Genomic DNA, 60,948 nt, shown 5'->3' with positions numbered 1-60,948 from the left:
AGCTGCAGTTTACGGGGGTGAAATCATAAATACAACAGGTTCACTTACTGCTGCACTAACGCTGACAGGAGCAATTACCAGCACAATTTTCCCTCCCAGCTCCCGTCCCCACCAGCACAAAGCTCCTGGAGCTGCCACTGGTGGCAGGGGGACCCACACCAGAAAAGGTGTTAGTGTGTAAATAACCCTATTGGTAAGAAAAACCAAACACCCATGGGTGCTGATTCCCCGGCCCCCGCTGGGCAGCACAGCAGCCCCAAGCCCTGAAGCTTGCCCGCTCCCTGCTCTCCTGACCCTGGCCAAACCCGAAGAGCAGCAACAAGCTGCATGAGGCAGGAAGTGTTTCGGGTTATTCAATCGAGAAGAGCTTAGTTTGGGGACAGCCTGAGAAGCTGTCATTGCGGCACTTTGGGAGGAGAAACTGGCTCCGTAGCACTACAAGGGTCGTAGGGCAAGGCAACAGCAGGAGAAGCATCAGGACTCGGGACTGCACTTTTACCTGTGGGGGTGCACCCTGCTCCCCAGGGGTCCTCCTCATCCCCTGTCCCATGGCCTGGATTTCTGTTCCTGGGGCTAAATGGCAAGGCTGACGGTGCCCCCGCGGCTGCCCCTGGTGGGACCCTGTCTCCCTGCAGATGCACCCAGAGCATCGCCCCACACCACGAGGGGCAGCAGAGACAGGCACCATGGGGCTCATGTGAAATTAGCCCCTGACAAAACCCAAGGCTCAATACAGAAACAAGGCTCGAAAAGAAAAGGAGACAAAGAGCACAACATTATCTGTGAGACTCCAATTCACTCTCAGGGGTGCAGAGGGCGCCTCTGCCACGTACAGTACTGAGAATCATACAGAGCTGCAATATAGAGATCTTTCTATGTATATATTTATAGGTATGTATATATTTATAGTGCACTGCTTTTAAAACAGCCGGGCCTGCTTCTTCAGCTCATTCCTCTTCCAGAGGGCCAGGCGGTCAAACTCAGTGATGGTCATGCCGAAGATCTGGTAGAACTCCTCCTGGGAGAGGTGGCGCTGGAGAGAGAGGGGCTGCTGGGGCAGGGCAGGGGGCCAGGACCCCTACCCCAGTCTGACGGCACCCACAGGGGCTGCAGGGGGGCAGGAGGGCATGTGGGGGGTCTTTCAGGGTGCAATGGGGTCCCGCAGCACCTGTGTGCTGCTGGAGTGCCGTGGAGATACTCCTTGCTCATCCACGAGGACAGGCTATGGGGACACCCCCCATGTAACCAGGTACCTCTCAATGAGATTGTGCCCTGTGGGAGAGGCTCGCCTCACCTCTAACCGAGTCCTGTCGACATCTTTGGGCAGCTGGTTCCTCCCCCTCGTCTTCACCAGGAGCAGCTCATAGGGGTATATCTGTAGGGGGACAGAGGGCATGGTAGAGCTTGGGAGCCAGAAGAGCACAGCAGTGCGGCCACACCACATTTAGCAGGGCTTGGGTGGCACAGCTGCCCCCAGGGATTGAGGGGAACAGGGCAGAGGGGGGGATTTGCTTTCAGGTTGACCCTAATCCACCCTGGGCCACCTCGGTAGCTGTGGAGGGCAACCTGGAGGTCTGCTGTTCACTCTGCAGCGGCAGGAGCGACCCAGAGACAAGCTGAGCCTGGGAGCGCCAGCAGGGCCACCCCTCTCTGCTCCTCACCCGGAGACGTTTCTGCTCAGTAAAGGGCTGGAGACCTTGCCAGGATGGGGAAAAAGTACAGGGATTGTACCATGGTACAAGGATGGAGCTGTTGGGTAAGGAACTGAGGGGAACGAAGGGAGGGTGTTGGAACGAGATGGCAAAACTTCCCCCAACAGGGTCTGGGGATGCAAGGGCACTTCTCTGGGTGTCACCTCTGGGTGGCAGTCACTCCCTGGAGCAGGGCCATCGTACCTTGTACTCTGTGGGGACAGAAAACGATGGAAGAGACATTAGCCAACGCCCCCTCTGCTGCGAGCATCCCCCCTTGGAGCTGCAGAGACACCCTCCCTCCTCCCCATCTCCCCCCTCTGGCCCAGACCCTATTTTTTGGAGCTGCCCGCAGTGGGCTGGGCAGCTCCCCGGTGCCCCATACCCATGGGGTCCCCCCCTTTTCCATCCCCAGCCCTGCAGCACCTTACCTCGCATCCCCCAGTTGACGGCGTTGGTGCTGTCGTAGTGGAAAAGCTCCGCGCTGGGAGGCTGTGGGAGGGAGGTGTGGAGAGAGGGAGGGATGAGAAGGGTCTCCTCCAGACTGACCCCCTCCAGCACAGCACCTCCCATGTCCCCAGAGGGGATGGCACCCGCCCTGCCCAAAGCAGGACCCGATCCCTGCGCCTGGCAGTGGGGAAACTGAAGCACAGGGAGGGGAATGGACAAGGGAGTGACAAGCCCAGGTCACGGGGAGGCAGCACCAGATCTCCCAGTCCCTACGGGAGAGGAGCAAAGCAACATGACCTGCAGGACGGGGATGAGATCTACAATTGGGGCTGGACCTCCCTCTCCAGCAGTGCCCCACTAAGGATTATTTGGGGTTGGCACAGAGCAGAGGTGGTAGTGGGGTATGGGGGGGAGCAACAGGAGACACTTACCCTGTGCAGCCCATTCCTCCTGTAGGCAGGGAGGGAGGCCGACTTAGAAATGAGGGGGTCTGCAAGGGAACCACCATAGGGCATGAGGGAAAACACAGGTGCTGGCCCCACAGCATAGGACAACCGTGCCATGCATCCCTTCCCCAATGCATCCCCTCAGTCACTGCACAGACATGCTCCTGCCTCCCCAGGCAAGCTGCTCAGAGTCAATTTGTCTTCCCAGTACTGCCCCATCCCTGCCCAGCGCCAGCCTCGCCTGGCTCTGTCCCCTTTCTATCCCCAGCTCATTCCCAGCCCGGCTTCCTCACTCTGGAACTCCCCTCCCCAGCAGCCCTCCCTCCTCCTCCATCCCAACAGCTCCCTTCCAAACCTCCTTCTCTCCCAGTTTCTCTGTCCCCAGCTCTCCCAGCCCTGCCCTGGCACAACCAGGGGGGCTCCTTCCTCTCCCCATGCCTCCCCAGGTGCCAACACCTCCTCCAGCCCCTGAGCTCCAAGCTCTGGCCCCTGGGGAGGAGGAGGCGCAGAGGGGCGAGGGATGCACTCACCACTGTCAGCCAGGTAGTGCATCTGGGGGGCTGCAAGGGGAGCAGAGCTGGGTCAGGGGGGCGAGAACCACACACTACAGAGCTCCCCCCACCTCGCCCCCCAGTCCTGCTCACAGCCCCAGCTCCATGAGGGCAGCCATGCCATGAGGAAGGAGAGCACAAAGCAGGCAGGGGCATCCACACCGGCAGCAGCTCTGGGTGCCGGAAGGTCCCAGCCGTGCCAACAGCACACAGTGAGCCCACGACAGCTCAGAACCCCCCATGGCTGTGCTTTTTCATTTCCAAGGGCCCTCCACTCCCATGTCCTTCCCCCCTGGGTGGGATGGACGGGCAGACAGACAGATTTCCTTACAGCCGTTGAGGGAGCCCTCGTAGCCAGCCGTGTGCAGGGCTTCTCTGCTGCTGGCAGAGCTGCGAGGGGGCGTCCAGGGGTCCACGTAGGAGTTAGAGCGAGCCTTCATCTCCTCCCTCAGGATCAGCCTGCCGATGCCGCTCTGGATCTGGGCACACAGGGAAAGCCGCTGGCACCGCTCCCATCCCTGCTGCAGCCCACCCTGCCTGCTGGCACGCCACCTCCCGGGGACAAGGTGCTGAGATGGGGTGCACCCCAATCCTGCAGCCCCATATTGCAGGCGGCCGAGGGGGGAGAGATGGGAGAGGGCACCCCGACCACAGAGAAAGGAGATGATGTGGAGCTCGCTGCCACCTCTCCAGTCCATCCCCTGCCAGGCAGCGGCCAGGGACATCGCTCACCTTGTGCATGCCCCGCTCGTACCCATCCTCCTCGCCTCCTGATGAGAACCTCCGGGCCCGGGGGGCTGCAAGGAGACATGTGGGGGTCAGATGGGTAAAGGTGGGGACGGGAGGCAGTCCCCAGCTGCATGAGGACAGCCAGGTCCCAAGGGCTGCTAGGATTTTGGGGTCACTCTGGTGGGTATCTCAGCTCAAACCCATCTTCAGGTTGAGGTCCAGCCCAGGGAGATATCCTCCCTGGGGGTGCCTGATTTGGGGGTTGGGTAGGGGGTTGGGTTTCCCTTTCCCACAGCACTTGGGGGGGGGGGGGGGGGATGCTGTTACCTTTGGGAGAGCTTTGGAAGGACCAGTACTCTGACTCGGAGTGGTAGTAGGTGTCTGGGGAGTAGGCAGGGCTGTACTTGGACGACTGTGCGATGTCTTCACTCGTTTTGCTTTTGGTGGCTGCAGGAATGTCGTCTGCAAAAGGAGCAGGGAGAGCTGTAATGAGGACACCGAGTCCCTCTGGCAGCACCTGCAAACATCCACCCTGGGACAAACACAGATCTTCTTCCCTCCCCTCTTCCTGGTGGCCACCAGCCATTTGTGCTTGGGACAGCCCAGGGCAGAGTTGGAAATAATCCATTTTCAGACTACTGACACCTCCTGGAGACATAGATGCAGTGGCAGACGGTGGGAATGGTCACAGTCCCACCAGGGAGAGGGCAGCCAGGGAGTTACTACTGGAGCAGGTGGCAGCAGCAGAGGGGTGGTCCCAGCAGCTCCGGCTGGGGAAAGGGCTCAACCCCCGGGGCCAGGACACTTGCAGGGGAAGGGGCACAAAGGACAGACTGTGTGGGACCCTCTCCTGCTCGCACAGCTCGGTGGCTGTCCCACAGGAGCCAGGCACCAGGCAGGAAGGTGCAGGCAGAGCCACCCCACCACCCAAGCAGGCACAGGGGAGCCCACAGTGGGCAGCTACTTACAGCAGTGGGTGCAGGCAGCCAGTAGGGATTTGGGCAGGTGGGGAAGGGGAGCCCACAGAGAGAGAGGAGACACGGTTACTGCTGCAGGCTGCTGCTGCCCCACTGAGTCAGCAAGCAAGCGGGGGGAATGCAAGCCAGCCCCCCCCCAAGCCTCTTCCCCACCCTCCAGCACCCCCGGGCACATTTCCTGCAGTGTCCATCCAGGATTTTATCCAAGGGCTCCATGTGAAGCTGTAAAGCCCTGTCTTCATCCCTTTTCTGAGGCTGCTCTGACTCCTGGGGTCACCCTCGTCCCCTCTGCCACCCCTCATTGCCTCAGCCCCCCTCCTGGGGCTCTTCCTGTCTCCTGCCCAGCCCTCACCTGTGCCCTGCTCCTGCCCTCTCCCGATAACCCACCAAGCCTGGGCTCCCCGCTATCATCCTCCCATGAAGGACACATCCCAAAGCTGCCTTTTCCTTGCACTAAAACTAATTAAAGGGATTCTGGAGGGGAGGCAGGCACACTGGCCCCACAGCCCAGCTCCCCAACACCTCTCCTGCCCATGTCTCCCCCCATGTCCCTAACAGAGACCCGGGCTGGTGAGCAGGCCCTGCAACCAGCGTGCACACTGACCGTGTCGCTTGTAGATGGGGGGTTTCCGGTAGATGTTGCTCTCGCCAGCTGCTGGGGAAGAAGGAAGGGAAGAAAAAAGGGAAGAAGGACAGACGGGGAGGTCAGTGTGAGCTTGCGGAGAGTGGGTGGAATAGAAGCCCTGCAGATGCTGCCCCACGTCAGCTTCCAGCACGCAGCTGCCTCCAGATCCAGGCGCCTGGCCGGACCCAGGCCGGCTCCATACTGGGGCCGGGAGCTCAGCCGGGGCTGGGGCAGGCAGCGGTGGGCAGGGGGACATGCAGCGAGCGCCCCTGGTCAGCATGCACTGCGGGAGGGGGCACAGCTCGAACCGCCGGCCCTGCCAGCCAGCAGCAAGGCACCGTGGCTCTGCCTGAACCAGGTTCATGGCACAGGGGGGGGACGCTAGCGCCTGAGAGAACCACCTGTGAGCTGCCTCAGGGGCACAGCAAAGTCAGCCAAAGCCTCTTTCCACAGCAGAGAGAGAAAAGAGCCAGCTGGGAGGGAAAGCGAGCTGCAGCCTCGCTCTGAGAGCCCAGGGGCCAGGCAGCTGAGCTGGCAGAGCGGGGAGGGGGCCATCCATAAAGAACTGACCTGCAGGAGGGCAGGGCCCTGCTGGGGATGGGGGGTACGGGAGAGGAGCAGGGGACCATGGTGGGGAGCCTGCAGGTGTCCTTGTGGCCTGGGGTGTCACCTGTGTGCCGGGCGTCCCATGCTGTGGTGGTGGGACAGGGCAGAGTGAGAGGCCTGAAGCTAGGCAGGTTGGGCTGGGGCTCTCCTCCGGCTCCCTTGCCCATGCAGGAGGACAGCTGGGTGGCTCTGCCTGCTTCCCTTCCTCCTCTCCCCCCACTGCCCCCTTCCCCCCCACCCCCCCCCCCGTGGGCTCTGTGTGGCTGGGAGCGGGTGGTGGCCCTTACCTGGTGGCCCCCTGCAATCCCTGCAGAAGGAGAGCAGGCAGCTGGCAAGCCCAGAAGAGTCTGGGGGGAGGGAGCGGTGGGCCCTAGGGGGAGTATAAAATAGTCATCTGTAAAGGGGGGGCACGGAAAGGCCTCCGGCAGACACGCGCCGCCTTGTGGTCCTGGGGGGAGGCGGGGGGGGCAGGCTCCGCAGGGCATCATCTGGTTGTGCAAGTGGCAGGAGGTCAGGCAGGGGGGGACAAGAGGGACATTGAGGAGGTCAGGCAGACTCCAGGGGGCTCCAGGACACCTGGGTGGTGATGGAGAGGGGGGAGAGTTTGAGCTGCAGGTCCTGTTTATGGATGGCCTCTGCTGGGAGGAGATCCTGCTGCCAGCTGGCTCTAGGCAGGCGGCGGAGCTACGCATGCGACACACAGGGGATGGCACATGCGGGCATGCGACAGACACGGTGCTTCCCTAGGGGGCCCGGGGGCTCTGGAGCCTACCTGGAATGTGGAAATGCTTGGGTGCTTGGTATGAGGTTGGAGTAGAAGACCTCACATCTAACTGGCTATAGTAGGGGGAGCTGCGCCCGCTTTCTGTGCCTATGCGGTGCCGAGCAGAAGCAGCCATAAGTGACCGAGAGAGAGAATGAGAGGCAGAAGAAAATGGGCATTAAAGGCAGTGGTGTCAGACGAGTGGGGCATGGCCCACATGGCGGTGGGGACGGGGACATGCGCCAGGCTGTAGCCCAGGGTGGGGTGTGCCAGAGCAGAGGGGGGATTTCCTGCACCCCTGAACGAAGGCAGGCTGCAGAGGGGGCCCCATGGTAGGTGATGTTAGCTCAGGACCTTTGTAGTGCGGTGCAGGGGCTGCATGGGGAGGCAGCACCTCCGGACACACCAACCTCGGCTTCTCCCGTCCGCTCCTCCCTGGCTCCCAAGGCCAGGAGACCAGGCACACCACTCTCTGCTTGCTTCCCTGCTGCTCTCGAGGGTGCATGTGTGCATGCACAGGGCCCTTCCTTGCAGCTCTTGCAGCACAAGCACCCCTGTGCATGTTCTCTGCTGCTAGCAAGACAGCTGAGGGAGCAGCTGAGGGAGCTTCTCTCCTCTAGGCCTTCCTGGAACTTGGACCCCCCCCCCCCCCAGCCAGTTCTGCATGAGCCCCAGCTCAGGTCTGAGCCCCCTTGGCCTCTCCTTGCCAAGGACCCCACCACTCCTGAGTCCTTGTCCCAGCCTGCTTGCCAGGGGATGGACCACTGACGTCCCCTGAGAGAAGCAGGGTGTGACCCCTGCTCTGTGTGGGGGTCTGAACATGGCCCAGCCTGGGCTCACAGCCGAAATCCTCACCTGAGCGGTAGAAGTGGTGGGGGGACCTCAGGATGGTGGGGGACATGCCCTGCCGGCTGTAGGTGGGAGAGTCGATGTAGCCGGGGCTGGAAGCTCGCCTCTGTCGCATGTCAAAGCTCTCATAGATGTCCTGGGGATGGAGAGGAGCAGGGGTTAGAGCTGACAGGGTGAGCAAGGGAGGCAGGCTGGTTCAGGGAGGCACCCCGTGGCCAAGGATGCTGGCATGCACACGTGTCCTGTGGGGGCTGCAGGATGTCCCCAGGCTGCTCACTGAAACATGGGCAGCAGAGCCCAGGGGCTGGGCAGAAGCAGCCCTAAGGGATGGGGTTCCCCCATTCCCCCACCTTTGGCCAGCACTTGGCAGGGGATGTTGAGTGGAGCCCCAGCAGTGTCAGTCCCCGTGGTGACATTACCTGCGAGTACGGGGAGAGGGTCCCCAGGGACTGGAGGCAGCGGGAGGTAGAGAGGAGAGACAGAGACAGTGCGTGAGTAATGGGAGCGGTGACAGCAGGGCCACACAGTGGCTCGTTTTCCCCATGTCACAGTGAGAACAGACTCATTGCCCTTTTGGCAGTCTGTCCCTGCACCCTGGCAGGATGCGAGCCCACACCATGCCCTCCTGCTCGTGACTGCCATAGAGAGTTCCCTACCACCTCACTGAGGGTGATCTCTGCTCCCCTGGGGACAGGTCCCCCCTTGTCCTGCCTCTCCGCAGGGCTCCTGGAGACTCGGGTGAAGCCCCACACCATGTCCCCAGACCAGGGTCTGGCTCTGGGCATGTCTGGGCTCTCAGTACCTCCCCATAGCTATATCTCTCCAGTGTCTCATCCGACGTGTATCTGTGATAGGGCTCGTATGAAATGAGGTCAGGACGCTGCACTTCATAGATGGCTTTTATCTTGGGAAGAGCTGCCAGGTCTTTGTAATTAAGGATCTCATTATCCACTTTAGCCTAGGGAGAGGGAGAGACAGAGAGACAGCGTCCTGGTTTCAGTTAGGACAGAGTTAATTTTCCTCCTAGTAGCTGGTAGGGTGCTATGTTTTGGATTAGGATGAGAAGAGTGCTGATAACACCTGATGTTTTAATTGTTGCAGAGCAGTGCTTATACCAAGACAAGGATTTTTCAGCTCCTCACTCTGTCCTGCCAGCAGGCAGGCTGGGGGTGCAGCAGGAGCTGGGTGGGGACAGACCCAGGACAGCTGACCCAAACTAGCCAAAGGGGTATTCCATCCCATCTGGGGTTATGCTGAACAAAAGATAGGGCTGAGTGGCCAGGGTGGGGGGGCTGGACTGCTCGGGGTTAGGCTGGGCATTGGTCAGTGGGTGGTGAGCAATTGCATTGTGCATCACTTGTTCGTACACATTATTAGTAGTAGTACTATTATCATCATTATTGTTATTATTATTATTGTTATTATTATTTTCCTGTCTTAATAAACTGTCTTTACCTCAACCCACAGGCCTCGCTTTCCCATTTCTCTCCCCCATCCCAGAGAGGGAAGGGGGGAGGGTGAGCGAACGGCTGTGTGGTGTTTAGCTGCCGGCCGGGTTAAACCACGACAGATGGAAAGGGAGAGAAGAAGAGGGAAGGGGAGGCTGGAGCACACAGTGCAGAGCTGGCACAAGCGTACAGAGCCCCAGCACCACCACAGCAGGGGCGAGAGGTGAGCAGAGGCAGCCAAGAGGCAGCAGCGGGATGGGGCAGAGGAGCTGGGATGAGGGGACAGCGGGACAGCGTCCTTCTGAGTGCTCCACTCTGTGCCAATGGGGCAAGGGGACACAACTCCTCCATGCTGCTGTGGAACTGTCTCCCCCTCCCTGAGTCACCCCAAATCTATGGTCACAGTGCTGCCCTGTGGGGCTGAGAGCAGAGCTGTACTTACGCAGATGACTCTGTTAGGGGAGCCGATGCTGGACCCAGGGGGCGAGATGGAGGTTTCTGATGTCCTTCTGTGCTGTGGGGACAGAAGAGTGAGGGCAGGTGAGAGCCCAGGCAGAGCCCAGCCCGGGCAGGGCAGTGGGGGCAGCGAACAGTGCTCGTGCTGGGGCTGAGTCTTCCTGCAGGGGCATCCCCCACCCACTACCCATGACCTTTTCAGGGGATGTGGGGCAGGAGAGGGGCTGCTGTACCCAACACTGTCCCCCTGACAGTGGGGACGGGGCTCGCACAGGCTCAGGAACCACACTGGGCTGGGACACTACTGCAGCAGGAACCAGGACTCGAGGGTGGCATCACCTGGGATGTGCCACCTCTGGGAGAGACCCCTCACCTTGCCACCTACCTTCAGCTTCTTCTCTGCTCGGGCTGCCTGCTTGCAGATGGGGTGCCACACTTCAGAGCCTGAAGTGCAAAGGGAAAGTGTTTGAGCTCCGTGCACAGCCTGCACCCCCAGTTAGAGATTGTCCTGTCTTGTCCCTGCGTTCCCTAAGCCCTGTCATCTGCAACACTGTCCCAGAGCCTGCTGTCCCCCAGGGGGATGTGTCTGTGCTCCCCCCAACTGCACTGAGCAAGAAATGCGTTGGTGCATGAGCTGCACTGGTGCTCGAGGTGTGCAAGTCCTGCACACTGCAGGGACAGCTTCTGGGGGTGGCTGTGCCCCAGGGGGACACCTGAGCATGCTGTCCCTGCTGCCCACAATGGGGGTTTTCCTGAGACCCACACCCTGGCTCTCGCTGTGCACAACAGTCCCTTCACCACCCATGTGGCAATCAGTGATTTGGGATGATGGGCAAGCACAGGTTATGGAGAGGAACCAAACCCTGCACAGGAGCCAGACCTTAAGGTGGCTGAGGGCAGGGACGAGCTGCTCTGACACCAAGCCAGTGGCCAGGCTGGGCGACAACCTCACCCCTGCGGTGCTGCTCTTGGCGTAACCTGGGCAAGAGGCAGACGGAGTGGATGGGATGGGGTCCCGGGCCACCTCCCCTGGACCAGGGAACATCCCTTGCCAGCACAGCGGGGTTCCTACCTGTGAGGTACATCTCCTCGCCTTCCGTGAACATCTGGTGGCAGCGCACACACCTGGCACAGGCAGGGTGGTAGTGCTTCCCTCCTGCCTGCAAGGAGAAAGGGCCCTGAGCAAGGCAGGATGCGGTGGAAGCCGTTCATCCAGAAACAGCCCCAATCTGGCAGGCTTAGGGCTGGACTGGAAGCCCAAAACCAGAGGCTAGCAGAGCCGGGGGGTCCCAAAGCTGAGCCGGAGCTGGGCTGTTTCCCCTGCTCTTTCACAGCAACCAGGGGTTTTATTGGTAGCTTGCCTCCACACCTAGCATTTCAGATATAGGCTCATTTTCTAGGCTCTGGAGCTGGGAGGAAGGAACCAGCTTGGGGCTAGGAGGAGTCAGAGCACAGCCCCAAAGGACGTTTTACTCCTGCAATAACCCAAGAGAGAGTGGAGGATAATTCAGGGTGCCAGAGGGAAGATGAGGCTCTGGCTGACAGAGGGAATGGTGATGATAGAGGTGGCTGGAAACAGTTGGAAACGGGAAGGATCAATATGAAAATCTGCTGTGAAGATTAGTGAGAGCAGCCACCAGGAAAGTGGTGATTGCCCACAAAATCAGCAGGGAACCAATCCCCACAGGGTGTGGATGGCAGCCAGGGGCTTTTCCCCTCTGGTCTATGCTAAAAAGGACCCACCATCACATGGGGCTGTGCTGACCAGAGACAGATATAAACACGTGGAAAAGAGACTGAAAACAACCCAGCTAAACCCCAGCTCCTAAAACACCATGGGCTAGCACGCCTGCAGTCCCAGCCCCACATTTCCCAGTGGCTGCAGACATGGGCCCCTGGTAAGGGATGTGTTGCAGCAAGGTGAGCTCGGTGCTCTCAGACCGTCTTGGTGTCCCCCTGTGGCTCAGTGTGCTGACACTAAGGGAAAAAATAACACAAACGCCTTTTTGTATATGGGAAAAGTGCTGCTGCTTTGGGTTGGACCAGGCTGGGAGGGAAGCGCTGCAGGAACGCAGTGGGGCCGGCTGCTCCCCATCGTGCTAACGGACACCCCATGTCCCCAGCACCCACCGCTCCTCTCCAAAACTGTGTGCAAGCCCTGCTTGCTTTATACTGCTTACTATTACAACTCATAAAGGCTGGCAGAGGCTACGGGTGGCAGGACCCGTTTGTTACCACTTGGAGTCCCTCATAGCCTCATTAATCATTCATGCCTGGCCGTGCAGCTCCAGCCCCTTTGAAAGCCCCCAGGCTGGCAGATAGCATGGGAAGGCTTGTTAGGGCCTACAATTATGTAAAGGCGCCCTTTCCATCCTGTGCCCCACCAAGGAAGACGATTAAAGCTCTGGTTTCACAGGGAGTGCTCAGGAAGACTCTGAGCAGGGCCAGGAGCAGTGCAAGCTCCCTGGGCTGCCCGGCACGGCCACCGGGACCCCAGCGCTGTGCTGCTCTCAGCTCGGTGACAATGCCTGCGAGGAGGTGGCACCTCTCCTGACACCTCGCCACTGCCTGCAGGGACCCCGGTGCCACAGCACATTACTTCCAGCCTGGCAGAGCGCCGCACACAAGGAGCGCTCCCTGGTGCTGCTGTGAGGTTGTGGCTGCTCGGGGCATCCCCTGGGATCCAGCCAGCATCTGTCTCCCCACGGCCCAGCACAGGCAGAGCTGGCCGTCTGCCCCATTGCATATGTAGGGGCAGGAACATCGCATGCTTATCCTAAGCGGATGTGGCTGCACCAGGCAAGGAAAACCCTAAGAGCAGTGCAGTGAGCATCCTAGAGATGGAGAGTGCCAAGAGCCTGGGTTCCCAGCTCCCTTTCACTCCTCTTATCTGTCCCTAAACCCCATGCTGGAGGGGCAGAACATCCCGCACACTGTTCTGCTCCTGCTTCCTGCCCCTCAGCACTGCTGGCAGGTGGCTGGGATGCAGCGGGTGGTTGAGGATGCTCCAGTCCTGGCCGGGTGCTGTCAGGGACCAGACTGCCCCAGGGGAGCTGAGGCTCAAGCTGAGGGAGCCTCTGGCTTCACCATGCTCCTCTTGGAGGTTTACTAAGCAAGCAGCCCTGTACTGGGCAGCTGCTCCGCAGCAGCTGCTGCAGTGCTGAGCTCATGCTCGCAGCAGCCAGCACGAAGCACAAAGTCAGCAGAAAGCCTTCCCAGGCAGGGGCAGCTCCCCGAGGGAGGATGAGGAGGAAGATGCTGGTGGGTCCTGGCTCCAGCTTCAGGAGAGGTCTCTGGGCAGGTGCAGTGCTCTCAGGCCTGCCAACCAGCAGGGGCCAGAGGGTGAGTGCTGCTTGTAGGTGTGCCAGGCTGGAGGAGCCCTGGGGCAGCTCCAGCAGGCTCCAGCCCCCTCCTCCAGCTGCTGGCTACACAACTGCTGCTGCTGCAGCCCATAGAATCTGTGCCTGGCTTGCTGCAGAGCCATGGTACCTCTTATTTTGGGATACTGCTCCTATTGCTGCTGGCTGGGGTGGCAGAGAAGCTGGCACCAGTGCTGCTTGGGGAGCAGTTCCCTCCCACCCCACTGCAGAGGGGAAGGGCTCAGGAGTGACTTTGCTGCCTCTCTGTGCCACCACAGCAGGACCAGCAGGTCTGAAAACCACAGTGTGTTTTGTTCTGACATCTTTCTCTCTGCCTCCCACCTCCTGACCCTTTAGATTACGCTCAGACCAGATCACACTCCAGCCTTCTTCCCCCTGCAGATGTTGGGGATAGAAACACAAAGCAAGCGTGTTTGAACCCCCATCCCCAGGAGCAGGACTGCAGGAAGGACCAGCCCCAAACGGTCTTTCTTTCCCCCCTAAAACTACAATCTCCACCCACCTGGCTGCTCCTGACCGTACAGCTCTACAATCGCCCCAAACCTGCACCATGACCACCTGCACCCGTTGGATCCCTGCATGCTGGAGCAGCTCCTGCTGGCCAGGATGCTGAGCAAAAGCAAAACCTCCTCCATATCTGTCCCAGGGCAGGGGCCCTGCTCTGGTGGCAGCCCTGGGGGGTGCATGGGGAGGCTGCATGCAGACAGGATGCTGCAGTCCCCCGCACAGCTGTGCTGGATGTGTTTCCAAGGCAACTGTCAGGCTGCTCGCAGGGATGCACTCGGCAGGCTTATTATGCTCTGGAGCTGGGCATGGCGGCAGCTGGTTAGGGCTGGTGTCCCCACAGCCGGGGCTCTGGGCACGTCTCAGCATGGCCAGTCACCACTGGGGGTGCTTCAGGGTCTCGGGGACCTGAGCCACCTCTCCAACGGTGTGCAGCATGGTGCTGCTCCTCCTCTAGCCCTGGCTCCTTCTCCTCCCACTGCCACCCTCCAGACAAGGCGCTCAAAACGTGCCCACACCCCTGCTGCAGGGACAGCCACGGCCTCGAGGGAGGGATGCTGTGACAAGGGTGATGGGTAGGATGCACACAGCCCCCATTACAGGGCAGGACAAGTGGCTATGGCCTCGAGACTCACCTCCAGGACCCTGCCGCTGATGTACCGGTCACAGGTCTCGCACTTGATGCCGAACTGGGCATGGTAGTCAGACTCACAGTATGGGACTCCATCCCTTCAGGAGAGGGAGGAGAGCGAGTTGAGGCAGGCGAGCTGGGCTGGGCACCACCTGCAGCATTGCCAAAATCCCCCCAGCCCAAACAGTACCCCTGGGAGCCACCTACCATGGGGCACTTGTTTTCTGCCTGCCTGTGGAGCCCGATCCTGGCAGGAGAGGGCACCTCGGGCACCAGCCCTCGGCTTCTCCATCCACCTCCTGCCTGGATTTGTATTACTACCTTTCCCCAGCTCCTGCTCCCTGTGTATTCAAGGACAAATTCAGCACTGCCTTATGCTGTTTTGCCTTTGATGCCTCTACTGAAAAGCAGCTCGGACACCAAACCACCCCCTCCCCATGGCCAGGTGCCCAATCTCCCAGCACTGCAGCTCCAGCAGCAGGGGATGGCCCCACCAAGCCCAGCCAGTGGCACTCACTTGCTGATGTACTCCCCGGTGAGGATGATTCCACATGTTTGGCACTTGAAGCAGCTGACGTGCCACTGCTTCTCCAGTGCCAGGAGGGACTGGCCTTGCTTGATCTCCTCCTTGCAGCCTGCGCAGTCTGGGGGTGGGCGAGAAGAAGGGGGACGCATGAAAACACCGCTGCCCCGTGGGGATCCTTTCTTTTCCACTGGTGGGAAGATGCCACCCTCCTGCCCATTCCCACAGGGAGCCAGGAGGAAAGCCGCCTGCTGGAGCTGGGATCAGCATGGCACAGAGCCAGGGCTCCCTGGTGACCTGTCCCTGGGGGCTCCCGAGGGGCAGGGGCAGTGGGAAGCCCCTGGCAGTGAGCGGAACAGAGGAAGGGCTGTGCTCTCCAGAAGCTGCGGTCCGGCCCTGCCACAGTATTTATGAGACTCCTTCCTTCCCCGCTTCCCTCGGCTCCTGCCAAGGCTGGGAGCAGGAAGCACATGGACCTCGGACCCCTGACCTTGGCTCCTCATCCTCTTCTTCCCTGTGCAGCAGGTTCAATGGCTGGACGGCGTTTCTCCTTAACCCCCTCCCTGCTGTCCTCCTTCCTGCAGCGCTGCGGAGGCGCAGCAGCACCACGCAAGCAGGCAGGGCTTCCCACTCAGCCCAGCCTCCAGCAGCTCTGCACCCAGCCCTTGCCCACTGAGCAAAGCTGGGGGGATTTTTGACCTTCCAAGGCCCTGGCCAAAAGAAAAAAAAGCAGTTGCATCAGCTTGACTGAGTCAGGATCCAGCCCTTCTCACACGCAAGTGCTGCTCGCCTAGTTCTTAAGTTGCTCCCAGTGCTGGGGCTGCAGGGAGAGGCACAGCATCATTCCTCCGGGGAGGTCCTCCCCACTGAGGGCACCAGCTGGACTCCAGCAGCCTCAAGTTGCCACCCTGCAGGGTGGCAGTGCTAGGGCCACCAGAGGAAACACAGCAGGAGGGAAGCCAGGATGGCACCATGTGCCTGGCTGCTGCTGCTGGATAAAGCATGGTGCCCTCGGGTAACCTTGCTGTGCACACTCGGGAGGAGCTGGAAGGGAGGAAGCCAGCGTTAGGCAGAGCCCATGGCAGCCCTTCCCCTTCCTGCTGCCCTACGGGAGGCTGCAGGTGCTGTGGGCTGGCCACAGCATGCCCCAGGCAGCTCGCCCACTTGGCTCGGGGTGGCAATGAGGACAGGGAAGACCTGTCTGTGAGCCCCAGCCACATCCCCAAATCAGGCAAGCTCATGGTGACACCTGGCCAAACCCACCCAAAACATTGCTCTTGCTGTGATTTAGGTTGGGATCATCAGCACAGGCAATGAGCCTGAGAAATGTTCCTAAGTTGGTGGAGGCAGTGACCAATGGCAGCCCTCGGGCAGCCTGTTGAGTCTCTGGCACAGGGACAGGGTGGCAGCACCCACCCAGGTCACAACAGGCCAGGGAGTGACTGAAACCAGCGGTGACCTGTAGCCCTGGGTGGGAGGCCAGGACTGCCCTACTCCTCCTTCAAAACCTGCGAGCACTTGTGCAGGACTACACGCCAGCTCCCAAACCCTTCCCATCACCTCCTCGAGCACTGGCATGGGCAGCTCTGCCCAGCACCAGCCTGGGGAAAAAGGCACAGCTGTAAGCATGGGGGAGACCCAGGGGATGGGCTTAGAAAAAGGATTTCAGGGGAAGCATGAACAGCCCTGCTAGCCCCAAGGAGAAGGGCCTGCAGGAGCTCCTGTGGTCTCTCCTCGCAGGTGTCGCATAACACCTGCGTAACTTACGGCTGGGTCCGTGGATCTTGATGGGTTTGGTGCTGATGAGCGACTGGGAGCAGTTCTGGCAGACACAGTCCTTCCCGCTGAACGTGACCTTGTCTCCAATGGGGAACGGCTTCCTGTGGCCAAGGAGAAGGGGAGACATTGGAGCCATGTGCTCGGTCCATGGCTGCAGGTGAGGGCAGGCAGTGAGCTAGGCACTGAGGCAGCTCTCCAGCTTGGACCACCCCATAACCTCCCAAGGATTTCCACCAAGAAAACCAGGTGCCTGCTGAGGTGCACCCACCTCTGCACCCTCTCTGTCCCCTGGTGCCAGCGGGGGCTCACCTGCAGGTGCTGCAGACAAAGCACGTGGGGTGGTAGGTCCTGCCCAGCGCTGAGATGACCTCTCCAGTGATGAAGTCCCCGCAGCTGTCGCAGCGGGTGCCGTAGAGCTGCTGGTAGTCATGGGTGCAGATGTACTCCTGGTTCTTAAAGAAGAAGCCTGACTGGGCCAGGTCACAGCCACACACTGCAGGGGGAGGACACACACCCGTCAGGGAGGCAGAGGGCGGCTGCACCCCCTCAGGCTCAGGCCTGGGGCCTCGATTGGGTTTTCCCAGCCCTATTGGGCAGGTTGAGGTGAATCTTTTCCCTGCTGCTGCCCCAGAAGGGCTCTCAGGGCATCCCAAAGACACAGGTGTCTGCAGGCATCTCAGAGGGTTTGGTTTCCCTGCCCACCAGGCCCACTGGGACCTCCCCCAGCACCACAAGATGTCAGTGTTGGGCTGCAGCAGGGTACAGGATGGGGCCGCTGGGGAGGCATCCAGCCCCTTCCTTCCCTGCAGCAGGAACCGTGGGTGGTGTACAGCCCAGAGTGATGCACAGAGACATGGCAAGCCCTGGTCCTCAGTGTCATTCCCCTCCTGCATCTACAGGGAGACCTCAAGAGCATCCAGCCCTGTAAGGCACCTCAGGAACAGCACAGAGACAGGCTCCAGGGGCCTATGCACAATGCCCATCACCTCTCCTACAAGGTGATGGGGTGCAGCGGGGTGGCCAACTGAGCACCTGCCAGCACAGCCCAGTTCCCTGCTTTACCCAGGGCAAGAAAACTCAAGGCAGGATCATGCCTGGCTGGCTGTGGGGCCCAGAGTGCATCTTCACAGGCTGCCCTGGCTGTGCCAGACTCCTGTGGATGTGGTGGGGATGAGCCTTGAGGCTGACGTGGAAGCTGGTGGCAGCGAGGCTGAGGTGGCATGGGTAAGAACTGAGAGGGAAGGTGAGACAGGAGGATTTCCTCTCATTATTTATTCCCTTTCACTGGAAAGCAGGCAGCAAGCTCTGCCAAGATCTCCAGCCAGCTCCGTCCTCTTTGAAGCCAGTGGCTGCCTGAGCACCTTGTTGGGGGGGAGCAGCCTTTGCTCCTCGCAGACACCTTATGGCACTGAAGGACACAGCAGCCCCCAGCCACGTGTGCAGCTCCGAGGGAGTGACAGCACCCAGGTCTCTGGCACCCCTGTACCTGGTGGCTTTGGCATCCTTCAAGGGACATTGGCAGCCCAGTGCCGTTGTGCCCTGCCCTGTCCTACCTTGGCAGGTGAAGCAGCGGATGTGGAAGTGGTTGTTCTGCACGCGTACCACCTCGCCCTTGCAGGTGTCCCCGCAGCGGTAGCACTGGATGACGGAGGAGCTGCTCCCAGGGGTGTAGGGGCTTTGCTGGTAGGGAACTGCTGGCAGGAAGGAGGGAGGGAAAAACGAGATGGAAGGGGTCTGTTAGCATTTGGGACGCAGCCTGGCTGGGCGTCATGGCACCGACAGCCCTGTTTCAGGCAGACATTAGGCAATGCTGAAGCTAAAAAGCAGACAAAACCATGCTGGTCCCTGGTGGCCCTGACCTGAGTGCACATCCCTGCCCAGGTCTGGGATTCCCTGTCCCTACAGAACTGCAGCCACCCACATGTGGCTCACAGGCCTGCATCCCAATGCTGCTTCTTGCAGGTCCCTTTCAGGGTGCACATGCAGAAGGGGTCCAGGTCCTCTCCTGGGGATGCTCTGGGAGGTTTCCTTCAAACATACAGGTGCCTGGGGGTGCAGGGCAAGGAGAGCAACACCCCGAGAGTCAGCCCCTCACCAGAACACAGTGCAAGCACCCGGTCCTGCTTGCTGCCCCTACACAACTGCATCACCTGTGCCATCACCCCCAAAGCCGTGCACAGCTCCCTGATACTCTCCTGTCCGCAAAGCAGGTGTAGAAGGAGCACGCAGGGACTGGCCACCCCGACTGCCCTGCTTGGCTTGGCTCCACCAGCCCTGCCTTGCTGTTGACCTGCTCATTTGGCAGCAGCATTGGGAAGGAACAACAAGCTTGTGGAGCTTCCACTTGTTTGTTTGGGAACTCGACGGAGAAGTCGTTTTTCAAGGAGCTGCCAAGGATGGCAGCAGCTGAGAGCCTTGGCCTGGGCAGGTCTCACCTCCTTGGCCAGCAGCAGCAGCCCCACCGCTCCTTCTGCAGCGGCACTGGGACGCATGCAGCCTCCATGCTCAGCAGGATGGGCACACGGGGACACCGGAGTTCTAGGGAAAGCCGTCTGGGTGCTCACCCCACTCCTTGACCCTCTTCCGGCAGCTCTGAAGACCACTGTGGTGGATGGATGCACTGCAGCCTCACCCCTACCCCATGGGAGAAACAGCGCGGAGCAGAGGTCTTTCTGCTGACTCAGCACACCCCAGACACGCACCGCAAACACTACGAGGAGCAGCCCCTGCTCCACCTGCACGCTGCTCACAGGAGCTCCGGGCTGTGCTAATCGCCATGCTAATTGCGGCTGGCACAGACCGAGAAGCAAGGCCTTGTTTGCTGCGTGGTTTCAGAGACAGACTTGCAATTTGGGCAACCTGGCCACTGAAGGGCAAAGATTTCAAAGGACTGGAGACTTTCTGACCCAGAGCTAAACTGCGTACCCAGGAACAGGAGACGCAGCAGGCTGAAAGCTGGCACGCCAGCACCCTGTGGAGCAGGGAGGACGGGGCACAGGACAGAGGAGCTCACTCATCGGAGAGGCTCTGCATTCTCTGAGGGACAGATCGGGTGTCAGGGAACAGAAACAGCCCATTATTGGCCTAAAAAGCAAAGAAAGAAAAGTCAAAGTGAGATTAGAGACCATCTCATGGTAAAAGCCCATCTCACGGGTCAAGCACCCATGGACATGCTCTAGGACATGTGGGGCTGCTTGCTGCTACCACCCATGGGGACACAACAGGGTGACAACGTGCTGGTCCCCCTGACTCTGCTCTGTGCCCTGGGGCTGTGAAGGGACAAGGACTGGAGCCTGCTGCTTCTGTGCTGCCTTGGGAAGCTAGGCTGAGCGCTGCGAGGAAAGCTGAGATGCTCTATGAGAATCCCCCTGCCCCTCTGCAAAGCTCAGGCTCCAGCCATGGCACGAGCTCCTGAGAGCTGCTGGGATTTCAGATCACCTTGGGGTCCCAAGCAGAATGGAGGGCACCCATAAAAGCAGCAGTGCCTCCACCCATGCTCCTGCAGGGACGCACAAACCTTGGGAAGAGGGGTCCAAGACCTCCTGTAGCAGCTGTGAGCCCATGAATGTTGCAGCAGCAGGGGGAACCCTGGGCTGGTCCCAACAGGAGCACCCGGGGATGGGTCTCCTGCAGTCAGGGGACATCCCTGCTGGAAGGGTGTCCAGCAGAGCAGAGCCACAGCACTGACACTTTTCATCGCATGCACCCCATGCTCACACCCTGGCAGGGAGCGAAGCAGGAGTCAAGCCCTGGGATGCAGCCATGGCAATGCACACAGCTCAGCCAGAACAGCAGGAGGTGGGAAGCAGTGGTGCTGAAAGGCTGCAAATTACATCAGCACTTAAATAAACATTAATAATAATAAAGAGGAAAAAAATGTCAAAAAAAGCATCAACATCACTTATTTGGGACTTCTGGTCTCTAGGGGAAGTGTTTGTGTGTCCATATGGCCAAGCCCTGGTGCTGGCGGGCCTGAAGGGAGAAGAGGGAAAGGAGCTGGGGATGGGAGAGGTGATGGAGAGGTGCCCGTGGCTGTCACCGTGCTGGCAGGGATGACACCCATGGAGTCACTCTACTGGCATCCACGGGGACAGGAGCCAGCTTAGGGCACCGCCGCCATCCTGCTGGCTTTGTTCAGTGCTAAGACCCAAGCTCCCTGGTTTGTGATTAGGCTCAGCCTCGTGATGGAATTTTTGCCAGGAACATTAACGCATTGTTTTGCTGGGGCTCTGCTTGTTTTCCAGCAGCCAGCTGCCCGCCTCGTGGCCCCACGCAGGAAGTATTACGCAGCACAGCACCCCTGCACAGGGGGGACAGCTGAGCGGGGCAAAGCTCATTACACCCAAATAATCCAGTAATAATGTAAGTAGCATTAGTGGCCTCGCGGGCTGAGATACAGCAGGCGAAGGGGTGGGAGCTACCCAAGGAATGCCTTAATCTGCCCCTGTTTTGCTCCTGTTGTGCTCACAGGGCAAGATTTTAACTGGGCTTCACCCAGTGATCAATGCATTTGCAGCCCCCAGCAGGGTGCAGAAAGCTGCCCAGGGCTGGATCCCCCCAGGGCTGTCTCCAGTTCCTCCTGGCCCTCGCTGGGCACAACCCCAGGATAGCTGGGCAGTGAGATACGGTGTGGGGCCACGTGGGTAAGCGGCAGATCTCCACTGATCTGGATTAAGGTGGCACCTCCGGTCAGGATCGGTGCCCTGCACCACTTCAGGGACACACAGTGGCAGACATACACAAGCAAAGGAGCTCAAATCTGTGTGGGAGAGACAGTGTCCCCAAACAGCACCCAAAACTGCACCAAGGAGTACACCGAGGAGCTTTGTCCCCAGAGAGGGCATGGGAAGTGGGGCCGCAACCAGCCCAGGAGACACTCCAGTCCGTCAGCAACCCTCAGGTCCCTGCTCCGTGACACCAGGCGGTGGCAGCCCCATGTCCCTCGGGCAGGATGGTGCCATTGCAGGGAGGCAAAGCAGAGGATGGGTCAGAGGCTGGGAGCACAGTGGGGGCCAGGGAGGCTCAGGAAGAGGAAGCCCAGCCCCAGCAGTGCACCGGGCCGGAGGCGTCGAGGCCGAAGAGGGGCAATGAGTGGCTGGAAAGGAATTCTGCTGGAAGGGCTGGATGCTGAGGGAGAGGCTGGGTTGAAGCACTGGGACATGGTGTGTAATTTTGGGTGGGAAGGGCATGAAGGAGACCCTGCTGAGGGATGGGGGGGAGACAGGAGCCCCAGAGCCCCTGGGCTTGTTCCACAGGTGCACCAGGAGAGCAGTGCATGGGAGCCCCGCGGGAGGCAAGGGGCAGGATTTCCCCTTGTGCTGGAACCTTGCTGCGCCCCGAGGGTGGTGGGGAGGAAGGGCGGGAGCCCCAGAGCTGCGGGACGTGGTGTTCTCATCAGCTGCAGGGCTGAGGGCTTGTCCTGCAGAGGCCAAAGGCAAGGAGGAGCTTGGCTGTGGCCAGGGGGAGGAAGAGATGGGCAAGCTTGGGGCCAGCTGGTGCCAGTGCTGTGGGGAGAGCCGTGGCTGCTGTGCCCCTGCAGTGTCTCTGACCTTGGCACTTGGGAACTGTCCGGCTCCCAGCCCTGCAGCCGCTTCCTGCCTCATCCCTGCCAAGGATGCAGCAGTGGGGGAGGCACCAGGGCTGTGTCCACAGACAGCCTGGTAAAGGGCACAACACAGGCATGTGCAGCCCAGCTATGCCATGCACAGGTAGCCCAGCTGAAAGATGTGACAAAATACCCCAAATAACTGGGGGGCTCCGAGCGGTGGCTTAGCCGAGAGCTGCAGAGACAGCCGTGTGGCCATCTTGGTGCTCAGGTTGCTGGCCATTGCTCTCTGTCATGCTTCCACACATAAAAGTCCTTTGGAGCAGTGAGAAAATTCTCCCCTTGTGAGAATTTAGTGAGAAAATATCTCCCCTTCATTAAACTATTTTCATTCTAGTCTTTCCCCTGTGTAAAACCCAGAAGCATTCCATGATCCCTTACCTAAGGTTAACGTCAATTTTTTAAGCTGGGTGTTGCTGACAAAGGCTGAGTGCAGGTGCCATGGATCTGTTGCGGGGCACCGTGAGCCTGGGGTGGCTCCGGCTGCTCCACATTTTGCTGCCGCTTCCAGTGTTTGCACTGCATTAATTGCTGACACCACAAGCAGAGCTGCAGGTGTGGGCTGTGGTGGCACCACTGAGCTGTGAGCAGCACCGAAGGGTCCCCAGAAAGTGATAAAAGAGCCCCGTTAGGGAATCACGGAGCAGGCAGGATTGGGAACCCAGCGAGGCCACGCACCTCTGCTCTCATAGCCATCTGTGGCTTATGGCAACAGCCCTCAGCCTGCTGCTGCTCCCCATCTTGCCTCAGGCTTCCCTAATCAGATCATGACCCATTACTGCTCCCACCTGCCTCACGCTGTCCCCCTGCTGCTGCCACTCCCACTCTATGTCACCTCCTTCAGTGGGACACAGGACAAAAACAGGACGTGGGTGCCAGGACAGCAGCGCAGCAGGGGACGGTGCAGGCGAGGGCAGGCGGCTGCCAGCAGCAGGACATTGGTACTGCTCCGAAATGAAAGGAGGGAGGTCACTGGGGGAGCCAAAGGAGAAGGGGAAAAAGGGAAGCAGAATGGAGAAAATGAAAGAGGTTAGAGGGAAATAGGAAAAAAGAAAGGGAGCAGTGAATAGAGAATGTGCGGCTGAGTTCATTCCTGGCTGCGTTCATGGAAATTATTCTCTAAGCACAAGCATGAAGGAAGCCGGTGATTGTGTCCCCCCCCGCTGCCGGCAGCTGCCCCTGACTGCAGGATGTGCATTTCCCCCGACAGGGCCAGGGAAGCCCAGAGAGCCTGTTGGGGCTGGGGCTGTGTGGGATGCACCTCCTCACTGTGGGGTCAGGCCCTGCCCCGGCACAGCCCTGTGTCCATGAGGACATGGGCTGTGTGGGGTGAGAAGCCTTGTGAAGTGCTCAGAAGCTTCCTGAGCCTGGCAGCTCCTCCCCGGCCTGCTGGGTGCTGCTGAGGACAGCCGCGTGCCCCGACATCCCTGAAATGACCCGGGAGCACAGGGAATGGGGCTGTGCTGGCAGCAACAGCGCTGCCACCGCAGGTCACCGTGACACAGGCACACCCAGGGCACCACTGACACCAAAGCCATTGTCCAGGAAAAGAGATCCTTGTGCTGCACAGGGCTGTGGGAGGAGGATGAGCACAGCACCCTGCCGTGCACACAGCACCCCCAGCCCTCCAGGACCCACACCAGAACCCACAGCGATGTGTGGCTTGCATGAGGGCCATGTGCTGCCATGCTGGCTGCCTTTCTCCCATCTCCACCGAGCGCTGCCGGGGGCTTTTCTTCCCAGCTAATGCTTGTACAGCTCGTCATGGCAACAAGAGCTCCTTGAGCTGCAATTGCGGCCAGGACTCTGGGTGCTCATGAGTTTGCAGACACCATGCAGATGCTTCCAGCAGAGCCCCCGGCCCTGCCAGCAGCCTATGACCCCACACTGGGTGTGAGCAGTACCCTCCTGCCTCTGCTCCCCACGGCAGCCTGCAGCAGGAACTGCTTTCCACCAGCAGCACACTGCTTCTCATCCTAAAACAAGTATCATGCCCGTCCCCTGGGGGCCCAGCACGGACAGCCAGCACGTGGGCAGAGATGAGAAGTTCACCTCCAGCGGCTCACAGAGAAGAGATCCCCCAGCTCCGAGCACCCAGGCGCCGCAGCAGGCTGGCCACACTGCAGTTGCCTGAGCCCCTTGCATGGCATGCCCACTGTCTCAGGCAGGCAGGAAGGAAATTTCTGCCGAGCATGGCTCTGGCTACATAGAACCCAAGAGGGAATCACGGGCTCCAGGAGCAGCAATAAATCTCCAAAAGGCACAGCTTGAATTGCACAGTAACTATTTAATTCCCCTCCCCATTAGCCCTGAGAATATTTTAGCAGTTCTTGGTGGCTTGGGGAGAGGGAGACAGAAGATAGACTGCATTTTAATTAATAATGGCTGGAATGCTTGGCTGCAGGGCAAGAGCCATGGTGAGCCTGCAGCTGGGAGCTGCACCGAACAGGAGGGGACAGCATGGCGATCCCAGGGGGGCAGTGGGGTGGCACTGGGTCCTGCCCCAGGGTGGCTGCTGCAGGACAGCTGGGAGCTGCCCGCTCTGCCCCATCCCTGGGCAAGGATGCTCCACAGTGACTGGCAGTGCTAGAAAGCAGGATGCTTCCCCAAGCATGCGGGATATGTCCCCATCTCATGGCTCCGATGCAACTCACCCCATCAGCACTGCAGGGCGATGCCTGCGGCTGGCATAGGCATCAGGTGCAGGATGCTAACAAGGGAGAGGTGGGGACCAGCTCAGAGGTCCTCAGGACCCTGCTTCCCAACAGCCACCCTGAGGTCCCCACACAAGGCCCAGTCACCCCAAGTGTGGGTGCTGGAGGCTGGCTGCATGCACTCTCGGGCAGTCACCTGATCTGCTCTGTTTCAGCAAAACGGCCTAGCAGCAAAAGCCACTAGGGTGAACCAGAAATCAGAGAACATCAGGCCAAGCCTCAGACATGATGTGCATGTTCAGCACACCAGAAGAAAACTGCAGGAGCTGGTGGGAGGAGAAATGGGAGGGCAGGGCAAGCCTGCAAAGGGAGAGATGCGCCGGGGGCTTATCCTTGTGCAGCAGCAGCCCAAGCAAAACATCCCTGCCCAGCACCTGTGAGCAGGATTCGCTAGAGAAGGGTCAGCTGAAGACAAAAAAAAAGCCTTTATGAGACGTGCAAGGCAGAGAAGGGCTTGATTCAGATACCCTGTAGCACTGTGCAGCTCCCAGTGCCCCGCATGCTGCCCGGAGCTCTTCTTGCTCAGGCAGGAGGTGAGAGCAGAGCCCCCAGCTGGGCTGCAGGGCTCTGATGCCCCAAGCAGACACCACTGGCACGCACACATTAGCTCTTAACCCAGGAGGCTGTAAAAATGCTGGATCCTGGCCCAGAAAGCCAGATCAGGTTTCTCTTGAGGGATCACCTCTTGAATCAGAGGGGTCAGCCATGCTTTGGGAGGCCTGACGGAGCAATAATCAATGGGCATGAAGCCCAGGGGCATGCAGGGGGGCAGGAGCCAGCTGGGAGCTGCCGAGAGTCCCCGGCCACAGGTCCAGAGACCTCGCAGCACCCCAGAGACCTGCAGCCCTCACCCCGCTGCTGTTTTCCAGCCCTGGCCGGCAGCTGTAAATTCTTGTTGGATGCTGATCCCACCAGCTCCTAGCAGATGTGTGGTGCTCCCTGAGATCAGTGGTTTGGGCGGTGGAAAGGTTTACTTGAGGCAGGCAAGGAGGGATCCCCACTGGGAGGCTGAAGATGGAATTTCATCCTTACATCTGGTACAGCTTAAAAATCTTACCCAGGCTGCTATAGATACAAACAAACTGCGTATGAGCGTGGGGGCATGAGGTAGATGAGTATGTCCAGCATGCTGATACATCACATATCCACGGTGTGCTGGGCTTGAGCTCTGCCCGAGCCCCAAACTGAGCTGAGGACTACCCTGGGATGGAGATCTGGTTGAGCACAAATCCAGCGGGACAGTCACAGAGGAGGCTCTCAGTGGGTGCAGGAGGAGTACCTGAGACCACGTTCTCCAGAGGACACAATGTGCAGCTAGGTCCTTGGTAGCACCCTCCCTCCACCCTGCCACCCCTGTGCCACAAGAGCCCCATGCCTCACAGGATGACACAGCCCCAGCCCTGAACCTCCATTGCAAGGGGATGCTGCAGAGCCAGAACACAGGGGCACCCATGATGAGGCATCACTGCAGGCTGGGAACCAGCAAGGGGCTGACTCTGACTCTCAGGGAGTTTGTCCCACATCCCTTCCTCCAATGTGGCCAACTGGTGTCATCCCCCTCAGGGCCACTCCAGTACAAGTTTCGGGTACCTGGCAGCCACAGGGGTCCCACCATCCCCTTCTGCACCACTCTCCTTGGCACCCAGCCCCTCTCCTGCCTGCAGGGGTGACTGACCATGGCTGGGGACCTGCAGGGTGGCCCTGGAGGGAAGCAGCCCGCCAGTAGTCACCCATTGGCCAGAGCCCATCTCCTCCCCCGGATTTTATTCATGAGGCATGACAAGTGGGTGAGCTGCAGGCAGTGAAATGACTGCAGGCAGCTCCTGGCAGCTAGAGAACAGGAGGAGAGGAGAGCGCCTGGGCTGGGGAGTGAACCCAGCCCACACACTGCTATTTTCTGCTCTTACTGGGCCAGGAAGGTTTGGGGTGTCCCTGCAAGCAGATGCCTTTGGGTCCTCAGCTCAAGGGGTGTCAGATGTGCATGGTGAAGAAGAACTTGTGGCTCTGGCCAAGAGATGAAACCTATTAGCTCGTCATTTTTTGCTTCACCTGAATTTCTTGTTAAATTGAGTCTACGTGTGATCCTGGGAGAGAGCACAGTGAGCCATGGGGTATGCTCCCCGTTGCCGTCAAAGCTGGGGGATGCAGCAGCCCATCCTGAGGGATTAGGCCCAGCCAAACAAACAAAAAAGACAAATAGCACTGAAGAAGGGAAAGAGCAAAGAAGATGCTCTCTGACACAGTGGCATCAAACACCAGGCTTTGGAGGGGGCTGAGGAGCCAGTGCCAGGGCATTGGGGCAAAGAGCTAACACAATGGAAAAGTTCAGGCCAGTTCCTCACACGCACATGAGCGTGTTCGAGGCAGCCAGGACAGAAAGGAGCTTATTTCTGGCTGATGCACTGAGGGATTTTCTGTTTGCTGCTGTGTTTCGTATTTGCAGCTTCCCGTATGGAAATGTTTTTTTCCCTTTAACCTCCACCCACAAGCCCTGTGGATTTTGTTGCAGTTTTCAAAACATATGGTGCATACATTAAAAAAAATAATAAAGGATGCTGTATTTTAAATATTACAAAGCAAGCCAGGAGCCAGCATTTTTAATCTAGGGCAGTGTCTGAGAGGGGAAAAATGTGGGCATTTAGGATTTTCTAGACCAGCTCAGAGCAAGAGCCCCATTAGGGGAGATAGAGGCAGGCAGCTGCCCAGGGCTGGTGCCCACTGCTCACGCCCTGCCCTTTATATGGACCTCAGGGCAGCCACATCCAGCACGGTTTTACCCAGATAATTCACTTCTAGCATCCAGCCACCCCTTGGCGAGGCTGTTTGTATGCGATGCTAGAGGAAGACAGCATCAAACCATAATGCACTAAGCTAATTCCTTCCCAGCTCCTCCTGCAATCAGTTGGTTCCCCAGTGGGCTGGACTGGATGCTGCCTCTGTCACCCCACTAATCACTCTTTGCGTAACATCCTTCATCTAGCCAACACAGGCATTGCAAGAAAGCTGAATTCTTGCTTTCTGCAGGCACAGGTTAGCAGACAGAGGCTCCTCCATGGCATTGCTCGAGACTAGAACTTGTTCTTTTATTCTACAGAGTGAGTGCAGCATGCTCATTTGTTTTATTTTAGACTATATTCACACTGGCATTGTAATTCCAAACTGTGAGGCTACATCATAGCCAGAGAATGAAGGGTGGGGGATTTGCTATTTTTAACTCCTTCCGCTCTGGGGAGGGAACTTGAAATCAAATCTCTAGCCAGAGACACCGCATAGATATTAATGCAATGAAGTGGGAATTTGGACTGGGGGTGACAGCTGGCCAAGCAAGCCCTGGCATCACAGAGGGGACAGACCCCACAAAAATAGGACACAGTGAAGGGGTGTACGTTACAGGGCAACCTTACTACCATCAGTGCGTGCTTGGAGGCTGTAGGTTCAAGACCAGCCGCCATGCAACCAGTCCCATTCCAGGGGATGAATTTCAGCTCCGGGCTGGCAGCAAAACAGATTGGGAGCTTTCCCAGCAGGCTCCAAATTCCTCCAGTCTCTCTTACACCCCAGAAAACAGCTGGGAGGGGTGCAGCACAGCTCACAGCTGCAGTGTGAAGGGCATGGCCACATCCCTGTCAGGCCATAAAACTGCCTCCAAACCATGGCATCTGAAGAGAAACCACACCTGTAGCCACTTAATACGGACCACCTTACAAAAAATATGCAAAGGACAAGGGATGAGCATAGCCCCAACCCAGCTGGCCCCAGTGGTGTCCTCACAGATGACACAAGCAGCACAGAGGGTGCTTACCACCTCCTTTAATCTATTGTAATCTCCACTCTAATTCTGTTGAAGGCAGCAAATGGAGCCTTTAATTGGCCAGAAAAAAATTGCACCCCTCTGCAGGGCGCAAGGGAGACACCTGGCTATGCAGGGGGTGGTGGAGCCAGGAGCACAGTGGGGGGCAGCACCATGCCAATGTCAGCCACATGGCCACCAAGGGATTTTAGGCACTGCAGACACTGTGGGTTGAAGAACAGCATCAGGCTCATGGTCCCATGGGCTGACTGAGCTGCCTCCTGCTGCCTGATGTCCATCTCACCCATCCCATCCTCAGTGTCTAGGGTCAGAGTAAAGTCCCACGGGACAGAGCATCTTTTAGAAGCTATAGGCATAGCCCCTTTACAACTACAAAAATAAAATAAAAAAAAAATCAAGGAATTATACCCTAGAGGTGATGGTCCTTTGAGCAGTGACTTTGGGCTGGCCACCCTGTTGCTCAGGGAGAGACAAATCCCCCTTGGGGCTTTGCAAGGGCTTAAGGTGCTCCTGAGCAGGCTGGTGATGTGTGCTGCTCTCCCCCAAAGCTGTTAGCATTTATTTTCTGCCATGTGTCAATTGCAGTCAGTCAGAAATAGAGCTTTCGATATTAAGAGACAGCAGTTTCTGTATGTTTGCCATCTGTATGTTTGTATATTTCCCCTACCACCACAATTAGCAGGCCGGTCTCCAGCCAGGCTCAGGAGGAGATCTTAGCTGATGTCTTCCCAGCAATTCAACAGCTTCATTTCTTTTACAGCTCCCCTAGCACAGTCCCTGTCACTGAGATCATCACAGCTCAAGCTGTCCCTCCTGGTGCCCTGGCAGGGGCGGGCGGGCTGCACTCCAGGGACCACCAGCTCCTGCAGCTACAGGGCAGTGCCATGGGGGCACAGGTGAGGGACAAAACCCCATGTCCCTAACCACAGCAGGAAGTTTGCCACACTCCCACCTGGCCCATCCATGTGTTCCCTGGCAGGAAGGACACCAGCATCTCTGGGCTCCGCCAGAACAAAGCCAGTCCTCTTCCCTCTCTGGGTGTGCAACACTGCAAGAGGATAAAATATGTCACCATGGCCCTGACAAGCACAGGAGCCCGATTCAAGGCTGGAATCTCCCTGCAGCTCCAGAGGAAGCTGTCAGTGACACATCCTGCTAGCCAGGGCCAACTGCCTCACACCTACAACAGCCCCACTTCATTCCCCTTTGACCCACCCACACCAAGGCTCAAGAAGCTCCCGCCACTGGCCTGAGGGCGCTCAGGATCCTGCAGAGCCCACCCAGACCTGAGTTTCCAGCCAAGCCTCATCACGAGCAAGCAAAAAGGTGTCACAGAGCTATGGGAGCTGCATGCCCAGCTCTGCCATCACCCTGGAGCTCAAACAAGGGCTGCCAAAAGCCTCTGCAGGGGTTTTGGCACCTGCAGACTGGGGCTGAGCTCACCCACAGCCACGCACCTTGGGTTGCTCTGGGTGAAAGATCTCTTTGGGCTGCTCCTGCTCCCCTCAAACCCAACACAAAGCACAAAAAGGACAGGGGAAGGGCTCCGTGCATTGCTGTTTGTAGGCCACTTTTGTTTGAGCTAGAAGTAATCTGGGATGTGCTGGGCTGTCCTCATAGGACCCCAGGAGAGGAGCCTCGCTGCTGCTACCACTGCTCCACCTTGGCAAGCCACATCCTGGTGTGGGACTGTCTGATAACAGACTGGAGCTAACACACAGCTGCCTGAGGCAAACAGCAGGACAGAAACATACAAGTAAATCTAGCAACTTTATGTGAATTAAATGTTCATTTAATTGAGATTTGTAAGGGAGGTTGCAATAGCAATTGATTATCAAAACCAGATTATTTATGGGGACTTAGCAACTATACACAAGATTAATGTTTCTAGAATAAATCCTCAGTAAATATATTTTTTCCCCCAGTAATCTGCTAATAACATGTCACCCTAATTATCTCATGAAAGGGGCACAAAAGCTTTGACAAATAGTGAAAGGATATCTTGTTGTCTGCCAAGCAGCACCAGAGACCACAGGCCACTGCTCTGCTCATGTCCTCCAACGCCAGAACATGGCTCACAAAGAGGCACCTTCCCCAGCTGGGGACGCAGCTAAGTCCCTGCTGCCAGTGTTGGTCCTCCATGTACACTGTGCCTCAAAAAAGGATCTGGGATCCAGGCACCACTTTGCCCAAAGTCCTGGGGACATTTGCACCCCAGGGTCCTGAGCCTGACCAAGGCAAGGTGAAGTCCCTGCAGGTACTTGCACGGTGACATAATATCAACAGGAGCAATAGCACAGCTCCCAGGGTGGGAAAAAGAAAGCTTCTTCCTTAAAACAAAGGTGCACGTCCTATAAGAGTTAACGGGGCTCAGCCTGGTACTTGCACAGCTTTCTGCCCCTCTGCTGGGGCACAGAGGTGCCCATTAAAGGGACAGCCCATGCTGTAGCAGGCTCCTCTGTTCTCCGTAAGTAATGCTCACTCATTAGCAACAATTATTGAAGATTAACAGCTTCAGCAGCGAGAGGCTAATGATGCCACACCACACAGCAGCCTTGCCAGCACCTCTCCCAGCACAAGGTACTGCACAGCCCCATCCCGGGTGGGCAAGGACCACCCTACATCCTGACCCATCCTCCCCCCAAGCACCAGGGTGTGTCACAGGGATGCCTCCTGAGACCCCCACCCCCAGGAGGATGTGGTGGCTGGTCCCCCTTAGGGGCAGGAGTGGGCCCTGCCACCCCCAGGGCCTGGCACAGGACCTGCTGCAGGATGCAGAGATGCTCTGGCAGTCACCATGGCAACTCCAGTACACAGCCAGGGTGAACAAAGCTGGTGGGAGAGGAGAGAAAGAAAAAGGGAGGAAAAGGAAAAAAAAAAAAAAAAAAAGAGAAAAGGAAGGAGACAAGCCTACAACCCTGGAGAGAAGGCTGGGGCAGGAGGGAGCAATGGGGTGGGAAAGCACTGGGGCTGTGGAGAGGAGGAGGAAGAGAGCTGCCTTTTGGCTGCTCACCTTAGGATGACCTTCAAGGAAGCAACCCAGGGCACACACTGAGCTGTGTCACTGAGATGGTGCCCATCAGCCCATAGGCCATTTCCCTCTGGCAGCCCCATGCATGCTGTGGGGCATCCCAGCCTGGCACAGGGAGGCAGCATCCTGGAGGCTGGGAGAGCCCTTCACATGCCCTGTGGCAGGGCAGGAACCTGACCTGGGGACACTTGTAAGGCAACATGTGGGTGGGTGCCTGGGTACATGGCCAGGTTATTCAGCCTGAGCCCTGATGTGAGGTGTTTCAGGGCCATGCTGCCAAGACTAAGCAGACCCTTTTGGAGCAATGCCCAGTGCCAGCCCCACGAGGACAGGCCAACTCCATGGCTGGTTGCGAAAGGAGCAGGGCTCCAAACAATGCTGCTTCCTCGAACAGCCTGTGGCTCACCTGGACCCCTAGCCCAAGGTCAACATAGGAAACAGCATTGCAGCCAGAAATATATTGACATAAGCCCTGAAACTGCAAAAACACAAGCTGTGTCCACTGCTAAAGCATGTTCTGCTCTCATCTCTTGGTCACACTTAATTGAAGACAGAGATAATTAAAAAAAAACAAATGTCAGGGTTTAGGGTCAAAAAGAAGCAGCTACAACCTCTTTCTGCTGGAATGGGAAAATAGCATCCCACTTGGTTGTTTGTTCTAACAAAACAGATCCCCAAGGGAAGCTCTCCCTCTGCCGAGCCACCCTCACAGCGCAGACGGCTTCTGACAGGCAGAGCACAACATGGAGGGCAAAGCCTTGGGGCCCCTGGTTATGGTGTCAAGAGTGGGCACCCAGGTGGAGGAGGTGGTCAGAGGGGCTGGCAGCCTGAAAAACCTCCCAGAAAAAGGGCTGGATGCAACAGCTTGGTCATTTTAGCAAGGAGAAGATGAGAACCCCGACGGGAATCAGTGCAGGTGTTACAGGAGCAGCTGGAGTGGGGCAGCAGCACCTGACCCCACTGCCTCAGCCCACCAGAGCCCATGTGCCAGGCCCTCCCAGGGGGCTGGAAACCCCAGGCACCCCCTGAGCCCCCAGGGACAAGGGGCATCCCTAGGGCCATGAGGGCTTGGTGCCAGCCAGGGACAGTGTGCATGGAAGGGAGGATGTGGCAGGGCAGAACAATGAGCTCCCCAGGGTGTGCGTATGTGGGGGTTTCACGCAGACTCATCCTCCCCTCCTCCTTCCTGCACTCCTGCTCTCCTTGGCTCCTGTGTATGCCCAGGAACAGACTTCAAAAGGAAAGGGGGGGCTGCCAGAGCAGGAAGTGGCAGGCAGTCAGATGCGGCTGTCTCCTGCTAAAAGCCTTTGGTACCTTCATCAGGGCTCAGAGGAAAAAGGTACTGATTGATGGTCAGGCTGGAGGCAGACAGCCCAACCTGGCATCAGCCCTATGCTCCTAACATGGAATGTCACCCTCCATATCCCAGCTTCCTGCAAAACAGATGTTAATAAATCCATCTGTGTACAGTAAGCACCAGAGATCCTCTTAACCCTCCATGCTCTCTGCTCTGGGCTAAGCACTGCAGGAGGCGAGCAGAGGGCTCTCCGGGGCAGGCCCATCCCACAGCCCAGCTCCCCTGCACTGAGGTCACCGCTCCCTTCCCTGCTGAACACCAGCAACAACCTATCTGTCCCCAGTACCCACCTCCTCATTAGTGCCAATTAGTGGGTGGTCAATGGGCCTGGCAGAGCTGTGTTTTCCAGGGAACAAGTCCCCTTTTCAAGGGACATAATCAACACAGCCTTTGTTGTGTGCGCTTTTGGCTTAAATGAGCCAGAAACCGCCTGCCAAGGAGCAAAATTATTTTCTGAATTGTATCCTTTGTGCCACCAGACCCAAGCGTGGAGGAAGGAGCCAGGACAGCCACAGATGACCTCCCTTGGCAAGCCCTCGATTCACCAGGCACCTGCAGGAGGCTCCATGCATCTCCCAGGAGACCCCCAAGCTCACACGTCCCCTTATCCACCAGGATCACCAGGGCCAGCCAGGACCCATCCACGTTACCACCAAGCCCCACGTCTGGTGACAAAGGCAGAGTGAAGACCTCAGTGCCCCCAGAGGGTGCCTGGGCTTGGACTCCAGCTCCTGAGTTGCAGCGTTGGACAAAAGCTGAGAGCTGGAGAAACACAATGGGAAAACTTCGCATGGACCAGCAGCAGCACTTTGTGAGAGGCCAGCACAAGGACCAGGGAGCACACACTCCCCAGCTTCCCTAGTTATTTGCCTCACTGCTGAGGAAGAAAAAAGCAGACAAAAAAAAGCAAGCACAGGGGAGCAGGGGGAGATGGCCTGGATGTGACAGGCTGGCATATTTGACAGAGGAATCTTGTTAGCAGCACTTTTCCCTGCCATTTGATCAGGGGCAAAGCCAAGGAATGCTTCCCAGCAGCCTGCACCAAATGAGCTCAGCTTCACAGAGCTCTGATTGCTAGAGGCAGAGCAGGAGAGCAGCAGCAGTGGGGCTTAGGGAGGACAGGTGGCAGAACAGTGCTGAAGGCTTCTGCTGTGCCACGAGCTCCGTCCTCTTTCCTGGGATGGGAAGCTCCCAACACCTTCCTCCAACACAAGCCTCACTTGAGTGTGCTGTGGCACCCCAATGGCAGCACACACTGTCCCTATGCCACAATAGGCACTGGGGCAGCGCAGGTGAATGCCAGCATGCTGCTCTGCTGGGCTCAGGGATGCAAGGATCAGTGAGAGCCACATCAGACCTTTGCTGGCTCTCTGGAGGAGGGAGAGGAAGGATCCGGCAGATCTCTGAGCTGACTAAGAGCTCCAAGTGCCCGGTGGCTCTGCTGTACCAAGCACAAGCCAAAGCAATTAGCATTTCTTGGAGACACTCTGTGTAATCTTCCCTGAGTTCTGGGGGAGAGCAGTGGGCTCTACAGCAGTGGGCTGTACAGCAGCCCTGGAGCTGCCGCACCACCAGCGATGTGAGACAGCGAGGGATTGTCCCAAAGGGACATCCTGACAGGATCACTGCTCCATGGAAGGATGGGGACACTCTGTCCCACCCCTAGCCCCACCACATCCTGCCTCTGAGAGCTGCAGGCTGTCAGACAGCAGCGAGCCAGGGGCCAGAGCAGAGAGGCAGCCTCAGCACCTCTCCTTGGAGCACAGCCCAGGAGCCCAGGTAGGAAAGACCATAGGGAAAGCCAGAACCAACTTCATCTGCCAGCTCCCAGGCAAGGCCATCAGCCTTAAGCAGGCAGAGAGGCACAGGTGGGCCTGGAGGTGCTCAGAACCATGCAAGAGCAGCAGCCAGCCCAAGTCAGGGATTAATTTTAATGGCTACTTGTAGAACACCAGGAGCACATGCAAGAGAGACAGCCTGCGCTGATGCTTACCCCATCCCTCTCCACCTGACTTGTGCAAGGACCATATCTCATGTCCAGGCTTTTTATAGGGTTTCCCGCTCCTGCTGGGCACGCAGCTCAGTACGACCGCATCCCCTCACCCCAGCAATCACTCACATGCCGTTCACTAAAGTCTTTCCATTCCCTCTCTTGCAGTTTCCTCTTCTCTCCTTATTAGGGATCCACCTACCCATCCATCTACTCATTCTCTCCCCCTCTGCAGCTATTTTTAAAATGCCATAAAAGCTTTCAACTGGTAGCATCTTCGGGGATGCGAGGGATTTTATATGTAATCTGTCAGGAACTGTCATCACCACATAACTCACCATGCAGACAGTGACTTCTTTTTAAAAAAAAAGTGAGGGGGGAGAACATCCATGCCTGGTCCCTCAGCTCTCCCTGGTCAGCACTACCATTTATGTCCCATCTTGGAGGAGAAGGATTGGGCCCAACCTGTCCCTCCCAAGGAGGCAGCTGGCACAGATGCTGGGGAACACAGCAGATCCCCTCACAGAGTGTGGCCATCCAGAAGGAAGATTTCTCACTGGGTGAAGGGTTCTGAGCTGGGGATCACCCAGCTTCATGCCCCAGAGGCAGGTGGAAGAAGCCTCCTTGCTGAGGAGGTGGCTGTCCTGCTCCCTGCACGCTCAGTGCCCATGAGGAAGCTGCTGCATTTGTGTGGTTCCCCTTATGGTTGGTGGTCCCAGACAAGCAAGAGGTGGGAGATAGCTTGGTGCCACAGAAAACCTCCTCCTGAAGGCACAAAAAACAAAAACAAACAAACAAAAAACCAGGAACTGAATCTCAGGAGGCAGCCTGGACAATTAGAGAAAACCAGTTTCTTGATCAACCCCAGTCTCCAGCGCAGCATGGGCACAGGAGCATTCAGAGAGCCCAGGGCACTCCAACAGCACCAGGATAACTATTTCTGTCTCCTTGATTCCTGCAGAAAAGCATCCTCCCCTTCCCTTCCAAGGCCTGGTTGAAGACCTGATGCCTCCATCAGGAAGATGGAAGTCCCCATCAGTGCCCCAGACCTGGAAAGCAGGTGGCCAGGCACAACCTGAGCAGAGTCCCACCACATGCTGAGTCAATGACATGCTCTGTGTCACAGGCAGCACCCCCAGGTACTTCTCCATCAGTGCCAGTGACCAAACATTGGGCACGCCTGTAGGAGCCACAGCTCGCCCACATCGCTCAGACACACATGGGTGACATGGCTATTTGCAGCAGGTCAGAGGGAGCTTATCTCACCTTTTCCCCCTTCTTTATCCTCTGAGGGCAGGGGGTGCTGAGGAGGGAGGCAGGGGTACCCCATGCCCCCCACAGGGCACAGGCAGGGAGGGATGTGCAGGGACCAGCGCCGCACCGGGACCCGAGTGCAGACAGCAGCTGTGTGAGCATAGTGGTGCTGGGGAAGGCTGCGCTCTATCACACTCTGAGGGCTGCTGCAATATGAGCAGAGACAGAAAAGCTGGAGCAGAGCTGACAGGAAGAACCGGCACCAAGCCATACAGCTCACCTGCCCACCCAGCATCCTGCCCTTTACAGGCTGCATTCTCCATGGGTGCTGAGCGCACATGGGTTTGTGCCCCCTGGGACCTCTGCCTGCCCCAGACAAGGACAGTTTTCCTCTGCCTTCGCTGCACGCAGAACCCCAGCTGGTGGGAGAAGCTGGAGCAATGGGGACCTGCCATGGATCCCCTGGGGAGAGACTGAGGGGCAGGAACAAGTCCTTGACCAGGGGTGAAACAGCCCTCCCCACCTGCACAGGGAATCCAGGCTGGGGAGTAGCTGTAGCCGGGGACACCCCCAGCAGGTGCCTGACTTGTCCCAGCAAGTGGTGCTGAGCCAGGGAGCTGCCCCAGCAAAAATAGCTTCCCTTCGCCAGCAAGCACTCCTGGGCTGGGCAGTGCTCACCAGGACGCCTCCCCAGAGCCAGGTCCCAATGGCTGGATGTGGAAGAGGCAGCAATGTCTTCGGGGCTGATGAGTACATGACATGGGTGATGGGAAGGGCACGCAGGGCCTCAGTGTGCTTCTGTGAGCGAGATGCACAAAGTGTGCTTGTGAAGAGTGCCATACTGCAGAGCCTTGGGTGCATGCTTCGTAGCTCACACCTTGAGTCCCAGCCTGGGTTGTGCTCATCTCACCCAGGCTGCATGCACCAGAAATATCTTCCAGAAATTCACTGTTGTGAGAACACATCAACCCCCCCCCCGCAAAAAAAAAAAAAAAAAAATGAAATACAGACCTCAGTGGACTCAAAATGTGCTGAGGAAGGGCTCCAGAGGTGGCATTACACCAACAGTACCTTTCCTGCCCACAGCAGCCTGGTGCTCCCCAAAATGGATCCCTTCTTACCAAGAAGGGAGATGGAAGCCAGCAGGATGGTTTCAAACCCACGAGATAAACACACCCTTTTACGTTATCTTGCTCCTTAGAGACACCTTCCTATCAAGGGCTTTCCCACTTGTCTAAGCCTCAAAAAAGGTGTTTCAAAATGGAAGGAGAGTAAACTGTGCATGAGCAGAAAAACAAGTGATGCTTGGGGCTCAGAGAAGGGCTTTGCCAGGGTAAAAAGGGCAAGAAGAAAGGAAGGTCAGGAAGGCTGCATAAGGAAACCATAGTATCAGCTCCCTTTTCTTTCAGATCTCTGCCTCAGGCAGCAAAGAAAGCAAATCAATTCCCAGCCCAGGGCTTATGGCTGATACTGACAGAGCATGCAGACTGTAGCAGAACTGAAAAATGCAGGTATAAGCTATAACCTATTAAAAACCTGAGCCACCATCAAATATATGGGAACCATATGTCCAAGCTGGCTGCCACACGTGCTCAGTTGGGTACTATTGAGCTTCTGACAGCCCTTTTCTGGAACAGAAAGCATGTCCATCAGGGCTGTGCATCAGGGCACACAAGCTCTTCTACTTCCCCAGTGATTTACTGAGCAGAGGCCGGGCACAGGGGAACTTGGGACAGCCTGGGTTCCCTCCAAGCAAGAACAACCCTCTCTGCTGCAGGCTGCCAGCTATCCCTGCCATGCCTACCCTGAGCTGTTTAGAATCAAGCTTTCCAGGGCTAAGATGTCTGGATTTGGGCTCTGCCTTCCCTATAGCTGCCACAGTCACTCCTGGTCCCCTTCCACTCTGTAAATCCTCCCTCTTCCATCCAGCACTCTTTCCCTGGGCCCTTGCCATCACTACTCTACCCCCAGGATGCCTTCCAGAGGTGCTGCCGTGCTCACAATGGAAAGACACTGATGTGTTTAGTCTAAAAATATCTAATTAGATGTTCCAAGCACTTCATTATGGTATCACCATGATAGGACTGCAGGGTCTGGCAGGAACTTGGTGGGTTTGCCTTCGCAGAGATCAAAGGCAGCATCACAGCAGCTCACTGGTAACAGGACAGTCTGTCATTAGCCCAGCCTGCTGGCATCATAAAGACAATTATCTGGCTAAACTGATCACTGTCATTAGAAAACTTGCTATTTGTTTTATAAGAGCATGGCAGGCCCTTGAAATAATTCAATTGCCCCAATTGACTTTCCAGTGTGCACTTCATTGGCCTGCAGGGCCACTCTCTGTGGCTTCTGCTCTTCAGAGGGCAAACTGCCAATACATAGGGCTTGCGGGGAGCCTGAGCAGAGCTTGGTGAGAGGACAGTGTCCATCCACCAGGCTGAGGACAGAGAGAAGCTGTCCAGGCTGAGTTTTCTGGCAAAGTGAACACTATTGGTGATTGTCCCTTTGCTGGCTGTGCAGGAGAAAGGAGGGGATGATTTGTGTCAGGTTGGTGGCAGCAGTCAGGGTCAGGTGTTAAATGAGAGGACTGAGATGTCGGTAGGGAGCCTGGAGGTCTCCTTGGTGCCCCAGTTCTACAAAACTCAGTGCTAGAGCCCTCCTTAGGGAAGCATGGGCACCAGGTGATATTCACAGCTGGTTTAAGAGAAGACATGTGAGGAAAGTAGCTTTTCACCTCTTACAACACTGTATATAAATCTCTTCCTCTACACCTGCACCCCTCTCTGTACTCTCTGTACCATCTGCACCCGGACTACTCCAACCTTCCCAAAACTCTCCCTACTACAAGCCTCCCCCAGGAGCAGCTGCCCAAGAGAGAAGAGCTGTTTGGAGATTTATCTTTTCTCCCACTGCACCAAGAGCCTGCCCAGCCAGCTCTCGTGCAGCTGAGGAGCACGAGGGCACCTCCAGACACTGAGACCACCTCACCAAACACTTGGGGACCAGGCAGCAACACCCACAGCCTCATGCAGCATCTCCCTGCTGGAGCTGTGCTTTGTCCTAGGTTTACTGCTTGCTGTAGCAGTGCTCCAGCACTGCCAAGACAGAAGAGGATCTGGTGCTGTCCAGGAACCACGCAAGCTATAGCAGAAGAGGCTGTACCATAACCCCAAGGGGAAGACTAACACCACCCATCACCCAGGCTGATGGCTCAGGGTACTGCATTTCTGGGCAGGGGAGCAGCACCACATCCTTCCCCAGCGGGTAGGGGAGCTGTGAATTGCCCTCTGCCCACTAAGCCATACAGGGCAGAGCCACAGCTCCTGGAGATGCTCACCCTCACATGATTCCTCTTTAATTACATGGGGACTTAACAGAGTTTGCTGGTAAACGCCTTGTAACCACATGTGCCTGGAGATTACTGGGTAATTACACTTACTGGATCATCACGTAACAGGTAACACTATTTAGGAATGGCAAAAATAACCAAGCAAACATGCTGCATTCATCAGTATCAGGGACTGGGATGATCTGGGGAAAGTCTTCCACCTCGCATACCAAACCCCCTGACACCTTGACAGGTGTCAGCTGCTTAGAGGGAGCAGGATGGGACTTTCCTCCCCCAAAATGTTCCTGGGGAAAAGCCAGAGCCCAGAACTGTGGAGGCTTCAGAGGGTGATTTTAAAGGATGTTCTCTAAGGCAAAGGCTAGTACCACCAGATCCAGCCTCAGGAGAGACGCAGCACAGTGCTGATAGACCTGTTCAGGAATGTATGAATCCATTTGCAACCAATTAGCAGTGCAAACCCAAGTGGGAGGTACAAATAGTGTAGCTACTGTAAATATCAACTCTATGCCCTCCAAGCGCTTGCTGTACTCCAGGAGGCTGCGTTTCCAGCCAGTACAACCCTTGCACCCTCAGGTCCCCTTGAGCTGCTCTGGAGCCTCAGGATATGAGTTCACATCCAAGATTAGGGGCCTACTTTTCCCCTTAAAGCAACATTTCCATATGTCTTTGCTACCCCCACATCACAGGGGAGGACACACATGGGGCTCCCAATCCCAGGACCCATGGTAGGTGCAAAGCAAGTCCCTCAGCAAGGGCACACAGGACTCCTGCATGCTGTGTTTGGAGATGCACCTGCACAGCCCAGCCTGTGCACAGCAAATCCTGCCCTGAGCCCCCAGAGGCCCACCCAACAGTTTTGCACAACAGCAGGGCTTGAGGCCAGCACAGTGGCCAGCAGCCCCAGGCTTCCTACCTCACATTACTTTGAACAAGACAGAAGCATTACCAAATCACACCAAGCAAAAAGGAAAGGAGAGGTGGCAACTCACAGATTAGGTGCACAGCAGAAGATAAGTGGGATAAGTGTCCTCATTGCATCAGTTTGGCAGCACCAAAACTTCAGTGCTGCAGCTGCACCTGTAGCTCATCACCCTGTCCACAGTCTGGCTTTGTCATCCATCGTCCTCCTCCAGTGTTCCCTCTCCTCACTTCCACATAGGGCTCCCTCCCCATGCATGACACTGCAGGCAGGGTCCCCTCACCTCCGAGCCCTCCTCACAAGGGAGGCAGGCTGCAGAACCACTGCAGAGAGCAGCCAAACTGCTTGTACATGGTGTGATCCCACAGTATGCCCACCGCTCTGGAAATAAACAGCAGCTGATAGCAGCCTTTCAAACCTTCCCTAAGCCACATGGCTACCTAGGAAGGGGGAAAAGCGTGTAGGCAAAGCCATCCAAAGCATTAGGCTGTGAAATCCAGATGCCAAGGCATGGCCCAGTGACATGCCAGAGGTCACAGAGCAAGTCAGTGGCAAGAAAAGACAGTGTGACTCCCAAAGGACACCCAGCTCCACGCTCACCGTCTGCCTGGCAGCCTCTGCTCGTGAGTGAGGGCAGAGCAACAGGCAGGGTGCAAGCCTTGGTTTGCCAGGACCTCTCTGCATGGGGGAGGAACGAGTAAAGGAGTTTTGCAGCACAATCAGATAGTCATGATACGTGGCACCATAAACAACCCTTATCACTATCAGCATCCAAGCTGGTTGTTAAGAGCTGGGAAGGAACCCCCAGTAGGAACAAACAAAATTGTCAGAATTGGCTTAGAGAAGGCATAAAGTCTCACCTAACCACTGTGGTCACTGGCCCCAGGGAGCACTGAGTGCCATCCCACATCCATCATTCAGAGAGAGGGAGGAACCTCTGCTACCAGGCATCCCACAGGGCTGGAAACAAACAGGTCCCCTTTGGTCCCTATCCAGGCACTATGAGCCACACTACCTCCCCCCTCTCTCCCCCCACCCCCCTCCAAAAAAAAAAACAAACTAGCTTGTGCCCCAGGTGTGGCTCATGCAGCTGGCACCTGGGAAGTTTTCTCAACTCTGACGCAGCCCAACAGATCTGGAATCACCTGTTCTGTTGCCTGCAGCCTGCCAAGGATTTTTTTCATGGTGTTTTACTTGGGAACCACCCCAAGCCTTCAGATTGAGAAACCGCAGCATGCCACTGGGACAAAGTCACTGCTCTGCCACTTACTGCCAGGGGGACTCCTCACAGCCCTGGGGACCCATAGGAGGAATAGCACCTTGTCCCAGGTGGGACACCCCCACCTCAGGGTCAGCACAGCTGCTGTGGGTGGGGGTTGCCTGAGCATGCTTTTAAATGAATGGACCTGCCAGTGAGGTGGGCACAGCTGTCACACATCCTAACAACCATGAAAAAGAAGTCAGCTGTGACTTGATCAATCTTCCCAGACTTTGTAATGAGGCCACAAAACCAGAGGTAAGCAGACCAGCAGCAGGTGCCAGTTCTCATCTTATGCAGCACATCTCTACGCCCTGCTTCTTTAGCGATTCATACGTAGTGCACGAGCATCTCCATCCCTTTCCCTCACCCATGCACAATAGGAACACCCAACTGCAGAGGTACATCTTTCTGTACCACACCTGGACTCTGCTCAGATCCCTGCTTTTGGAGTCTCCCCTTCCTCATTCCTCCTCCTCCTCATCGGCTGCTCCCCGGGTGTCTATTCATATGTAGGCAACAGCATCAGAAGTGAGCCTGCTACCAGTCAGAGTGCTCCTGGCTGCCTCTCCCCATGTTACATATCGACATTTTACTGCATGATCTGCCCTCCAATCCCCAGAAACATGAGCCAAGAAGTACTCATTAGAGATAAGCACCATAGCTCAGCCCACACGAAAGCAACCCTGGCCAAGCCTTACCCTGTCAGAAACCAAATGGGGGGGGGGGGGGGGGGGGGGGGGGGGGGGGGGGGGGGGGTGTGTGTGTGTGGGGGAAAACGGACAAAAAATACCCAGCCCATTAGGAGTTGCCAGCCCTGGTATCACATTTTCTTCCCGATTCCTCCCAGACAGATCCATGCGATCCCAGCCGCGTTCCCATAGCGAAGGGAATGGAGAGCCGTACTTACTGCTGGTGCTCATCCTGTCGGCCCTCCCCTGCCCTTCAACAAAGGGGGCAAAGATGCTCCGTAATTCCTCTTGCGCTCCTACAGCGGGAGAGGGCCTCCTCTCCCCTTCTCACAGGCGAGGGTCCTGCGCGCTCTGCCACATCCCAGGGCGGCCCCGAGTGCCAAATTCAAGGTCAAGGGGGATGGCGGTGGCGGGGAGAGGATAGGGATCAGGCTAGGGATGCAGACCGGCACTGCCATGCACTGCGGAGCGCGGCCGCTGCCGCTGCTCTTATAGCGGGCGTGGGGCCTCGCAGCGCCGCTCCCCCCGGCCGCCCCGCCCCGCCCCGGTCCGTGCCGAGCCGAGCCGAGCCGAGCTGGGGTGGGATGGGGTGGGGTAGGGTGGGGTGGGGTGGGGTGCGGTGGGCTGGGATCGGATGGGATGGGGTGGGGTGGGGTGGGGTGGGCAGCGCGGGGCCAGACCCGACCCGGCTCGGGGGCTGCCTGCGAGGCGCCGCCGCGGCATCGCCGCCATCTGCTGGGCACCGCCTGTCCGGGCTACTGCCCGTCCTGTCTGTCTGTCCTACTGCCCGTCCTGTCTGTCCTACTGCCTGACCCGCTGTCCCCAACCCTGAGCCCCAAACCCAAACCCCAACCCCAGACCCTTGACCCCTTTGACCCCCCTCGATACCTTTGACCTTGGAAACATGACCCTGGAACTCCCAACCCATACCAACCCTGGACCCTAGAGCCGAGCCCTGGAATTGGACGCAACGATGAGGTTCAACCCTAAACCCCAACACTGAGCCCCAACCCCGGACTCTTGACCACAGAGCTCCCACCCCAGAGCTAAATCTGAGCTCGGACCTGAGCCCCAGACCCCATAGCTAACCCTGAGCCCCAACTCCATAGCTGACCCAGAGCCCTATCCTGGAGTGGACCCCGAGCTCCAAACCCGGAGCTGACCCAAAGACCCCGGTCACACCACACCCAGAGCTAACCCCAAGCCTCAACCCCAAGCTCTAACCCTAAGGTCTAAACCTGAGCCCCAACCATGAGCCTCAAGTCCAAGCCCCAAACCCGGACCCTCGACATCGGACCTTTGAACCCAGAACTGCCACTCTGGACCCGACCCTGGAGCCCCCACCCTGGACCTGACCCTGAGACCCACACCCGGACCTTACCCATGGACCCAGACCCAGAGCTGACCCCGAGTCCCAGCCCCAAGCCCCAACCCCAAGCCCCATAGCTGGGCCCTCTATCTTGGGCCCTCTACCCAGAAGCTTACCCAAAGCCCCGGACCCGGAACTAAGCCCAAGTCTCAGACTATGCCAGAGTTGTCCCAGACCCCCGAAACGGACCTTGGACCCAGACCCGGAGCTAATCCTGATGCCAACCCCAAGCCCAACCCCGGACCCGTGAGCCTGGAGTCCCCACCCCGGAGCTGACCCTGAGCCCCCGACACCCAGAATTGACCCCTGACCAGAAGCTAACTTCGATTCTCAATACTGAGTGTGAAACCCAAGCCTGAGCCCTGTACACTCAAGCTGGGACTATTGATCCCTGACCCTTGACCCTGGACCCTCAACCCGTAGCCCCAACTCTAGAGCTGACCCCAAGACCCAATGCAGCAGCTGACCCTGAGCCCTGACCCAGGAGCAGACCCTGAGCTCCCGACCCCAAAGCTGACCCTGAGCCTCCAACCTCAGAATGGACCCTGCACCTGGAGCCCCGAAGCCACACACCAATCCCAAGCCCTTGACCCCAAGCTGCCAACCCCAGAGCTGACTGCAACCCCGGAGATAACCCCAACCAGCGACCCTTGGAACAGAACCTGGACCCGGATCTAACCCAGACCCTTGATCTCGGACCCTCAACCCCTGGCCCTGCACCCTGAGCCCCAACCCCATACCCTTAACCCCAGACCCTTGGCCCCGTAGCCCCCACCCTGGAGCTGACCCCAAGACCCAACCCAGCAGCTGACCCTAGCCCTGATCCAGGAGTTGACACCGAGCCCCCGAACCCAAAGCTGACCCTGACACCAGAGCTGATCCTGAGTCCCCAAACCCAGAGTTGACCCCAGACCTGGAGTTGACCCCGAGCTCCAAACCTGAGCCCCAACCCTGAGCCCCAACCCTGGACCCTCAACTGCAGACCCATGACCCTGGATGCATGACTCCAGAGCCCCTGACCTGGACCTGACCTTGGATGTCCCTACCCCGACCCCCAGAACTGGACCCTAACCTGAGTCCCAAACCTGAGCCCTAACCCCAAGCCACACCCCGAACCCTTGACCACAGATCCTTGACCCCAGAGCTACTGACCTGGACCCAATGCCAGAGCCCTTGCCTCAGACCAGACCCTGGAGACACCACTCTGGACCTGACTCTGGAGCCCCTGACCCAGACCAAACCTCAGAGCCCCGGACCCAGTTCGGAACCTGAGCCCCAGACCCAGACCCAGCCTGAGCCCAGGACCCTTGACCCCAGAGTTTGCCCCAAACCCTGACCCTGAGCCCTGACCCCAAGCCCCGACTCTGAGCCCCTGACCCTTGTAGTTACCCCAGACTGTTGACCCTGGAATCCCCACTCCAGAGATATAGCCCTGGACATGAGCCACGGAACCATGGAGTTGACCCTGAGCCCCGATCCTGGTCCTGACCCAGGACCCAGAGCTAACCCTAAGCCGCATCCCTGAGTGCCAACCCCAACCCCCAGCCCTAAGCCGCACCCCAGACCTGACCCTGGATCCCCCACCCTGGACCCAACCCCGAGCCCTGGACTCAAGCCCAACCCAAAGACCCAAAGACCAAAGCCCAAAGACCTGTACCCAGAGCTGACCCCTTGCCCTGGACCTGGACCCAAAAAACAAACACTAAACAAAACAAGCAAACAAAAAAAACAACCTCAGAAGCTCAAGTGCTTACAGGTAAGCCTGACTTTGAAGAATGTTCTTAAGTATTTGTTAAGATTGAACAACAGGTTGTGTGAAAAAGGTGCATTAATGTAAATTCAAAAATTGCCTTGTTGTAAGTAGAAACGGATCTAGATAGATATTAGTGGCATGATCGTTACTTTCACTAAGTGGAAATTGTAAGAATGTGCTGTTCATAAAAGAAATGCTGTTCTCACAATAGGCACATCAAAAGTAGTATGAAGAAAGCCTGTCCTCTTCCCTACAGGTCTGCATCTCGGCTGTTGAGAAACTTTCTGAAGAGGTCCACCAATTTTAAGAGAATTGATCTTCCTCCTCACTTGTACAAACCAGTGTCTCAGCTATCGGGGTAAGCATCTTTCTGTGAAAGGCAGACGATAGAGTGGGTACATATGCCCTGCCACCCTGTGGTTTTACCTACATGACCACGGAGAGGACTTCAAAAAAAAGGGATGGAAAATCTACCAGGACACTAGAGGCATGGGTAAGTGAGTTGCAAGTGAAAAAAAAAAAAAAAAAAAACAAAAATAAACCAAAACCAAAACCAAACCAAACCAAAAGAAAAACAAAACAAAACAAAACAAAAAAAAACAGGAAGAAGGTGTTCTCTGAGAAACTTGGTGCTCCAATTTCCAGTGGGCAGTACCCGGTCCGCTGGGTGCCTGGTACACCAGCCCCCACTCTTCGGGACCCCAGGGAGGAGCCCAGGCTCCGGCCGCAGCCCAAGGGCTCTGCAGCAGTGCCTGAGTGCCTATGCTGCTGAGCTCCCAGGGCCATGGGGTGGAACCCAGGCACTAACTAAGGCTGAGCCCATGGTTCTTGTGGCAGACCCCAGGTGCTGAATCCCTCCGAGCCAACGGACCCCATGGTGGACCCTGGGCGCCGACTCCCACTTAGGTCCTGGACGCTGGGCACTGACCCCTACTTGCGTCCCTGACTCCACAACTGACCATGGGTGCCGTCCCCTGCCAAGCCCCCAGAAGAAGTGACAGACGTCCACCGAGTCCTCAGAGCCAGAGGACACCCATGGAGCCCGTGGAGCCCAGGCACCAACACCCACCAAGCCCATGGACCCCGCAGCGGAGCCCAGATGCCAAGTCCCGCCAAGTCCAGCCAGGCCCCCAGGTGGACCCCTTGGGCGCGGAGTCCTGCCGGGCCCTGCAGTGGAGCCCAGGAGTCTGGTGGGACCCCTGAGCAGCTCCTGGGGGTCCTCTGGGGGTCACTGGTCAGGGTCCGTGGTGGCGCCCAGGGACCCGCTGGGGATCACTGGTCAGGATCTATGGCAGCACCCGGAGGCGTGGGCCCGGCGTCCTCTGGGGGCCCACTGGGGGATGCCAGGCGGGGTCCACTGTGGCAGCCAAGGACCACTGAACTTCACCAGGCAGGGTCCACGGCAGCTCCTGCAGTCCCGCTGGAGTTCACCTGGCAGGTTCAGTGGCAGCACCTGGGGGCCCGCCGGGAGTCACCAGTCAGGGTCTGCAGTGGTGCCTGGGGGCCTGTCAGGGGTCCCCAGGTGGGGTCCTCGGTGGTGCATGAGGGTCCACTGGGGCTCACCACGCGGGGTCAGCTGCAGCGCCCGGGGGCTCGCCAGGGGTCCTCATTATAATGAGGAACCACTGGAAATTAGAGCCACAAATGTATTCTGACCTAACTGTAGCAGTACAGAGTGCAGCCTGCATTCAGGTGATATATGAAAGAGATGAATTCTCTTTCATATAGAAAGGGCGTGGTTGCTGACCCCCCCTGCTTCAAACCCTGGCGGACCGTGGGGCACAGCGGTGGACACTCCTCCTTTGAGCCCCAGTGGGCCCCAGGGTGCGGTGGTGGACCCCACCTGTGAGCCCCGGCGGGCCCCTGGATGCAGCGGTGAACCCCTCCTGCAAACCCCAGCGGTCCCCTGGGTGCAGCAGCGGATCATCACCGGTCACCCACAGTGCACGCCCAGGCACGGTGGTGGACCCCCTCTGCAAGACCCAGCAGGCACCTGGGTGTGGTTGCTGACCCACCCCTGAGCCCTGGTAGTCTCCCAGGCCTGCAGCAGAATCCCACCTGCAAGTGCCGGTGGGCCCACAGTCGCAGCAGTGGACCCCTACTGGCGAGTCTGGCAGGCCCCAGGGCGCAGCAGTGGACTCCCACCTTCCAGACCTGGCGGGCCCCAGGGCGCGGCAGTGGACCGCTCCTGCAAGCCTCGGTGTTCCCACAGGTGCGACGGCAGAACCCCCCTTTGAGCCCCAGTGGGCCTTCAGACATGGCAGCAGACCCCTCCCTTCGAGCACTGCGGGCCGTGCAGTGCTCCCAGGTGTGGCGGAGGACCCCTCCCTGTGAGCCCCAGCTGGCCCCAGGGGGCAGTACTGGACCCCCCCTGAGAGTCTTGGCAGGCCTGTGGGTGCTGTTGCTGAACCCCCCTCTTTGAGCCCCAGCGGAACCCCGGGTGCAGTGGCGGACCCCCACTTCAAGCCCTGGTGGGTCCCAGGGTGATGCGTGGAAAAGACTCCACAACCATAGGGTTGTAAAGTAGGTATACTTTATTGTGGTGCACGGGGCGTACTGGGAATAGCTTCCCTCAAAAAGTGTGCACCTGCCCGGTCGTCTCTCACAATTTTATACACAATTTTATACACTCTCCTTCTCTGGTTCTCTCTCCCTACCTCTCTACTTTTCTGTCTCTCCGGACATTCACCCTTCCAGTGCCCAAACCTTTTGCACAACGCACATTGATCCTTTCCTAACTGAGGTGGTCCCCACCTCGGTTTCCTTTCTCCCTTGACAACTGCCACTATTCTCTTCTGCCCTTGCTTATAATCCTCCCTATTACTAAACACTCTCTGTGCTTCATCTAATAGCACTTCCAAATTCCTGCTCTCTGTGGTGCGCAGCTTCTGGAGCTTGCGCCTAATATCTCCTGTTGACTGTCCCAAAAACAGATACTAGCTGTTGTATTCCTATCTCCGACCCGGGATCCAGCAGTGTGTTATGGTGCATTAAATCCCTCAGGCAATCCAGGAATTCAGATGGTGACTCGGAGGGTCCTTGCTTAATTGCATACAGAGCTGACCAGTTTATGGTCTCGGGAATGGCCCTCTCCATTCCCTTCGAAATCCACCCCTGATAGGCCTGCAACCTCTCCATATGGACCGACTTATTTGGGTCCCATTTTGGATCTTGAAGGGGGAGATACTCCTTAACATCCCCTCCTGCAACCTTATGGTGTTCCTCAGCCAAATCTGCTGCAGTTTTCAGAATCAGCTGTTTCTCTGTTTCCATCATATATTCCAATAACAGCTGAATATCATTCCAGTCAGGGTTATATTGTTTGATAACAAACTGGAAATGTTTAGTTACCCCTATTGGATCGTTCTGGTATTCTTTGGCAACCCTCTTCCAAGCCTCTAAATCAGTGGTAGAGAAAGGTACCCTGATCAGCATTGTTCCGCCGTCAGGTCCTACTGCCTCTCAAAAGGTGTCTGTAAAACAGATTTTTTCCTAGTACGGGAGGATACAGGACTATCTGGAGGAGTCACAGTCTCATCTGAGTCATCACCCTGTTCCTGTGGTCAAGGGGGAGGCTTAAATACATCTATCAGGTCTTGTTCTGGTCCCTGATGAATTTTGCTTATCTTAGTACACCTCTGCCCGATGCTGCATGCTGAACAACACCATCACAATTTGCCTTTAAGTCCCTTATTGTTTCCTTGCTCAAGGGCTAACACCATGGGGTCCTGTGGAGGCACAATTCCACAGTCTCTCTGCCACTCTGGGTGATTTCGAAGAGTGAAAAACATGTCTGCATATGCAGCCTCATCCCATTTACTTTCTCTTCTCAGAAACAACATCAACTGTAATATAGTGTTATAATTAATAGTTCCATTTAAGGGCCACTCCTCTCCATCCTCTAATTTATAAAGTGGCCACCACTGATTACAGTATTTGATGAGAGTTCTTTTACTCTCTGTCCCCCCTTGCCCCACTGTATCCCTCCAATGTGTAAGTATACATCCTAAGGGGCTTTTCTGTGAGATTTCTTTGCTTTGACTTTGTCCCATTCTAATCTATAGCAGTTAACGTTCCACCATCCTCTAAGGATCTGTTTACTAATTTTTCCCAATCCCTCCAAAATCCACAGTATATACAAATAAAATCAGGCAACCGCAAATCAACTGCCTGTAGATGATTACACCAAGGGCATCTGAGCCTGAAAGACCGATAATATGTCAGAGCAAATTTAGTTCCCTTTGGCATACACCCCAATAGCAGTTTTTATATTACACTATATTTACATATCTTTACAGATGTTTAAAAGAATACTTAAACAACAAATGTCCGGGCCTTTACAAATACAACATACAATTATTATTCCAATTAGAATTATTCCCCCAGCAGCTGCAAACACTGTAACAGTTATCATTAAGGCTCGCTTACCCCCCTCCCATCTCTTCTCACAATCTTCTTGTGGTTCCTGGAACCAGGGTATAACGGCTTCTACTCAAAAACCCCTTTTGGCTGCTCTATTGGCCACCTCCCGTTTGGCCGCTCTACTAGCCACCTCCCAGGATGTCCTCAGGGTTTATGTCGCGCGCTAGACGCCTCTATGCAGCTTATTGACCTCCCCGGCCAATTGGCTTACCTTTATTAAGGCATACCGTTTGTCCGCAACCACAGGATCTTCTTCTATCCCCGCAGTGAGCAGCTGGGAGAGGAGCTCCTCCGAGAGAGAAAAAGGGGCACGGGGTGTACCTAGGAGGTCCGCTCCACAGTTGATCCCACAGCTGAACAGAGTTAATAGGGTTGTAAAATACAACCCTAGGGTTGTAAAGTAGGTATACTTTATTACGGTGCACTGGGCGCATGGGGAATAGCTTCCCTCAAAAAGTGTGTGCCTGCCCGGTCATCTCTCACGAATACCAGGACTACCTGGATACCAGGTTTGGGAGAGCAGATCTGAAGAGATCTAGGGACCAGGTCTGCAGACCACTTCTGGGAACCAGCTCTGGGGACCAACTCTGGGAAACTGGTCTGGGGAGCAGTTCTCGGGCCCAAATCAGTGGAACAGGTGTGCAGAGCAGGTCACATTAGCAGGTCTGTGGAGCCAGCCTGGGGAGCAGGTCTGGGGACCGGATCTGGGAACCATATCTAAAAGCATATCAGGGGACCAGCTCTGGGGAGCAGCCCTGGGAACCAGCCCTGGGGAGCATGTCTGGGGACCAGATCTTTGGAACGGGTGTGAGGAGAAGGTGTAGGGAGTAGGTCTTGGTGGAGCACGTCTTGAGACCATATGTGGAAACTAGTTCCACGGAGCACTTCTGGGAAGTAGATCAGGTCAGCAGGTCTGGGAGAAGGTCTGGAAGGCAAGTGTGGGGATATGATCTGTGACCCAGCTCTGGGGATCATGTCTGGAGACCAGGTCCGGGGACAAGCTCTGGGGAGCAGACCTGTGGAAGAGATGTGGAAGCAGGTGTGGGGAGCCGCTCTGGAGAGAAGCACTGGGGACAGGGTGTGGGTACTAGTCTAGGAGCAGGTGAGGACAACAGAACTGGGTAACAGATCTGGGGAGATCACCGGGAAAGGGCACCGTGGGTACGCTGCTAGGCATGAGGGCACGCCGGGGGTTGCTGGACGGGGTCTGCTGAGAGGCCAGGGGCCAGCTGTGGCTCACCGGCAGAGGTCCACCGCCGCTCCCATGGGCCCGCTGGAGCTCGCAGCAGGGTGTCCACTGGCATGCCCAGTGCTCTGCCGGGACTTGCGGGGGGGGTCCAGCGCCATGCTATGGGCCCTCTGGGGCTTGCAAGGGGGATACACCGGTGGGGCTTCAGGTGTGTGTGTGGGGTTCCACAGCACCTACTGGGGGCCCACCATGGCTTGCAGGTAGGGGGTTCAATGCAGCTATGGGGGCCTCAGAGCCTCGTGTGTGTGTGTGTGGGGGATCCAGTGCTGTGCCCAGGGGCCCAACAGGGCTCTTAATGGGGGGGAGGTCCACTGGCACAGCCAGGGTCCAGGGGTGGATCGCAGGCATGGGTCTGCCGTGACACTGGGGGCCTGCTGGGGCTCATAAGGTCCATCGGCGCACCTGGTGCCCCACCAGGGCTTGCAAGGGGGGGTCAACTGACATGCCGGGGCCCTGCTGGGGATTGTAGTGGGGGATTCACCACAGCTACCGGGGGCCCACTGGGGCTTGAAGGAGGGGGCCCACTGGGGCTTGAAGGAGGGGGGCCACTGGAACACCCCAGGCCCCATGGGGCTCGCAAGAGGGTGCCACCACAGTTACTGGGGGCCTGCTGGACTCGAAAGGAGGGGGATCCACCATCATGCCTGGAGCCCTGCCGGGACTCCAAGGGGGGGGGGGGGCGCCAATGGCGCGCCAGGGCCCTGCTGGGGCTTGCAAGGGGGAGTCAACAGTAGTGACCGGAGGCCCACTGGGGATTGCAGGGGTGGTCCAACACAGCTACCAGGGGCCTGCCAGGGCTCGTGGACAGGGAGGTACAGTGCAACTACCGGGGGCCTGCAGAGCCTCGAAGAGGGGGTCCAAAGCCATGCCAGAGGGCCTGCCGGGGCTCGCAAGGGGAGGGTGGTCTACTGCTGCGACCAGGGGCCTGACGGGGCTTGCAGGGGTGGAGTCCACTGCTGCACTGGGGGCCCGCTGGGGCTCCAATAGGGTTCAACGGTAGCGACAGGTGGCCCACCAGGGGTCGTGGGGGGGGTCCACTGTCACGCCCAGTGCCCTGGTGGGACTCACAGGGGTGGTTCACTGGTGTGCATGCGTTCACTGGTGGGTATGCGTTGCTGCACCCAGAGGCCTGCCACTGGTTGTCGTCAGGGCTGTGCTGAAGCACCTAGGGACCCACCGGGGCTAGCCGGTGGGGTGTGATGAAGCAAACGGGGGCTTGCCAGGTGTTGCCGGCAGGGGTGTGTTGCCACACCCAGGGTCCAAGTGGGGGTGTGCAGAGGTGCCCGGGGATCCGCCAGGGATCGCCGGCTGGGGTCCACTGCTGCACCCAGGGTCCCGCCGGGGGTCACCAGAGCAGGTACACCGAGGCAACCAGGGGCCAACTGGGGCTCACAGGTGGGGGTGTACCAATGCGCCTATGAAACGAAAAGGGGTTGCTGGAGAGCGTATGCTGAAGCGTCCATGGGTGCAACTGGTGGTTGCCAGCAGGGGTGTGCCACCGCACCTGGGGATCCACCAGGGGCTGCTAGCAGGAGTCAACCGCTGCACCTGGTGGCCCACTGGGGGTCACGGGCTGGGGTTCACTGTCATGCCCAGGGACCAGCCTGTGGTTGCCAGTAGAGGATTGTCACCGCCATGACCAAGGGCCCACCAGGTGTTGCTGGCGGGGATCTGCCACCATGCCTGAGGGCCTGCCAGGCGTCACCGGATGGGGTCTGCTGCCCCACCTGGGGACCAGCTGTGGGTTGCCAGCAGGGGTGGGCTGAGGTGCCCGGGGACCTGCTGGGTTCACTGGCGGCAGTGTGCTGAGACACCTGGGGGTCACCTTCGGGGGTCCTTCGCTGCACCCTAGGGCCTGGGGTCTGCTGCTTGTCACCGGATTGGGTCCTCCACCACACCCAGGGGCCCGCCAGGGGACACTAAAGGGGGTGTGCTGTTACCCTCAGGGGCCAGCTGGAGGTCGTCAGCAGGGGTGGGCCAAGGCGCCTAGTTTCCTGCAGGTGGTTGCCAGCGTGGGTGAGCCGAAGTGCCCAGGGGCCCACCGCAGGTCACCAGCTGGGGGTTGCTGCCACGCCAAACGGCCCACTGAAGGTCACTGGCACAGTTGTGCTGAGGCACCTGTGGTCCTGCCAGGGTTCACTGGTGGGCGTCTGCCGCCATGCCTAAGGGCCCGCCAGGGGTCACAGGCCCAGGTGCGCTGAGGTGCCTAGGGACCCACTGGGGGTGCTGGGGATTGCCCACTGCTGCATACAGGCGCCTGCCAGGGGTTGACGGTGAGGGTCCGCCGCCTAGCATGGGGGCCCACCAGGGGTGGCTGGAGGGTGTGCACCGCTGGGCCCAGGAACCCGCTAGTGGTCATCATCAGGGGTGTGCTGAGGCACCTAGGAACTAGCTGGGGGCACGCTAGCAATTGTGTGCCGAAGCGCCTGGGAGCCTGCCAGGTGTCGCCAGTGGGGGTGTGCCAAGGTGTCCAGGGGCCCACCAGGTGTCGTGGGCAGTGATGTGCCACCGTGCTCAGGAGCCCACCAGGGGTTGTTGGTGGGGATGCGACAAGGTGCCCAGGGCCCCACTGCTGGTCGCCATCTGGGGTCCGCTGCTGCTTCCAGAGACCCGCAGCAGATCACTGGCTAGCATCCTCTATTGTGCCCGGGTGCCCACCAGGTGTTGGCAGCTGGGGTCCACTGCTGTGCACTGGGACCAGCTGGGGTTCACTGGGGGAGGGTGTGCTGAGGCACCTAGAGACCACCAGGGGGTCACTGGCAGGGGTGCGCCGAGGTGCCCAGGGTCCCACGGGGGGTTGCTGACTGAGGTCCGGCCGCCATGCCCATGTACACCCCTGCCGACGACCCACGGTGGGTCCCCGTGCTCCTTGGCACACCCCCTCCAGCGACCCCCAGCTGGTCCCAGGGCACGGCAGCAGACCCCAGCTGGCAACCCCCAGTAGGTCCCCAGGTGCCTCAGCCCAATCCCACCCATGACCCACAGCAGATGTCTGGGCACAGCAGCAGACCCCAGTCAGTGTCCCCTGGCATGCTGGACCACCCCCTCCAGTGGTCCCTCGGTGGGTTCCTGGGCGGGGCAGAGGACCCCAGCTGGTGACCACCTGGGGGGCCCCAGGGCACAGCAGCACACCCCGTCTGGCAAGCTCTGGCAAGCCCTAGGAGCCTTGGCACACCACCTCCAGCAACCCTGTGTGGATCCCAGGCACAGTGGCGCAACCCCTCTGGTGAGTACAAGCATAGTAAAGCAGGCTCCGGAGAGGATAGGGAAACAAAGGGAAAGCTCCTTACCTCTGAGAAGTTGTCCTTGATCTTTGTGCCGTGGACATTTGTCTTACATGCTCGGTGCACAAGTTTAGGGGTCCCTGTCTGTTGAAGGCTTACCTCTGAGAAGTCCTACATGGCTCCACCTGCATTACTGATTTTTTTCTGCCAGCAGGCAGGGGCAGTGTGCTGGGTCTGGCTGGAACGTTAACTTTCCCTGCAGCAGCCCACACAGTGCTCTGCTCTGCACTTGTAGCTGGAACAGCAGTGTTATCACACCAGTGTTGTGTCTACTGCTGAGCAGTGCTGGCACAGCATCGGGACTCTAACCCTCCTAGGGGTGGGCAAAAAGTGAGAAGAGAAACATCACCAGGGCAGCTGACCTAAACCAACCAAAGGGATATTCCATACCATATGATGTCACACTCAGCAATAAAAGGTGGAAACAGGAAGAAGAGGGGAGGGGTGGGCTCTTGTGAAAACATCAGTCCTCCTCTCGTATACCAGCTACATGCGTTGAGGCCCTGCCTCAAGGACGTGGTCAAGCATCGCTCATTTGTGGGAAGTAGAGAGTAATTTCTTTCCTCTGCACTTCCACATAGCCTTCATTTGTTTTATTTGTTTGTTTTCCTCCCTTTTTTCCCTTTCCCCCTCCCTTTTCCCCTTTCCCTTTTTATTTCCTTTTAGTTAAATTGTTTAGATCATAATAATCTTTAATTATTATTATTATTATTTCCCTTTAATTAAATTATCCTTATCTCAACCCCTGAGTTGTTCTTTGCTTTACTTCTTCCCCTCCTCATGTAAGGAGGGGGAGTGAGAGAGCGGTTGTGGTGTTCAGCTGCCCAGCATGGTAAAACCACCACAGTCCTTTTTGGTGCCCAACGTGGGGCTTGAAGTGTTGAGATAACAATATAATTGATTAAAACATGTACAACTAACACACTTACTTGCTAGTCACCATGTTCAGTGTTCTGTTAATAATGGCTTGTTTGATCATTTGTCATGCAACCCGTGTCATGGTCTCCTTTCTCCTATATATCCAATCCGACCAAGTGCTACAATCTGTGTTCATTTTTTTGAATTCACTGTGTTGCCAAGCACTGGCCTTGAGTTTAATCTGGCATTCAGGCTCTGCACTGTTATCATGTGGGTCTCATGAAAACTATCTTTTAGAGAATATTCAGAACTACACTGCCTTCCTTTCCTCATCTGGATACCTGTTTATTAATAATATCAGGAATGGTACCTTTTCCTTCTTTCACAGTGGGCTAATTACCACAGTTTGGGAGTATTTTGAACATCCATGTGTAACCCAAGTATTGCTATTTCTAATTCTGAATAACAGGTTTCCTCTCCTCTCTAAAATTAGTCGATTGTTTAGAAATCTTACCTAGGAATCTGTATCGAAACAGTCTTGCAGTGAGTGGCAAGGTGTGTGGGATCATGTTGGCAGGTACCTGTCACAGGTGTGTCCTCCAATAGTTTTGAACTTCTCCCCTGACCAAGTGCAAAATCCTAAAAACCTGGTAGAACGTTTGAGAGTTGTATGTCCTGACCCTGATAATGCCAGAGAATGACAGCTTGCAGCATTGTGCTGGGTCCTGGCTTACTCCTATCAAACACTATTTAACATCATCCAGCACCTTGAAGAGAGGGAGGAAGTTTCTGAGTCTGATAACTAGATAACACATGCTGTGGCTGATCCAGAGGACCAACCAACTATGGTATCAGTCGCCCTTACAGTCAAGTCAAAACAATGGAAATGGAAGTCAGCTCATTTAGTAAGGGAAGAAGCCTCTCCTAAGAAGGAAGGAGAAGGGGAAATGGCAGGCACCTCTAAAGCAGAGGCATCACAAAAACAGCAGGAAGAAGAGATGGAAATCATAAAAGAATCAGAAACCACTCAATACCTATCCCTTAGTGATTTGTGAGAAATACAAAAGGATTATGGTCAACACCCAGGTGCACACATCCTCACCTGGCTGCTTTGATGCTGGGGCCAATAGCCAACAATTAGAAGGCAATGAAGCCAAGCAGCTGGGAACCCTCTCTAGATAAATGGTAACTGACAAAGTAATTGGGAGAGGAGCACAGGTCCTCAGCCTCTGGAGATGACTTCTGGCAGCTGTGAAAGAAAGATATCCCCATAAGGAAGATACTGTATATCAAGCAGGCAAGTGGACCACTATGGATAAAGGTCTCCAGCATCTGCAGGAATTAGCTGTGTGGGAGATGATTTATAGCAATTTGGACAATGCCCAGACACCTCACGATCCCGATGAAGTCCAGTGCACAACATCCATGTGGCATAAATTTGTGTGGAGTGCACCATGAGCACATGCTAGTACACTGGTAGTAATTAACTGGGATGAGGGGATGGGACCAACGGTGTATAATCTGTCCTGCCAGCTTCAAAAATATGAAGACAATCTCTCTGCTCCACTACAGTCCTGTGTCTCAGCTGTGGAGAAACTGTCTGAAAGACTTGACCACCTCGTAGAACGAGCATATTCTCCATATTCCCCCTCATCTAGACGGAGTGATGCTTCAGCCACTAAAAATCAGCATTTGCCTGCTCAAGAGAGAGTACCCAAGATGCACACCACGTGGCACCTTGTGGTTTTATCTGTGTGACCACGGGGAAGATATGAGGAAATGGGATGGTGTACCTACTTCAACCCTAGCTGCTCGGGTACGTGAACTGAAAGGAAATACAGCAGCAAGAAGAGGGGCTCCTAAGAAAAATGCTGCTCCAGTTTCTATTGGGCAGTTCCCCAGAGGCAGTAGAAAAGCTGATGTTATCCTTGAACCTGATGAAGGGACCTCTGCTTCTCATTTGCAAGAATTAAGTGGCAGACGCTCCAACCAGGATGAGAGGGGCCCTGCCTCTGGCCAGGCAGAGGAGAGGGATAACCAGATTTTTTGGACTGTGTGGATGGCCTGGCACATCGGAACCACAAGAATACAAAGCTCTAGTGGACAGTGGCGCACAATGTACCTTAATACCATCAGGCTACCAAGGGACAGAACTCATCTGTATCTCTGGAGTAACAGGGAGATCCCAACAACTAACTGTACTGGAAGCTGAAGTGAGTCTAACTGGGAATGAGTGGCAAAAGCATCCCATTGTGACTGGCTCAGAGGCTCTGTGCATCCTTGGCATAGACTACCTCGAGAGGGTACTTCAAGGATCCAGAAGGATACCGGTGGGCTTTTGGCATAGCTGCTTTGAGCACAGAGAAGATTAGGCAGCTGTCTACCCTGCCTGGCCTTTCAGAAGACCCTTCTGTCATAGGATTGCTGAAGGTTGAAGAACAGCAGGTACCAATTGCTACCACAACGGTGCACTGACGGCAATTTCGCACCAACTGAGACTCCCTGATTCCCATCCATGAGTTGGTTCACCATCTGGAGAGTCAAGGAGTGATCAGCAAGACTTGCTCACCCTTTAATAGTCCTATATGGCGAGTGCAAAAGTCTAATGGCGAGTGGAGGCTAATAGTGGACTACCGAGGCCTGAATGAAGTCACACCACCGTTGAATGCTGCAGTGCCGGACATGCTAGAACTTCAGTATGAACTAGAGTCAAAGGCAGCCAAGTGGTACGCCACAATTGATATTGCTAATGCATTTTTCTCCATCCCTTTGGGAGCAGCATGCAGGCCACAGTATGCTTTCACTTGGAGGGGCATTCAATACACCTGGAATCGACTGCCCCAGGGGTGGAAACACAGCCCTACCATTTGCCATGGACTGATCCATTCTGCGCTGGAACAAGGGCGAGCTCCTGAACACCTGCAGTACATCGATGACATCTTTGTGTGGGGCAACACAGCAGAAGAAGTTTTTGAGAAAGGGAAGAAAGTAATCCAAATACTTCTGAAAGCTTGTTTTGCCATTAAACAGAGTAAGGTCAAAGGGCCTGCACAGGAAATCCGGTTCTTGGGGCAGGATGGACGTCGCCATATTCCGATGGATGTATTCAATAAAATAACGGCAGTGTCTCCGCCAACTAGCAAAAAAGAAATGCAAGCTTTCCTAAGCCTTGTGGGATTCTGGAGAATGCATGTTCCAGGCTATAGTCAACTTGTGAGTCCTCTATATCGAGTGACTCGAAAGAGAAGCTATTTCGAGTGGGGCTCCGAGCAACAACAGGCCTTTGAACAAATCAAACAAGAAATAGCTCGTGCAGTAGCCCTTGGGCCTGTCTGTACCAGACCAGCTGTGCAAAACATACTTTACACTGCAGCTGGGGAGCATGGCCTCACCTGGAGCCTCTGGCAGAAAACCCCAGAAGAAACTCGAGGTCAACCTCTGAATTCCAACTTCAGCACCTGTAGAAAACACAAAGGTAAAGGTAGTTGATGCTCAGACATTCAACTTTGTACTATCTAGCTCTGCATCTTCATGTAGAAGCAGTCATTCAGTGTGACCTCCCTTCCTTTACTCCTCCCCAAGTGTCCAAAGTTATTTTTATCTGTTCTGATTAGAGGAACTTTATTCTAAATTGGAATGTTTATACTTCTGTTTCAGCTTCACTTTTAGAGAGAAAGAAGCCAGAAAGCTACGTGTATCTTCCATGTATCGTACATTTGTTTGAGGATTTACCCTTTGAACAATAAGGACTAAATTAGTCAAGATTGCAATCTTACGTCCTTTTTTTTCCCCTCTTCTTAAAGAGACCATTGCATGATCTTATAAAACCCTAAATAGAATTTTTTAGGGCACAGAGCACTGCATGTTCAAGCCTGATACAGAGATTTCTAGTAGTTTCTACCTCAGGAATTAACGTTTCCCTTGTCTTCTGCAATTCCTAGTATGTGCACCTGTTTACTTAGGTAAATGATACTCAGTTTTGTTCCAGTCCTTCCTTTCTCCCACACTGCTGAGTGAGCAAAAGGCTTTGTGGCGCTTAGCTGCCTGCACACCACAGGCACTTACCAAGTCCAAATCTATATCCATCAGAGAATCGGGTATCACAGAATCACAGAATTTCTAGGTTGGAAGAGACCTCAAGATCATTGAGTCCAACCTCTGACCTAACACTAACAGTCCCCACTAAACCATATCCCTAAGCTCTACATCTAAATGTCTTTTAAAGACTTCCAGGGATGGTGACTCCACCACTTCCCTGGGCAGCCTGTTCCAACGTCTAACAATCCTTTCGGTAAAGAAGTTCTTCCTAACATCCAACCTAAAACTCCCCTGGTGCAACGTAAGCCCATTCCCCCTCGTCCTGTCACCAGGCACGTGGGAGAACAGGCCAACCCCCACCTCACTACAGCCTCCTTTAAGGTACCTGTAGAGAGCAATAAGGTCGCCCCTGAGCCTCCTTTTCTCCAGGCTGAACAAGCCCAGCTCCCTCAGCTGCTCCTTGTAGGACTTGTTCTCCAGGCCCCTCACCAGCTTCGTCGCCCTTCTCTGGACTTGCTCGAGCACCTCGATGTCCTTCTTGTAGCGAGGGGCCCAAAACTGAACACAGTACTTGAGGTGCGGCCTCACCAGAGCCGAGTACAGGGGGACAATCACTTCCCTAGCCCTACTGGTCACACTGATTCTTATACAAGCCAGGATGCTGTTGGCCTTCTTGGCCACCTGAGCACACTGCTGGCTCATATTCAGCTGACAATCAACCATCACTCTCAGGTCCTTCTCTGCCTGGCAGCTTTCCAACCACTCATCTCCCAGCCTGTAGCTCTGCTTGGGGTAGTTGTGCCCCAGGTGCAGGATGTATTTGTAAAAAGATTTTTTGTTGTCTTTAATGGCAGTAGCGAGATTGAGCTCCAGATGAGCTTTGGCCTTTCTAATTTTGTCCCTGCACAGCCTCGTTACCTCCTTATAGTCCTCCTCAGCGGCCCGCCCTTTTTTCCAAAGATTATAAACCCACTTTTTTCTCCTAAGCTCAAGCTGCAACTCTCTGTTGAGCCAGGCCGGTCTTCTTCCACGCCGGCTCATCTTTGGGCACATGGGGACAGACCGCTCCTGCGCCATTAAGATTTCCCTCTTGAAGAGTGCCCAGCCTTCCTGGACTCCTCTGCCCTTCAGAACCACCTCCCAAGGGACTCTACCAACCAGTGTCCTGAGCAGTACAAAGTCAGCCCTCCGGAAATCCAATACAGCGGTTTTACTGGTTCCCTTCCTGGCCTCGCCAAAAATAGAGAACTCCACCATTTCGTGGTCACTCTGCCCAAGACAGCTTCCGACAACCACATCCTCCACCTGTCCTTCTCTGTTTTTGAAGAGAAGGTCTAGCGGGGCGCCACCCCTGGTAGGCTCACTAACCAGCTGTGTCAGGAAGCTATCTTCCACGCTCTCCAGAAACCTCCTAGACTGCTTTCTCTGGGCTGTGTTGTGCTTCCAGGATATGTCAGGGAAGTTGAAGTCCCCCACGAGAAGAAGTGCTGATGATTTCACAACTTCTGTCAGCTGCCTGTAGAACTCCTCATCTGTCTCCTCATCCTGGTTCAGCGGTCTATAACAGACCCTGACCAGGACACTAGC

The 60,948-nt window shown here is 56.7% G+C and overlaps 1 protein-coding gene across 14 annotated transcripts; it reads right to left on the bottom strand.

Moving 5' to 3' along the window:
- Nucleotides 1–779: 779 nt before the first annotated feature.
- Nucleotides 780–42,882, bottom strand: ABLIM3 (actin binding LIM protein family member 3). 14 transcript variants are annotated; one of them, XM_032197071.1, is made up of 23 exons: nt 42,607–42,882; nt 17,962–18,102; nt 16,718–16,901; nt 16,397–16,509; nt 14,624–14,750; nt 14,111–14,204; nt 10,664–10,751; nt 9,977–10,035; nt 9,578–9,649; nt 8,490–8,645; nt 8,107–8,136; nt 7,694–7,823; nt 6,848–6,946; nt 5,449–5,499; nt 4,195–4,329; nt 3,871–3,935; nt 3,470–3,617; nt 3,118–3,147; nt 2,573–2,631; nt 2,123–2,183; nt 1,896–1,903; nt 1,295–1,375; nt 780–1,033 (listed from the first exon to the last, which is right to left on the bottom strand). In XM_032197071.1, the coding sequence occupies exons 1-23, from the start codon at nt 42,617–42,619 to the stop codon at nt 920–922; spliced, it is 2,058 nt and encodes a 685-aa protein (XP_032052962.1). In that variant the 5' UTR covers nt 42,620–42,882; the 3' UTR covers nt 780–919. The 14 variants fall into 14 exon arrangements, with proteins under 14 accessions (XP_032052962.1, XP_032052966.1, XP_032052964.1 ...); XM_032197075.1 differs by having other exon boundaries at nt 4,195–4,314; XM_032197073.1 differs by having other exon boundaries at nt 5,449–5,496.
- Between the last annotated feature and the right edge of the window lie 18,066 nt (nt 42,883–60,948).

This window comes from Aythya fuligula, chromosome 14 (assembly GCF_009819795.1).
Source record: "Aythya fuligula isolate bAytFul2 chromosome 14, bAytFul2.pri, whole genome shotgun sequence".
Taxonomy (NCBI): Eukaryota; Metazoa; Chordata; class Aves; order Anseriformes; family Anatidae; genus Aythya; species Aythya fuligula.
This window is presented reverse-complemented; position numbering and strand designations above follow the sequence as displayed.

Excerpts from the sequence above, each read along its gene's own strand:
- ABLIM3 (XM_032197071.1), bottom strand. Across the intron at positions 6,947-7,693 it reads CCACCACTTCTACCGCTCAG|GCACAGAAAGCGGGCGCAGC; the intron begins GTGAGGATTTCG and ends GGCACCGCATAG. Across the intron at positions 3,618-3,870 it reads ACGAGCGGGGCATGCACAAG|ATCCAGAGCGGCATCGGCAG; the intron begins GTGAGCGATGTC and ends CTGTGTGCCCAG.